At 46.0% G+C, this 72,089-nt stretch overlaps 1 protein-coding gene across 1 annotated transcript; it reads left to right on the top strand.

The window, feature by feature from the left end:
* Positions 1–21,588: 21,588 nt before the first annotated feature.
* Positions 21,589–67,646, top strand: LOC148507867 (cysteine-rich hydrophobic domain-containing protein 2-like). Its single transcript, XM_088445570.1, has 6 exons — positions 21,589–21,832; positions 35,500–35,554; positions 51,466–51,621; positions 60,917–60,973; positions 61,060–61,119; positions 62,737–67,646. The coding sequence occupies exons 1-6, from the start codon at positions 21,657–21,659 to the stop codon at positions 62,785–62,787; spliced, it is 555 nt and encodes a 184-aa protein (XP_088301696.1). The 5' UTR covers positions 21,589–21,656; the 3' UTR covers positions 62,788–67,646.
* The last annotated feature ends 4,443 nt before the right edge of the window (positions 67,647–72,089 follow it).

Genomic DNA, 72,089 nt, shown 5'->3' with positions numbered 1-72,089 from the left:
GAATCCGTGATAAGTTCGTGGACCTATGCGTTAACAGGGTCTCTTCACCCGTTAACATACTACTTATTGGTGATTTAAAAAAATGACCGTTAAGTGCAGCACGTGGGCTGCTTTTGGGGCTAATTGAAAAGCCCCGGGGGATCAATTTGCATGCTGTGAATTACCACGACTAATTGAAATCCCCCTATATGCAGTGAAGTGTCAAAAGTCATGGGATAGCAGTACATAAAGGTAATGGTAAGTGGTGCTACCTTACGGTGACATCTTGAAAATGCCCAGACCTGCATCAGTTGTAATCTGACATTTCATGAGTCAGTTTGAACACAGGCTAGGCTGCTTATGGTAAGGCGACGTGAATTATTGGAGTTCGAACGGGGCATGAAAGTGGCTGCCTAATGGATGGGACATTCCATTTCCGAATGTGTGCGGACATTCAACTTTCCTAAGGTGTCACGTGTGTACCAGAAATAGCTCATGGACGACAGCGCAATGGCTGATCACGGGTGCTTAATAATCACGACCAGCTGTGTCTGACCAGAATTGTCTGTGGTACGAGACAAGCGTCACTGGCTCAAATTACATCCACATTCAATGCAGGAGGTATCAAACACACATCCAGCAGGTCAATGCAGCATTTTTTTAGCTTCCATGGGATATGGGAGCAGAATACCCACCAGAGTCCCTCTGTTAACAAAACAACACCGGACACAGTACCTCACCTGGGCTCCCGACATCGCTAATTAGACCCTGGAGGACTGGCAACAAGTGGCATGGGCTGATGGGTCATGGTTCCAGTTGATGGTAGGGTTTCAGGTGTGGCGCAGACTCCATGAGGCCATGGACCCCTCTTGTCTACATGGCACCGTGCAAGCTGATGGTGCTTCTATAATGGTCTGGGGTGTGTTCACGTGACATGGGCTGGGTCCGCTGAACACATCATTGACAGGTAACCACTACATTGCTTTACTGGATGACCACTTGCAGCCCGTCATGGACTTCATGTACCCCAGATGGAATATTACAGCAGGATAATGCAGTGTCATCAGTCCCAAGATGTCTAGAATTGGTTCGAGCAGCATTCTGGAGAGTTCAGATGAATGGTGTAGCCACCACTTTCGCCCAACATAAACCTGATCAAGCACTTATGGGACGTGTTGGAGAGGTCCATTCAGACCCAAGATCCTGCACCTACAAATATCAGGGAACTGTGGGAAGCTATACAGACAGCTTGGGTCAACACCTCTCCAGAGTTTTTCCGTCTACTTGTGTAATAGATGACACGTTGAATTACTGCACTTCACCTGGCTAAAGGGGGTACTACACGATACTAGGCACCTATCCTTTTAGCACTTCAGCGTATATAGCCCTTCCCAGTGCTTCTCTGACTTGAATACATACTGCTCCCTCCCCCACATGCTCCTCAGTCTCCCAAGTGGAGTTTCCACGGAGGAGTGTGTGGGGAAGGAGCAGTATGAAGAAGTGCTACACTGCCAGGAACACTGCCAGTGTAATTACCAAGTCAGCGTCGAGACGTGGGCAAAGTTTTGGCCGGCTGAAGGGACTGATTGGACGAGATCCCTCTGACCCTGCAGTTTTCTGCTGAAATAAGGATTTTCTTTATATAACGCAATTCTGAGCTGGCATTATATAAAGTAAGCTTTTACACATTTTTTAACGGTTTCATGCTTGCTAAATAGCAACAAATTGTAAAGAGCTGTAGAGAGCAATGGCTTGCTCTCTACAGTGTGAGCTGGGTAAAAACGGGGGAATAGCGTTATCTTATCTGCTAACCCTTTGCTGAATTGCGGGAATTCTTAAAAATGCGGAAATGTACGTCAGAGCATTCGAGGGCTATTTAAAAATCAAATGTCAAAACTGCTCTTTAAATCAGCATATAATTCTCCAGCATATTAATGAAAAAATATGAATGTTAATTATCTGCTTGCGGGTTTAGGGTTACAACATGGGAGAATTGCAGTAATCATTATAAAGCAGCCAAATGTTTTATAGAGGGGAGACCACCGAAGACCCCCGGCAGGTAAGTGTAATTTTTTTTTTTCTAACGCAGCATAGGGTTTTCAGAGCTGAAAACCCCGCGACCACTTTTTTTCATTGGATACCGTGGGTATCGGGAGCGCGCATAATAATCCAAAATTGGACGCAAGGTTTTTTACCTCGCTAAACCTTGCGTCCAATTAAATATGCCCCTATTAATATTTCTAAATATCAATGCTAACCTCCACTTTCTAATTTGGGTCTCATAGAAAAGGGCAGAGCTGAGTCCTCTTCTTTATTCTTATTTTAAAATCGGAGCATACCAAATATCATAGGCGTATTTATAATGGGTGTAGGGTGAGCAGTGCACACCCTACACCCTAGTCCTCTGCGGCACCATCTTCCCTGTGACATCTTCAGGAAGTGAAAGGAAAGACTGTGTCAGAGCCTTCGCTCTCTTGTGCTCATGCACCCATCTTCCTGAATATCACTGTGAAGATGGCGCCGTGAATGAGGAGGGAACCGCTTTCCAGAGCACAAGGTAAGATGTGCGGCTGAGGGTGGGGGATGATACTCAGAGGAGGGGGTGTGCTGCACATGGGCCTTCTCCGGTGTTAGTACGCCCCTTCCAAATATGATGGGCTGATTCAGCCCTAATTACCGGTCAGCTACCCTAACTGTATAAAGATAGAAAACATACCCTCGTAAAAGGGAAGAATTAGATCCTTACATACTTGGTGACCCTATTCAAATATACCAATTTATATATAGTTATTTTTAAAACAGCACTGAGTATAATTATAACAGACATGTTCTATTTTATTCACATATTCTCTCTTTTTTCACTTTCTTTATTATTTTATTTTGCTTTTCAATGTATTGGTGGTGTATAGTATAATGTGATCATTAAAAGTTATATTTTATTTATTAAGTATACTCTACTGAATCGATTAGTGCACCTTTATTACTATTCTGCTCTGTGTTTCTCATTGTTAACATTGTACCAGAAAATATGCTTCTCTGCGAAAGTGCAACATGGAGACAGAAAACTGGTCCCATTATAAGTACAGGATGATACCCGAAGGGGGAAATGTAATAGCCTGTGACTTGCATGCATCGCCCAATGTTTTAAAGTGGCAATCATTTGAAAGGCAAAACCAGGTTGGTTTTAAATGCTCTTACAGTAGCTGTTTTGTTTTTTCTAAGTGGCATCCAAAATATTCTATACATCACTTCTGATGGCTGAAGCAGTCCATCTTACCACAAGTTTGTCAACGTCTGTACAGCATGGAACATTGAACCATTTTTATGATTTAATTTTGCTCTAAGATTTATGTTATCAGTATCATTTGTTTTTGAGGTTTTGTATAGTAGATTATCCTAAAGGGCGCGCATGACTATACATTTTTTGTTTGGTTTGTGGTTCTGTTAGGGGTGTTAAAGACCACCTCAATATATTACTGGTGGAAGGTTGAAGTGCTGGTTTTCCATGCCTATTTTCTTCTGTAACTGTTGATTCATTAAAAGATTGTATATTATGATCATAGCTGCAAGCCATTAGTATAGTTATGTATTATTGTGCACCCTCATGTGAGTGCTCACAGATAATGTTTGCACAGTGGCTACAATGATGTCAAAACTTCTTTAAGACAAAAAAACTTATAACTTACGAGGTCTGTCAAACTTTCAATGTTTTACTGCAGTGGTTCCCAATCTGGCTGCTGTGGAAGCAGAACCCTGTTCACAACCACATAACTGAACCTAAGGATGACAGGTAAGTACAATTTACATAATTTAATAATTATTGATGAATTTCTCAATAAGAAACTTTTGGCCTAGGGTTGCCGTGAAAAGGATGCTGATATTCTAGGGTGCCTTGATTCAAGAATAGTGGGGATTTAGCACATAATACACTGAAGGATAGTTCATGTAACAGCCAGGAGACTAAAACATTAATTTATATTGATCAAATTATCTTCAGATATAATAGCGTTAGGGCCCACATGAGGTGGTAATAGCCTAACTGCATGGATATTGTCTGCGATACAGCAGCCAGTGTTGCAGGCAGTTATTTCCAGTGTTGCTGGCAGTTATTTCCAGTCAATAGATTGGTTACAATAAAAAAGTAGATCCCCGGGGAAAGGACCACTTAAACCACGCAGCCCTTTTCTACTGATAAATAGATAAGGCTATGACTAAAAAAGCTTAAAGAAAGAGAAAGATAAAAACTGCGAATTTGTCATAGATTTTTGATGTTTCACTATGTTTTGTCAAGTAATTTGCTTTATACAGCCATGGCCAAAAGTTTTGAGAATGACACAAGTATTGGTTTTCACAAAGTTTTCTGCTTCAGTGTTTTTAGACATTTTTGTCAGATGTTACTATGGTATACTGAAGTAAAATTACAAGCATTTCATAAGTGTCAAAGGCTTTTATTGACAATTACATTAAGTTTATGCAAAGAGTCAATATTTGCAGTGTTGACCCTTCTTTTTCAAGACCTCTGTAATTCGCCCTGGCATGCTGTCAATCAACTTCTGGGCCACATACTGACTGATGGCCGCCCATTCTTGCCTAATCAATGCTTGGAGTTTGTCAGAATTTATGGGTGTTTGTTTGTCTACCCGCCTCTTGAGGATTGACCACAAGTTTTCAATGGGATTAAGGTCTGGGGAGTTTCCTGGCCATGGATCCAAAATTTTGATATTTTGTTCCCCGAGCCACTTAGTTATCACTTTTGCCTTATGGCAAGGTGCTCCATCATGCTGGAAAAGGCATTGTTCATCACCAAACTGTTCTTGGATGGTTGGGAGAAGTTGCTCTTGGAGGATGTTTTGGTATCATTCTTTATTCATGGCTGTGTTCTTAGGCAAAAATTGTGAGTGAGCCCACTCCCTTGGCTGAGAAGAAACCCCACACATGAATGGTCCAGGATGTTTTACCATCAGTCAGTATGTGGCCCAGAATTTAATTGACAGCATGCCAGGGCGAATTGCAGAGGTCTTGAAAAAGAAGGGTCAACACTGTAATATTGACTCTTTTGGCCATGGCTGTATTGTATGATATAACAGTGTTTCCTGAAGTACATTCAAACAGTATTGAAAATTTGTATTATTTTATTCATGAGATAAAATGTAACAGTACTAACCTAACAAAAGAACCTATGTAATGATTGGAAGTGCATACACGCTTACCAATCGTTTGGCCGATGTGTCTGTTCTGTGTGCGGCCATCACAACTTTAAATGCCCGCTCAGTTGAGATGCCAGTCATCGGCGGGTCCCTGCAGCAAGTGTATGGGCGTTTGGCAGGTCACCCGTACACACAGCCAGACGATTCAATATACAGTATCTGCAAGATATATCGGCATCTGCTGTGTTGGAGGACAGATGCGATATTGAAGACATTTTTTTTTCCAGTATAGGAGCTAATCAGAGATCTAATTGGGAACAGTGCTGCTGTCTAAAAGAAAGGGATGTGCAGTTTCCCACAAATAGAGAAAAGAGGAGAAGTATAGACTGGGTATATGTACAGTACCTGAGCAAATTATGTGGTCTCAAGTGGTCTCTTAAATAAAAAATCATTTAATGTAGACAAAAGGTGGAAAAAACACAGTTAAATAAACACATATACAGTACAGCATGAAAACAAAGGAGGGAGTGGGAGAAGCAATGAAGGATATACAGTATTTACAGGGGATAAAAACACTGCTTTTGTTTAAAAATAGTCAATAGGTTAGTTAATGACCAATTCCTAGGCAACGCAAGTAATGGAGATATAATATGCAGTTCAATTCAGATCAAAAGTATAATGCAGATTGGTTAATGATTCCAATTTGTAAAGTCAAAAGAGTATGAAATATGCATGTATTGACAAGGTATTAGGCAGCTCGTGCACAGGCTTAGTTGTAGGTAGAACAGTTACTTTGTTTGTACAGTAGCTCATAGAACCAATGTCCCAGGACTGGCTCGACTCAAAATCTTTGGAGCCAGCAGTTTGGGACAGTACATATGTGGCAGCTGCTCAAATAAAAATCTGTGAAGCCAGCAAGTGGGGACATTATCTGAGGTTGTTACAAAAAGTCTGTGGAGCCAGCAAGTGACAAAGCAATTGGGCAGCATTTGGGCACTTAGAACGTATTTGTGTCTGTGACAAAGCAATTGGGTAGCATCTAGGCACTTAAAACATATTTGTGTATTGCAAAGGCCCCCACCCAGCTACTTCTTGATGCTTCCTGGCAGGAAAAAAATTCTGGGAAGAACACTAAGCAGTTCATTTTTTATATGACTTTCAAGTTCAAAATATAAAGAGCACCATGTGTCATTTTAAATTGTTGTAGTAAAACATTCAAAAGCATGTTTAGCAAGTAAATAGAACTCTAACATTATTTGCACTAGATTAGCAGATTATAAAAAGCAGATAACTATTGGCTGTGATGATGTAAATCTGTTATTAAACAAAGGTAATTACATATCCCTTAATGTTGCTAGGTTTCTCTACAGAGGTTTAAAAATAAACAGAGCAAGATGTTTATCCCAAGTTGTATCGAGATAAATGTACAAAGGTTAAAGTCTGAAATAATGTATCTGCAAATGACCTAAAATCTCTAAGATCATTAACTCTTCAAAGGAGTCTTCATTCAGAAAATATAAGATTTTTAATTTTCTGAATTACGCACACATTTGTAAATCAAAATATCTTTAAATGCACTGTCAGGTCCAGAACTTTTAAAAGTTGTCACTTCAACCATAGAGCCAAAATCTGTCCAATCAGATCCAGTCTGGGAATCTCAAACAACACTGTTTGTATTCCTAATTCTCTAGATCAGGGTCAGCAAGTTTTTGCTATTGGTGTGCCGGCTAAAATTCAGTTCATATCAATATGCCAGTTATGGTATTTTGCTCAGTAGAGTTGCCAACGGTGCAGTATTTGGGTCCTCAAATAAGGTTCACCACACATAACAAACAATACAGTCTGTATGCAGGACACTTCCTCACTTCTTCAGCCCTCTCTCTCAAGGCAATTAGTCTGCACACAACTTCACAAAGGTACATTGTGCAGATAAATATGGGTAACAAAATAAGCATGCTACTAAAAGAGGCAGGTAGAAGTGACCACATTATTTATATTCTTATGTGCCCATGTGCACTGATGCATTTGGGCCTTAGACACACTGTATACTTGCCGGTTTTGGCCGGCCGGGAGAACAGGCAGAAGCCGGACATTTTTTTTCAGGCACTCAGGAGCTCATTCAGACCCGCTCGCTAGATGCGTTCGCTCGCACCCTGCGTATGCAAATCCAGCGCACACCCAGCAAGGCAGGTGATCGCACAGAAAGGCATTAGCATGCCCACTATGTCTTGGCGTGCGTTCACATAGTGTATGCATACGCCCACCAGCCATTCATAAGATGCCTACTTGTGCGCATCATCTCCTGGAAGTGCATGAAAACACTGGTACATCGAGCACCATCGTAGGCGATCGCAGTGCTTGAGGTTGACTATACCTTGCCACAAGCACTGCGATCATTTCAGTGTGAAATACAACCAGGTGACGTGTACTATGACGCTGCCTTTTAATTATGCACGCCTATGAAACGGCGTTGAGACACTCAGGCACACCTGCGTTCGCACCTCCACTCCCCCGTTTCTAGTGGACTGCCCCTGTCACCACCCACAAACGGCCTCTCCTGTCACTCACTCTGCTGGGCTGTCTATGCGCAGCGAGCGATCGCTGCCTGAGTGTTTGCACTGGTTCGCGCACTGCGATGCATATGCGTGCGCAGATTGCAAATATCGGCCAGCTACAAGCGATTGCATCCTACCGAGCGGGTCTGAATCAGCTCCTTAATGCCTTTCACATGCAACTGCTTTGAGCCGTTTTTAATGTGGGTTTTTTTCCCTTCTTCTACTGGGCATGCGCAACAGCTGCAGTACAAGCCGGCCGATGTGTGTAAGGAAACATTGTTTCCTATACTCCACTGTCTTGCTTGGATGGCATGGACACGGCAGCCATCCTGCTCAGTGGATACTCCCGGCTGTTACACGGCGACCGTGCTGTACCCGTGCCGCGTGAAAGGACCCACCAGGTTCCTTGTTTAATTAAATTTTACACCCGGTATTTTGTGATTTTATGGCCAATCATAAAACATTCATACATCAGGGATTGTTGACTGGTACATCCAATAAACCAGTGGGAAAAACATTTTGCAAATAAAGGTAATCAATTGACAACTTTATGAAGCATGATTATAGATTGGCAGCCCCCACTTGCAAGGGGAGGGGATCGAGAGTTGGCCTTGACAAAACACTGAATCAGGATGGATACATACACTTGACACGGTGTCTCCATGTGGTCTAAACGAACTAAGCCCTGTTTTATATTTTTTGATGTAACCTGTGAGTAGTGCATAAGTCCATGGTTTATGTTGGACATCTCAAGTTAACGCTCTTTGGTCATAAAAAATGACCTCATCCAACATATGAATATATTTTATGGTGATATAATTTTCTTGTTGGCTTCCTCTCTCCTGTTCTCATTACCTACTTCTTTTACACATCTGCCACACATGCTCCTTGGGCTCTCTGTCCCTGGACCCCAACCATCTGTTTTTGTTTTTTTCAGACCAACTAGACCTGTCATTTGTGTCCACTTTTCAATTTCACACATTGCATCAGGGGCTGTGTAGTGCTAACTGTACTGTACAATAATTGATCCTAAGCATGCAATTTATTGGGGTTCAGACTGATCCAGCCTGTGAACAGCTTTTTTTTTACATCTGCCTGTGAGTACAAAGCAGTTTGCTTTCAGTGCCAGTCATGCCCCTTATACACGTCCCCTGCAACTAGGGAGCACAACTACGGAACAACACTGACCATAAAGGTAAGTATTGGGGGTTAGGGGAGGGTTAGTTTAGGGTTAGCCACTAATGAGAGGGTTAGGCACTAAGGGGAGAGGGTTAAGTTTAGGGTGCGGGGAGGGAGCGGTTAGGTTTAAATACTAGGGGGGAGGTTAGGTTCAAGCACCGGGGAGGGAGGGTTAGGGGTAAGGGTTAGCATTAGGGAATTTAATTGTTACTGTCGGGATGCCGCTGTCGGTATTCTGAATGCAGAAGGAGATCCACATCTAATGTTGATATATTTTATTTAAGTTTGTGCCTCTTAGTGTACCATTGTTTATAAATTGTGCCTGAATAGTGCTAAAGACATCCAATTTGAAATATACTGTAGGCTGACACCTAATTACCGTCACCTCTGAGGGCATGTAAAACTCAAATCTTTCAGTGAGGCCAAAAAAAATCTGTAGCCACCTGTTAAACCAGGAACATCTTTGTGATTATACAATTTCCACCTCTTTAATGTCATTTAAATAGCTTGTCCAGCAACATAAAAAATCTTGTTTTTCCACTGGATACCTCTTTAGCTGCATTCCGTACATAACTACATTCAGCAAGGAACTTCCTATATGTTTCTATCACAAGAAGTTACTATCATTATTAGAGAGTTACTCTATAACAGAGATTATAAACAGTATTTGATTATAAAGTGTTTGTATTAACCTTAAGCTGGGAACACATTAGATGATCTTTTAAACAATTTGTTGTTTTCCAATGGATCGGAACGACAAATTATTAAAATCGTCGCATCTTCAGATCTGCCGTACATGCTGCTCAATCTGAGGATGTGACTGATGATCCCATGCATTGGGATGCGGCGGGGGAACGACATATCGTGTGGTGATGTTGTCCGATGCATCTGCCGACAGTTGGGTACACAGGTCGCCTAGTGTGTACCCAGCTTTAGACAAAGCATCGAATTTTTTCGGAGTGACTTCTTGTTGATCCAGAAGTATCAGAATACTCTTCCATACAATGGCTGCCAGAGCAATCTATTTCTGTAGTTTCAGCATAATAGGTGGGGGTCTCTAAAGCTGCAAACTCACCATACGATGGTGCGACCCAGCAATGCGGCGACCGATGTAACTATACATGATGCGCTGTAGACACTGCACGCTCACGTACAACGGAGCAATGATTGTTACATGCAGCATGTAACTGCACCACATCGTTCATTGCATTGTCCTATCTGCCATGCAAACAGCATATGAGACAATGCAATAAACATCCGTCGAGAACACAGATCGGGAATAAACACTCTATGATGTGTAAGATATATTGTTCCGCTCCGCCCAGGACGATATATCATACAATACATTGCATACAGATATGTCCACATACATCTAGCCTCCTTGCACGTTAAACAGCCCTTCTGGCGTCTTTTTGTGCAACTTTTTACCTTTAAATGCATCTTATTTGCACTGCTGATTAAAATTATATGCGGCATGCTTATGTTCTGTGTGCAACTGCGGGTGTACCTGCATGCTAATCACTGTTACAGTGTCACATCTGCTGACACTGTAATGTAGCATTCTGCATGCAGTAACACCCGCAGTTACACACAGAATATAGGCATGCCGCATATCATCTAAATCAGCAGAATCTGCTTGTTCTATTCGCACCACTGTGTAAATAAGACGCATCTGAAGGTAAAAAGTCACACAAAAAAGACGCTCGGCACTACCGAGTCACACGGCACTCGCACGTTATGTGTACCGTGATTTGTAACGCACGTATCTGTAGTTTGTACCCAGCTTAAGACTAATTGAATTGAACTGTTCCAGAATCTTTTGCCACCATAGTGTGGAGAGCAGATTCAGACAATAACATTTAACTGCTCGTGTCAAAGTGATGTGTGTAACAAAATGAATATCTTTCATGCTGCTCTATACTTTGTAGTCAGAAAAAACGCTTTCATAAGAGCATAATTAGTTAAGGAAATGGGCGAAGAAAAAAGGTTCCCTTTTTTGGTCTGTAAAGTTTTATCAACAATGATGTCCCTCAAGGAAAGTTCATTAATGTTGGAAGTTTCTAATAGGGTAAATATATTGCAAGAGGTGTTGGTTTGGGAGTTGGTCATGCAGGAAATAGAGATCTTGCTTTGATATTGCTCGTAACTGCTGTGAACCAGCTGGTGGAGGAAGAAACACCGTCATCCCTGGGGCTCCATACCATCTAGGCTGCTACCTATTTTCACCACAGTTTCAGACACAGCTCAAAGTCATAGACCACTCGCAGCAATAGTTAAAAATCTAAGTGGATGAAAGGTGGGCAGAATTTTAGGTGAGGTCATATAGATGAATAAGTATTGGATTACCCTCAGTATAGCTATCTAAGTCAACCCTGTCTCTGTCGTGTATACCCCTTGTCCACCTAAGTCCTAGGAATGATCCGAGATTTGGAACACAGGGCCTGGATTACGACCCGCTCGCTAAGATGCATACTCTCTTTGTTGTCGATGGTATGCAGTGTGTATGCATTGTGCGCTTGCATCGCAGTGCGCATGTGCATACCTTAGCGAAAGTTCACAATGCATTCGCTCGCTGCGCATAGACAGCCCAGCAGAGTGAGTGACAGGGGAAGCCGTTTGTAGGCGGTAACAGGGGCTGGCCATTAAATACGGGGGAGTGGAGGTGCAAATGCAGGGGTGCCTCAGCATCTCAACGGCGTTTTAGAGGTGTGCAGAAATTAAAAGACAGCATCATAGTACATGTCACCTGGCTTGTTTTTACACTGAAGTGCTCTCGGTTCTTGCGGCAGGGTATGGTCAACCTCAAGCGCTGCTATAGCATCCGATGTACTGATGGTTGCATACACTTCCTGGACATGACGTGCACAAGTGGGTGTCTTAAAACAGGCTGGTAGGTGTCTGCATACACTATGTGATCGCTCTTTAAGAAAAGCTGGGCGTGCTAATGCATTGCTGTGCGATTGCACTGCCTACACAATTAGCATACACATCTAGCGAGCGGCTCTGAATCAGGCCCACAGTTCCAATACAGGCTCAGGCCTGGGACCGACCCATTTCCCTCTGCCGTGCCGATCCGAGTTATTCCTTGATCAGCGCCGTTCACACTGCACATCGGTGCAGTGCTGGTGCTTGGAGATGACATCTCCTTGCGCCAGATTGCGACTCTTCCCGTGCTGACCCGGGGTCCTCATTCTACACTGAACGTTAACCGGGGCCTTTCCAGGATAAACCCTAGCAGGGTTGACTTCCTGGGTGACTGGACACAGGTGGAGCCATTTCCACTGACAAAAATCCTGGGATGATGCACGTTCATGTGCAATAACACAGGATTTTCAGGTCACTGGAAAAATTTGAGATATGGTAAGAACTTACCTTTGTTAACTCTCTTTCTTCAAAGTCCATAGGGTCCACAGGGAGACCTTGGGGTGTAGGTGATGGCTTGGACATCCAGGCACCACGCAGTTAAACATTTGCTCCCAGAATGCACCGGGCCACTCTCCCTATCCCCACCCCAGAGGCACCTCAGTTTGTAATAAGTCAAAGGCCGGAGGAGGAAAAAAGAGAGAAGAAAGTCTGGAAGAATTACATTCTCACATAGAAGGATGCGGAAAACCAGGGACCAGAATGAAGCCCATCTGAAGCCAGGTGCGTCAGGGTGGGTGCCCTGTGGACCCTATGGACTTCGAAGAAAGAGAGTTAACAAAGGTAAGTTCTTACCATAACTCTCATTTTCTTCTTCAGGATCCATAGGTTCCACAGGGTGACCTTGGGGATGTCCCAAAGCATTCCTTTTAAGGGTGGGGACGCTCCTGCGCTGAGGAGAATCCGGCACTCAATGGAAGCATCCTGAGAGGCGAAGGTATCAAAGGCATAAAACCTTAGAAAGGTCTGGACAGAAGACCACGTGGCCGCCTTACAAAGCTGTACAGCTGAGGTGCCACGGCGAGCTGCCCACGAGGGACCCACAGACCGAGCAGAATGAGCAGTTACAAAGGCGGAACAGGAAGGCCCACCTGAGTGTAAGCCTCAGAGATCATCATAAGAATCCATCTAGCCAATGTCTGTTTATTGGCTGGCCATCCCTTCTTGTGAAAACCGTAGAGGACCATACCATTTCCGAAGGGAAATGGTATGGTCCACATAGACCCTGAGGGCCCGTACCACATCCCATGAGGCCTCACCTGCCGAGAGGTCTGGAGACTGAAAGACCGGTACAATAATCTCCTCATTAATTTGGAAACTAGAAACCACCTTAGGGAGGAACCGAGGGCAAGGCCGTAGTACCACCCTTTCCTGGTGAAATATCACAAATGGGGAGCGACAGGAGAGCGCCCCTAAATCTGACACTCTTCTAGTGGAAGCTATGGCCAGCAGTTAACCATTTTAGATCCACAGCAGTCAGGAGTTCAAATGGAGGGCTCGAAGGACCACAGCCAAATCCCAAGGAGCCACTGGAGGGACAAAGGGAGGCTGAATCCGGAGGACACCTTGTAGAAAAGTGCGAATATCCGGAAGAGGAGCAATCCTGTGTTGGAACCAAACTGAAAGGGCAGAGACATGTACCTTCAGTGAGGCTAGGCGGAGACCGAGATCCAGTCCCGTTTGGAGGAAAGCCAAAATCCTAGGTATCCGAAACACCAGAGGATCATAACCTCTGGGACGACCACTTAAAATAGGACTGCCACACCCTGTGATAGATCCTAGCAGAGGCTGGCTTACGCACTCTGAGCATAGGACCTGATTCAGAGCTGTTCGCTAAGGCGCGATCGCTCGCTGACGGGCGATTGTTGCTCAGTGCGCATGCGTATAAGTCGCAGTGCGCGTGCGCAAGCCAGTCTCAGCGATGCAGAATCGTGCACTCGTAGTACACAGACTGCCCGCTAATTTGAGTGACAGATATTGCCGTTTGTGGGTGGTAACAGGGGAAGGTGCTTGTAAACAGGGGAGTGGTGTTGCAGACGCAGGCGTGTCAGGCCGACAAAACGCTGTTTAAAGGGCGCGCATAATTAACAAAGTAGCGTCACTGTACACGTCACCTGCATGTATTTCAGCCAGCACTGATTGCAGTGCTTGCGGCGGGGTAAGGCTACCTCAAGGGTTGCAAGCAGCTCCGATGGCTCTCAATGTTACCGATTAATTCAACAATTCCAGGAGATGACGTGTGTTGCGAGGGGAAAGGGGGCATCTTTATACACTAGCGAGCGCTCAGTGCCGTAGCTCGCTAAGACATAGTGGGCATCCTTACGCCACGCAGTGCGAGCGTGGAATTTGAATATACGACCCCTTTTTGCCAGAGAGCGGACGCATCTTGTGAGCAGGTCTGAATGAGCTTCACAGTGTTTACTACAGAGCTAGAGAATCCTTTGGACCTTAGGAGGGATGTCTCAAGAGCCACGCCGTCAAAGACAGACGACCCAGGTCCGGGTAAAGGCAAGGACCTTGAGACAACAGGTCCGGACGTTGAGGCAACAGCAACGGAGTGTCGATGGAGAGACTCCGAAGATCTGAGTACCAGTGATGCTTCGGTCACACTGGAGCCACCAGCAGGACCGTGCCTCCTTCTTGTTTGAACTTCCGAATGACTCGAGGAAGAAGGGAGACTGGAGGAACCAGGTACGCAAACTGGAAGGTCCACTTTACCGACAGGGCATCTACCAAGATTGCCTCGGCATCTCTTGTTCTGGACCCGTACACTGGCAGTTTGTGATTGTGTCGGAAGGCCATGAGGTCCACGTCCGGAAGGCCCCACTTGTCCACTAGGAGTTGAAATACCTCTTGGTGAAGAGACCATTCCCCTGGATGCACATCGTGATGGCTGAGGAAGTCCGCTTCCCAATTGAGAATTCCCGGTATGAACACTGCCGATATGGCTGGGAGATGACCTTCCGTCCATGTCAAAATGCGTGACACCTCTGTCATTGCCGCCTGACTTCGAATTCCTCCTTGATGGTTTATGTGGCGTTGTCTGACTGAATTTGCATGGGCTTTCCGTGAAGTATGTTTTTGCCAGCTTGAAAGACAGCCCGAATTTCCAATATGTTGACTGGCAGGGCCGCTTCCACCGCTGTCCAACGACCCTGAAAAGAGAGTGTGCCGGTCACTGCGCCCCAACCCCAGAGACTGGCATACGTCGCCAGGATGACGCAGTCCGGGATACAAAAGAGGCATCTCTTGGTGAGACGGCCTGTCAGCAACCACCAGGTACGAAACAGACGCACCTCCGGAGAGAGCACTATCGTCTGTGCTTTTATCCGATGGGGTAATTCGTTCCACCTGGATAGAATCAGTTTTTGCAGAGGCCTGGAATGAAACTGGGCATATTCCACCATGTCGAGACCAGGTACGAAACAGACGCACCGCCGGAGAGAGCACCACCGTTTGTGCTTTTATCGGATGGGGTAATCCGTTCCACCTGGATAGCATCAGTTTTTGCAGAAGCCTGGAATTAAACTGGGCATATTCCACCATGTCGAATGTCAAGACCATGGAACCCAGAACCTGCATTGCTGAGTGGATTGACACTCGGCGACTGTGGAGACATCTGCGTACTCGCGTCTGTAAACTGGAGATTTTGTCTGCAGTCAGAAAGATCCTCTGCTGTTGGGAATCCAACAAGGCTCCCAAATTGAGCATCCTCTGGGATGGAGTCAGGGATGACTTCTTCTAATTGATTAACCACCCGTGTATCTTGAGAACAGATATTGTTAGCTGCAGATGGTGGTGGAGCACTTCTGGAGACCCTGCCAACAATAGGAGGTCATCCAAGTAACGTAGCAGTCGGACACCTTGTCCCCGCAGGTGGGCCGCCATGATAGCCATAACTTTGGTAAACACCCGAGGTGCAGTAGACTGGCCAAAAGACAGAGCCCAAAACTGGAAGTGCTGCTGTTGCATAGCAAACCTGAGATAACGCTGATGAGACGGCACAATGGGTATATTTATGTATGCGTCCTGAATATCCAGCGATACCATAATATCCCCAGGTTCCAGTATGATGGAGCATAGGGTTTCCATCCGGAATCGAGGTACCCTGAGGAATTCGTTCATGGATTTGAGATTGAGTATAGGCTGATGAGATCCGTTCGGCTTCTGGACCAGAAAGAGAGTAGAATAATAACCCGTCCCTCTCTGGGGTAACGGGACTGGTATAAAGACCCCTGCTTGCAGCAAGGACTCAATGGCTTTCTGGATCTGCAAGGCCTTGTCCTTGTCTGAAGGAGGGCCTGTGCAGAAAAACTAGTGGGGAGGACTTCTGCAAAACGAGAGGACGTATCCGTGGAAGACCACTTCTCTTACCCAAGTGACTGTGGTGGTCTGACACCAGCACTGGCCAAACTGAAGTCGGCCTCCCACTCTGGGATCCCCCAGAGGAAGGCCCGTCCCTTCAGGGTGAGGGTTTATCTTCTGACTTAGAAGTTGGACGTCTTGTACCCCAGGCCTGTTTCTTGGGCTTGGCAGTCCTTTTGGGGACTGACTGCCGACGAAAGGCTTGACCTTTAGGTTTCCCTTGAAGCCGAAAGGACGAGGTCCGTGGTCTCGTAGTAGATTCAGAGGGCAGAAATGCTGACTTAGCAGCTGCCAATGTGTCCACAATCTTGCCTAAGTCCGGACCAAACAAGATTGACCCATTATAAGGCAAGTATTCTAAGCCCTTCTTAGAATCAGCGTCCGCCCTCTAGGAGCGCAGCCACAAAGAATGGCGAGCTGACACAGCAGCAGCTGAAATCCTGGAAGTCTGACATCCAAAGCTGCTTCGTTAATATATGCAGCTGCATCACAGAGGTTACCCACTAATGTCAACTGATCTCTGGAAACATCTGTAGGAAAAGAGTCCTCAAGGGATTCTGCCCAAAATTCCATAGCCTTGGCCACCCAGGAGATAGCCATGGACGGTCAGGCGGTTGCCCCTGAAAGAGAATATATCAATTTCAGGCACAGTTCCACCTTCCTATCTATAGGATCTTTAAGGGAAGATATGGATGGCATAGGCAATGTAGCACTCTTAATTAATCGTGTAACATGAGAATCCACCGCAGGAGGTGTCTCCCATTTAGCAGTGTTCCTCAGGAAAAGGGTAACTAGGCGTTTCTGAGGCCGGTAACGCTTCCCAGGTGATTGCCAAGCTGCCGCCATATGATCCACTAGCTGATCAGATAAAGCAAATTCAGCAGAAGCCTTATTTATTTGAACAGAGCATGTTTGGATCGCGGTGCTGTTGGTTCGTCCTCCTCAATGACGAAGGCAAGACGCACAGCTCGTATCAGAGCAGGAATATTGATCTTAGACCGAGTCTCTGTCTCCTGCGAATGAGAGTCAGAGTCAGGCACAATCTCTCCATCATCAGACGACATCTCAGTATCAGAATGTAGTGTAGACTGAGATGACTGCAAACGCCGTTTGGCAGGCCTACGGGGATTCTCTCCCTGCAATATGGCCTGGAAAGCAGTGGAGGTGGCCGTCAGGCTCTGCACTGAGCTAGAGGGGATGCAGTCAGGAAGCTGACGGACGCGGGGGTCTAGGTTAAGGGCTCCCGGGGGACATAGGTCCGGCAGTATTTCATACCAATCCCCTGTGAGGGAATAACAGACTGCTGTGGGAACCCTACAGGGGGGAAAACAGTTGGTACTACCAAACGGTCCGCAATAGGTGTCAATACCTGAGCAAAGGAAGCCCAAGGGGATTCCTGCATAGGGACCAAGACATTAGAGGGACCTGGAGGATTATAGAATATCACACATAAGCCATCTTGCACCATCTCCTCACCTAAACCTGCCGCACATGACTTGCATGATAACAGGATGGGCGCATCCAAGTGTACATTATCATCATTCTCAGACATTTTTGGCAGAAGAATAAGCACACAATATGGCACTGAATATGTCAGATGCTAGCCGGGAGCCAAAATACTATTCATGGCTGATGCTTTAAGAAGCTGCAGGGACACAGGCTCAAAAATGGCACAGTGTATGTGACAGACCACACAAAGATTTGCAATAAAGTGAGGTATCAGAAAACACCCTGACAACACCATGTACTGTTAGGGCAGTAGATAGAAATCAAAGTTATAGCAATATGTCTGACAGTATGAGTTAGAGACACAAACAACGCTAGCACAAATCACATATAATGCAGAGAAAACACCTGCACAATGGTACTACAATTCAACTAGGCAGACTCAGTGTCTGGTAGGCTATAGTGCTGCATACAGTGACCAGGAGGTGAGGTATGTAGGGGGACCAGACTCCGTGACTTCCTGAGAGAGCTGCGACTTGCCAGTGAGAAAATGGCCGCCGGAGACCTCAGAGGAGGCGTGTCCGTGGGAGAACCGCTTCAGGAGAGCCAGACCTTAGCGGAAAGGCGCGCTGAGCTGAGGGGAGGAGTCGCTAAACATGGAAGGCTGCCTCCCCTGGCTGGCAATTACCCCCGGGACGCCGGCTCCCTCCCAGTTTTGAGTCCCTGACCAACGCATTTCGACCATGGGTCTTTCTCAAGGTGTGAAAGGTGAGAAAGACCCATGGTCGAAACGCGTTGGTTTGGGGACTGTTGAACCTTTATGGACTTATTTACTGGATTGTTCTATTCACCTTAAGGCACACCCACTGATGTTGACACCTATTCGTTAGGTACCATCTACTGACTACCATCTAGGGCAGGGGTCTTCAACCTTTAAGGCAGTGTGGGCCACATTAAAAATTCAATGAAGCCGAGGGCCACTAAGCTATACTGCGGTATTTAAACTCTGCCCTCTCCTCACACAATTATGAACCATAACTGCCCACTCATACAATTTTAATTATGTCCCATAACTGCCCCCCTCTGCAGTGCCCTCAGTAGTGCCCCCAGTAGTGGTCCCCCCTATGCAGTGGCCTCAGTAGTGGTCCCAATTATGCAGTGCCCCGAGCAGTAGTTCTCCCCTGCTGTGCCCCTAGTAGTAGTCCCCCCTAGGCAGTGCCCCCAGTAGTAGTCCTCCCATGCTGTGCCCCCAGTAGTAGTCCCCCCTATGCAGTGCCCCTTATATAATGCCCCCAGTAGTAGTCCCCCCTATGCAGTGCCCCCAGTAGTCATCCCCCTTATGCAGGCCCCCAGTAGAGATGCCCCCTATGCAGTGCCCTTTATACCGTGCCTCCAGTAGTGGTCCCCCTTATGCATGCCCCCAGTAGTGATGCCCCCTATGCAGTGCCCTTTATACAGTGCCGTCTGTAGTGGTCCCCCTTATGCAGGCCCCCTATGCAGAGCCCCCAGTAGTGGTCCTCCCTTATGCAGGTTCCCAGTAGTGATGCCTCCTATGCAGTGCCCCGTATACAGTGCCCCCAGCACTGGTCCCCCCTATGCAGTGCCCTCAGTAGTGGACCCCTCTATGCAGTGCCCCAGTAGTGCCCTTTATATAGTACCCTCAGTAGTAGTCCCGCCCCTATACAGTGCACCCAGTAGCGGTACCCCGATGCAGGGGCCCCCAGTAGTGGAACCCCCCAGTAGTGCCCCGAGTAGTGGTCCCCCCTGATGCAGTGCCCCCAGTAGTGGTCCCCTGATGCAGTGCCCCCAGTAGTAGTTTCCCCCCCCCGATGCAGTACCCCCAGTAGTGGGGTCCCCCCCAGCAGTGCCCCAAGTAGTAGTTCCCCCCCCCCCCCCGGTTGCAGTATCCCTAGCAGTAATCCGTTTCCCCCCCAGCAGTGCAGATAAACATACACGCATAAAGAAAAAAAAACACTTAATCCCCGCACCTCCATCCTCCTGGGCCGGCCCACTCTGAATTATGAGAGAGACGTCATGACCCTCAGCAGCCAATGAGAGACTGTCTGACCCTCATTGGCTGGCTGTCAAAACAAACACACTGCTGCCGGCGCCGGCTGCAGTGTGTTTGGTTCTCTCTGTAGTGCAGACTGCACTTACTGCGGTCTGCACTACAGTAACCCTCGGCGGGCCACGGGGAATGGCCACAGGTTGAAGACCCCTGATCTAGGGAGTCCTTTGATTATAGACTTTCCTGAAGTTGTTTTATATTTCTAATTGGCAGACTTGTGATTAAACTTTTTCTACTATCTACTTAGATGTTGGAGTATTCATTCTGATCCTAATAAACATACCTTGAACAGGAAGGAGACTAGACGCCTTGGAGTATAGTACTCCCACTTTTAAAGATACCTTTATAAATATTACCTTGCTTATGTTGGAAGTGGGGTACGTGTCTTGGTGATTTACCAGATTGGATGATTGATTCCCCACTGGTAGAAGATTGTGAACATCATTTCCCTCTGTTTGTCTCCAACATTTTGTATACTGGAGCTACCTGATAACAGAACAAGGAGGAAAGCCTATTGCGGGGACCCACCGTTATAAAGAAACTGCTATATGTTTGAACCCACTTGTGTTTGAAGTGAGTGGGGTGTGTACCTTTGTTATTTTATCCTGCTTTTAATGTTTTATGGAATATTAGTTGGTGATAGATCAACTTAAAGAAACCTATATAAGTTTATCCACTCTCACTAATCAAGTGAGTGTGGTACGTTGTTTATTGTTGATTGATCAAGATTTGGTTGTTGAAGAAGGTACAATCTATGAAAAGAGGAGTCTACATATTATTTCCTTTCTCTCTGTTTCCCCTTTTCCAAATGCATCCATTTGAGGGGACTTTCGAAAGAAAAAGACGATCAACTGGTTGAAAGAACATTTTGGGTCGTGTACAGCGTTCACCTCCAGGAACCACTTTTGACTTTTCACATATTATTGAGTACTGGGGTGTAAGGTGACACCCAGGTGAATGTTGAAGTGAACTGTCTGTTTTTTTGCGAAGTGCTGTTTTTCCAATTTCTTGTTGCATACGAAGATTGTTTTAACTGCGTAGTGCCCGGATGTCCAAGCCATCACCTACACTCCAAGATCTCCCTGTGGAGCCTATGGACCCTGAAGAAGAAAGGGGTATTATTAAGCACTTTTTCCCGTTATACTCTCCCTTACCACTTTATCTGTCTGTTCCCTTGGGACCAGCACCCTCTTACCACTTTGTCTGTCTGTTCCCTTGGGAGCAGCACCCTCTTACCACTTTGTCTGTCTGTTCCCTTGGGAGCAGCACCCTCTTACCACTTTATCTGTCTGTTCCCTTGGGAGCAGCACCCTCTTACCACTTTGTCTGTTCTCTTGGGAACAGCACCCTCTTACCACTTTATCTGTCTGTTCCCTTGGGAGCAGCACCCTCTTACCACTTTATCTGTCTGTTCCCTTGGGAGCAGCACCCTCTTACCACTTTATCTGTCTGTTCCCTTGGGAGCAGCACCCTCTTACCACTTTATCTGTCTGTTCCCTTGGGACAGCACCCTCTTACCACTTTATCTGTCTGTTCCCTTGGGAGCAGCACCCTCTTACCACTTTATCTGTCTGTTCCCTTGTGACCAACACTCTCTTACCACTTTAATATCCAGCAGTGTTGTGTCTCTATTTGTTCCCAATTGTGAAGCACTACAGCGTTTGAGGGCGCGAAATAAATTAAAGTTAACAAACTGTATGATTCTATAAGTTTACTATATACATTTTATTTTGCCAACTTGTGCCGTTCTCTTGGATTTTTTCTTTGATGCCAGAGCTAGATACTGTGTACACAGCGGCCATACGCGGGCACCTCTCATGCCGGAGGTTATACTGTGCCTCGCCCTCACTGCGAGCACCGTGCAGCATAGCGCATATACCTTATATTAGAATAACACACAGCAATGTATGCCTGCGGCTCTCCTCATCAGTGTATGATAGCCCCACCCCCGGCAGTGACGTCACTGCGATACCAGCGCCGTGCTGGGATGACGTCATGAGCGTCCTGTTACCCAACATGGCGGACTTTGATACCATATACGAGTTGGATGAGGAAGAAGAGGAGGAGGGCGAGGAGCGGGAGACAGGTGCAGGTCGCGTCGTAGCTGAGGAGCATTTACTCCGATACGCTCCGGATCCCGTGGTGGTGCGGGGTGCCGGACACATTACCGTGTAAGAGACGGAGGGAGTTACTGTGTGCGGGAGCAGGCCCTGGGCAGGCATTCCTTCTCCTCATATACTCCTCCTGTCACAGAGCCGTGCTTAGCCTGTGCTAATGTCTCATACATACACTGTGTTTCCTGTGTATGTGTGGAGGACACTTCTCTGTGTACAGTATGGGGGGGGGGGGGGCTCTCAGTTTTTTTTTTCTTGTATGAGTGGAGGGCAATTATATGTACAGTATGTGTGTGTGGGGTCTCTATTTTGGAGTCAATTGTGTGCAGTATGTCTCGTGTGTGTGTGCTTACTGGGGACAACTTTGTATCCTACCGTGTACACTAGGTGTCCTGTATGTGTGTGACACTCCCCTTTACAGTAGGGTGTCCTGTATGTGTGTGCCGTGACTCTCCGCTATGTACAGTACTGTGTCCTGTGTGTGCGGGTGACATTCGTCTATGGACAGTAGGGTGTCCTACGGGTGACACTCGTCTGTGGACAGTAGGGTGTCCTGTGTGTCCCGTGACATTCGTCTGTGGACAGTAGGGTGTCCTGTGTGTGTGGGTGACACTCGTCTGTGGACAGTAGGGTGTCCTGCGGGTGACACTCGTCTGTGGACAGTAAGGTGTCCTGTGTGTGTGGGTGACACTCGTCTGTGGACAGTAGGGTGTCCCGTGACATTCGTCTGTGGACAGTCGGGTGTCCCGTGACACTCCTCTGTGGACAGTAGGGTGTCCTGTGTGTGTGGGTGACACTCGTTTGTGGACAGTAGGGTGTCCTGCGGGTGACACTCGTCTGTGGACAGTAGGGTGTCCCGTGTGTGCGGGTGACACTCGTCTGTGGACAGTAGGGTGTCTTGTGTGTGTGGGAAACTTCACTGTGTATGCGGGAGATACTCCTTTGTGTACAGTAGGGGGTCCTGTGTGTGTGCGGGTGATACTCATCTGTGGACAGTAGGGTGTCCCGTGACATTCGTCTGTGGACAGTCGGGTGTCCCGTGACACTCCTCTGTGGACAGTAGGGTGTCCTGTGTGTGTGGGTGACACTCGTTTGTGGACAGTAGGGTGTCCTGCGGGTGACACTCGTCTGTGGACAGTAGGGTGTCCCGTGTGTGCGGGTGACACTCGTCTGTGGACAGTAGGGTGTCTTGTGTGTGTGGGAAACTTCACTGTGTATGCGGGAGATACTCCTTTGTGTACAGTAGGGGGTCCTGTGTGTGTGCGGGTGATACTCGTCTGTGGACAGTTGGGTGTCCTGTGACATTCGTCTGTGGACAGTAGGGTGTCCTGTCACATTCGTCTGTGGACAGTAGGGTGTCCCGTGACACTCCCCTGTGGACAGTAGGGTGTCCTGTGTGTGTGTGTGGGTGACACTGGTCTGTGGACATTAGGGGGTCCTGTGTGTGTGCTGGTGACACTCATCTGTGGACAGTAGGGTGTCCTGCTGGTGACACTCGTCTGTGGACAGTAGGGTGTCCCGTGTGTGCGGGTGACACTCGTCTGTGGACAGTAGGGTGTTGTGTGTGTGTGGGAAACTTCACTGTGTATGCGGGAGATACTTCTCTGTGTACAGTAGGGGGTCCTGTGTGTGTGCGGGTGACACTCGTCTGTGGACAGTAGGGTGTCCTGTGTGTGCGGGTGACACTCGTCTGTGGACAGTAGGGTGTCGTGTGTGTGTGTGTGTGTGTGTGTGTGGAAAACTTCACTGTGTATGCGGGAGATACTCCTCTGTGTACAGTAGGTGTCCTGTGTGTCCAAGGGAAACTTCAGTGTGTGCGAATGACACTACTACTTTGTACAGTAGGTGTCTTGTTTGTGTGCGGGCGACAATCCTCTTCGTACAGTAGGCGTCCTGTGGGTGACACCTCTCTGTGTACAGTAGGATAAATGGGCCCCTAAGTAAATTGTGCTCACCTTTCATCCCTAGGTTCAGTTGTGTGGTGGTGGACAGGGTTGCACTTCTTGTCCATATCTAATGAAAGCAAAACCAGTTCTGGCAGCTGCCAATCTCTTTAATCATAGTAATCTTGATTTGGTCCTGTGGCACCTCTGCAAGTGTCCCTCAATAACCAGTTTGGGAACCACTGCCTTATAAGTATTAATTACGAAGCTAGGCCCAAGGTACTGAGATTACCATGTCCTCTCTAAGCAAACATTTCAATCAACCAGTCTCGCATGTTTTTAATCCAGGACAAAAATTAACAAGACCTATATGTAGGCTTGCCATAATATCCCTTTTAATCCTGGGCACACATGAATTACACAGTATAAATCCAAGCATGGATTTCACCTAGTTTTAATCAGCCATATAACCTGTGTAAATCATAAGTGCCCAGGATTAATGGGATATTATGACAAGCCTATGATATCATGGTTGAAACAGAAGATCGCATGGCAATTTCTAACATATAAATAAAATTTGTGCTCTAGGAAAGCTGTCAGCATTGTCCAGTGACACAGTTGAACATTATAATATGTGGCTTAGCTTAGTCCAATGGAGATACATAGGTGAGACGATTTCTGAGAAGTAAATACAACTATAGGCCATTATACAGTAGTAGACATTCATTTACTTTAATGATTTAGGGATGGTAAGTGCGCTCAAATTCCCCCCTTCTATAATGAATGAATGTTGATTCAGTATCAATGTTGTATTTAGGAGTTCATTGACAACATAAAATTAAAAATAAATAGTGTCACGGTGCAGAGGACCTGTGAAACCCAGTTTGTAGGATAAAATGGAATGATTATGCAGAATTGTGAGTGTCACAATGAGCACATGGCGATGAATAATAGTCTTATAGATATATTGGGAGTGTGTGACCAGGGTAGAAGGGAGCAATGTAGCTCAGTCAATGGGTGAGTAATGATGCTGACTGCGGCATCCCGCTAGTCAGTATGACAGTGCCTGCTGAAAATAGGTAAAGATGGCGGTGCCCGGGTTGCGGTGTTCTGAGGGGTGGCCGATCGGGTGCCGGAGATGCTAGCCTTCCACATCTTCATTCTATTTTACGGAGAGTGACCAGGAGCCATCTATCAGTGCACGCACCACCCCCCACCACAGCGTTTATCACTAACCAGCCGAAGACAGCTCACGTGACCCGGAAGTACCAGCCACAGACGAGAGGACTCCAATCAAGCTGAGGCCGGCAAGGGGACACCGAGGCGACGTCGAGACGACAGGGAGGTAAGTCTCCTTACCGGAGGAGGAGTGCGGTTCCTGGTGTCTCCAACCTACACCGCTACACCTCCTCCCCAGGCACACGCAGCCCGCTATCGTGCGCCGGCGGTGCTAGTCCGCTCACCCGGGCGGGCGTCACCGCTTCGCACCACCACCAGACTGTTCAGCCAAGGGCCCTATCCCTAGCATCTCCAGCACCCGATCGGTCACCCCTCAGAACACCGCAACCCGGGCACCGCCATCTTTACCTATTTTCAGCAGGCACTGTCATACTGACTAGCGGGATGCCGCAGTCAGCATCATTACTCTCCCATTGACTGAGCTACATTGCTCCCTTCTACCCTGGTCACACACTCCCAATATATCTATAAGACTATTATTCATCACCATGTGCTCATTGTGACACTCACAATTCTGCATAATCATTCCATTTTATCCTACGAACTGGGTTTCACAGGTCCTCTGCACCGTGACACTATTTTTAATTTTATGTTGCCAATAAACTACCTAAATACAACACTGATACTAAATCAACATTCATTCATTATAGAAGGGGGCCATTTGAGTGCACTCACCATCCCTAAATCATTGATTACCCACAGGAGGTCAGACATCCTTCTTTGTAAGTGCAGCTCCCCCAGCCCATTAACTACAGTCCAGTGCGCAATTTTACTTTGTTATTTATTCATTTACTTTAGACCTATGTAATCAAATTGATATTTAGCTAGCAAATCTGAGGTAGAATAGCCGGTAGTATATTGTTTAAGAGTAAACTCAAATCTTTCATATAATTCACTATGTCGCATGTTAAAAAGAAAACTGCTTCTTCTACGATCCCCCCATGGCAGCCATTACAATGGGATAACATGCCTCCTCCTATAGTTTAGACAGGGCGTTTTCTATGGAAAGCCACTTGCTGGTATATAGCCTCTCTCCTCCCCTTCCTTTGTGTTTTTTTTCCAGTTTCCTAGTGAGTATAGATAGTGTTGGAAAGTTTTATTTTTTTTATTTCAGGATTTATCTCCCTTTTTTAGCCAGCATATGCATGTTTTCTGCAGCTGTGCGGGGTGGCACCCCGGGGGGAAGAATACAGCACCTGGGAGTGTGGCCTTTATAGAATCCTGGCCAAAGTGTGCTGCCAGGCCTGAACTAGCAGTCACCCTGGACAATGGGCACGATGTTGGGAGCGTGGCCTTTTTTTTGTAGATTCCTGCCCATACTGCTGCCGGAGAGGCCAGAACATACTATACAAGCAGCTGTTTGACTTACCAATCCGGCTGTTGGAGGAGCCGGAACATCGGCTGTGTGGCCGGACCGGGTACCTGCTACTTCCAGGATTGCTGCAGACCAACAGTGCTCGACGGGTCACGTCCCAGAATGCTGAGTGGTTCAGGTTGAGCATACGCAGTAGATGACCAAGGGAACGGTGCCTCTTTAAAGATGGTGCCGGCCGCAGCAGAGCAAAAATGGTAAACTGAGCTACTGCTGTGCTTACTGGATTGATGATACCTCTGCCAAGAAATGGATAAAGAGCCTCCCAAGCCCCCCTCCCCCCATAAGCTTCATAATGCCCAGAAGAGGAAAATCTTTTTTTTTTTTTTTTATAAAGGGTTTGGTTTTATTGTTTGTTATTATTAGGTAGTGATGGACTTTATTGTTGTTTCAGTGTGCCTACACAGTAACTTCAGGATCCAAAAAGAGAGTGGCTCAGAAGAAGCATTTATTGTTAACGTGTGCTAACGTTTTTTTCTGGGACTCTGGATAAAACTTTTTGTGAGGGTTACACGGTTTCTTTTGTTAATCAGTCTAATCGGCTAATAGAATGGATGTGAAAACATTTGTGTCTAGAGAAGAGTTTTTGGGGATGCAGAGTGTTAAAAGGTCTAGATCCCAAACTAGCCTAACTTATGATGGTGTAGTTTCCTCAGGAGCTTTTGGAAGATGAATTATGTGACCTTTCTAGTGAAGAATCTGGTGAGATAAGGGAAGAAGCTAGAATGTTTAATGTTGACCTGGTTGAGAGTATGCAAAAACTATCTATAAAACCATTAATTATAAAGTAGCTGTGGATCCTTTAGAGGAGCACAACCCTTTATTTGAAGATAGGTTAAAGAAAGGTAGATGTCTTCTTGTGCAGAGAGTAATGAAAGAGTTAATTTTTAAGGAGTGTCAGAATTTGGATAAGAGACAAGGAAAACTGGTCCAGATAGAGGGTTTGTAGCCCTTTAGGGATGAACAGTTCTTTAATTTGTGTGTAGTGCCTAAGGTAGAAGAAGCAGCTGTGGCAGAATTGACTTCTAGAGCTACGATACCCTGGGAAGATGGTGCATCATTTTGTGATTCTATGGATAGAAGAAAGGAAAATTCTCTTAGAAGATTGCACATTTCTTCTGCTGTGTCCTTAAAATCTGGAGTAGCGTTAGCCTCAGTAGCTAGGTCCCTTAGGTTGTGGAGTTCTAATATGCATAAGGATCTAGAGGAGATTTCTAACTATTATATAATGAGAAATTTGAAGATTATGCGAAAGGCCATAGAATTCCTATGTGAAGTATCTCTGGATTTGGCATCTTTTTCAACAAGGTCTCTAGCGTCAGGTGTAACGGCAAGGAGAGCTTTATGGCTACGAGCTTGGATGGCAGACGCCAAGAATAGTTTGGCAACATTACCATTTGAAAGTACCTTACTGTTTGGTGCTAAACTTGAGGCTATGATATATAGATTATCTTGTGGAAAATCAGTCAGGCTGCCGCAAGATAGAAGGAATCGATATTCTTTGACTACATCTTCCAGACAACAATTTAGAGAAGCTACAAGCTATAGACCTGGCAGACAGTATGACAGAAAATATGCCTCTGGAGTATCCAGGCAATCCTTTCATCAGTTGAACTAATACAAGATCATGACTGCAGATGTTGCGCCTCAGTGGGGGCAAGATTTCTACACTTTGCCGAAAGGTGGAAGATTTCGGTTCAGGACAAATGGGTGACCAATTTGGTTACCAAGGGGTACCACATAGAATTTTTGAAGGCTACAAAGGAAAACCTATTTGTGATCTCAAGACTACCAATAATAAATATACAAATCAAAGTGTTGGTGAAAAGCTTGAAACACCTGTAAGATTCCCAGGCAGTGGAACCTGTACCTCTAATGCAAAGAAGGAGAGCTTTTTACTCTCGTCTATTTCTGGTTTCAGAACTATCCTAGATCTCAGAATTTTAAACAATTTTGTACAAGTAAAACCGTTCCATATGGAGACATTGAAATCAATCCTTGCTGGCATAGAAAGGGAAGATTTTCTGGCATCGATTTACTTATAAGATGCATATTATCACAAACAGGTTAATTCAGCTGGCCAGTAAAACATTTATAGGCGTTACATATGTCACCCTCAAAAATACACATGTGTGCGATGTTACCCAAATTCAAATCATGGTACGTCCACACATTAGGAATGGGAAAGATACACGGTGCAATCGCAATACCGAAAATGCAATGTGTCACACTGTTTATAGGGATTCTAAGTCATAAATTAGTCCTAAAATTACACATTCTAATCCAATATTCATTTGCTCATAATGCTGGTCAGTATAAGTCTCATGTAGCAAGAAATAAACTCAGACTCGAAGATCTGATGATAATAAGGTTAATGTAATTACCAGCAAATACAGTGTTTCACAACCATTAGATAAGGGTCATAGAATGTTCATTATATACACAAATTACAAATCGACACGGTGGTCTGAATGAAGTGATAGTTAGCATTATGGATACCAGCGGTGGGGAGGGCGGTCGGCATGTGCACCTGCCTGACCACATCCATGAGCCGAAATTGGAAAATCTCTGGTACACCAGAACCAACAGCGTTTTGATACAATACAGAACTAATTTGTTACACAGTCTTAGGAACTGATAAAATGGCACAAATAAAGGGAGAGGAATCCGCACAGATAGATTTTGTGTGAGAAGCACATTGTGTTGACCAACATAAAGATATACATGTAGACTTATTAGAGGGTTCAAATCACTGAAGTTGGTGGTGCTCCCTAGAGCCAAAGAATATGCACATATAATTGAAGAGAAGACTTTCTGGGGCACAAGAAAGTCTTCTCTTCCATTATATGTGCATATTCTTTGGCTCTAGGGAGCACCACCAACTAGAGTGATGTGAACCCTGTAATAGGTCTATATGTACAGTATATCTTTATGTTGGTCAACACAATGTGCTTCTCACACAAAATCTTTCTCTGCGGATTCCTTTGATTATACGACAGTTTCTTCAGATCCACGGATGGATTGTGAATTGGGGAAAAAATCACTTGACCCCAGAAAAAAAGATTCAGTTTTGTGGGGTACAAATATATACCAGAAGGTTCAAAGTAATTATGTCATAAGAAAGATGCACAAAGATTTAAGCTTTGGATGCATTCATGATGGAAAGTGACAGTTTCCCTCTAAGATTAGGACTTCGCCTCCTTTACCTATGGCAGATGCCATCAGCTCTAGTTCTTAGGACCCAATGGAGAATGAGGTGTCTTCAATGAAATTCAGTACAGTAGGAAAAAAATATCCATTAGATTCCCTAGTCAAATTGAATCGGAGGACAAGACAATCCCTGTTTTGGTGGATGGACAAAAAATTAAGAAGCAGAGCATCCTTTCTTGCCCAATCACAGTTTTTGGTAATGACAACAGATGCAAGTTCCTCAGGATGGGGAGCTCATATCAATCAACAAATGAAACCAGGAAGTTGGACCCTAAAAGAAAAACTGATGTCATCAAATTGGAGAGGGGTAAGAGCAGTCTGGAAAAGCAATATGTTGTTTCTGAAATTAATTAACAGGATCACTCCTAAGAGGCTTTTCAGACAATATAACTGTTGTGGTGCACTTGAATCATCAAAGAGGTACAAGAAGTTGTTTATTAATGCAACAATTATGACATGGGCAGAAAATAATCAAATCTTTAACAGCAATGAATGTGCCAGGGAAACAAAATGTATTAGCAGACTTCCTCAGCAGGAAAGTTGTTCTTGATGGCAACAGGAAGGTAAAAAACTTATTTTCCAGATATGGTCTTCCCCAGACAAAAGCAGTGGATGCTCTCTCAATACAATGGAAGTTCCAACTGGGTTATATCTTTCCGCCATTCCCACTAATAGCTCGAGGTTTAATTAAGCTAAGAGAAAACTCGGTGGCAGTAGTGGCGTTTCTTCCTTTCTGGCCAAGGTGAGCGTTGCTTGCATCTGCAATGATCTTGGCAGTACAGGAGCCGTGGACTATGCCAATCTGGCCAGATCTTCTACATCAGGGGCTAGTTTACCACCCAGACTCACAAAAACTCTGCCTGAGGCGTGGAGATTTGGTGGAACCTGTTGAAGGATAAAGGCCTGTCTGTACAAGTAATCCATGGCCTGTTGCAAGCAAGGGACGTGGTCTCCTTAGAGATATATTCCAAAGTCTGGAAAAGATTTATTACCTGGAAAGGGTCTGCTGAGGATGTTATCAAGTCAACAACTGCGCAAGCCTTGCAATTCCTATATGAGGGGTTTTCAAAAGGTCTGGCAATTTCAACTAACTAGGGGCAAATAGCAGTATTGAGTGTCCTATTGGATAGATGGCTGGGTGAAGAAGATTTAATTAAAACATTCTGTCAGGCTATTAAAATAATCTGTACAACCATCAAATCTTTTGTAACTCCTTGGGACTTGAAGTTGTCCTGAGTTCCCTAATGATGAATCCATTCGAACCTTTACATAATGTTCCATTAAAATTTCTTACTTGGAAAATTATATTTCTTGTAGCAATCACTTCAGCTAGGAGAGTCTGTGAGCTGCAAGCTTTGTAGGCAGAATAGCCTTACTTAAATGTTATGGCTGATAGGCTGGTTTTGTTCTCAACACCATCTTTTCTACCTAAATTGCTAACATCTTTTCATTTAAATAAAGAGCTCATATTACCCTCATTTTATCCTGACCCTAAGAATGAAAAGGAGAAAAATGGCATACGTTGGATCTTGTTGGAGGAATTACTGTTTAGCTTGAAAGAATGAAGGCTAGTAGAAAATCTAAACACTTGTTCATTATTCCAGGTGGAAATAAAAAAGGTTATGCTCCCACGAAACAAACTATTTCACGATGGATTAGAGAGCTGATCATATTCTTGTACAAAAATGAAGATCGGAAGGTTCCAGTTGTGATTAAGGCACACTCAACTAGTGAATGGCTACTTCATGAGCAAGGAAGGCTCAAGATTCAGTGAGAGATATTTGTGAAGCAGCCACATGGTCTTCATTCAATTTATATGTTCTCTAAATATTATGCTCTTAATGTTTCTATCGCCCACTTTGGGGGTCATGATTTGCAAGGGGCACTTGCCAAATAAATTGGCATGATAAAGTATCTTGTTGGTTTTATCGTCCTGACCCCTTATTCTGCTTTGGTATTTCCCATTATAATAGCTGCCATGGGGGATTGTAGAAGAAAGTAGCAAATTATACAGAGGTCCTCATACATCTCCTTGCGCGCTAAACAGCCCTTCTAGTCGTGCCATGCTGTGGCGTGACTCTGTAGTGCCGAGCATCTTTTCCTGTGACACTTTTTACCTTCAAATGTGTCTTATTCGCAAAGCATGCCTGTATTCTGTGAGCGACTGCACGTGTATCTGCATGCAAAATGCTAATTTAGTGTCACAGGCTGTAACACTGTAATGCAGCTTTTTGCATGCAGATACACCCGCAGTCACATACAAAACATAGGCATGCTGCATATCATTTTAATCAGCAGGAGCTGCTTGTGCTAAATATTCACACTGTGAATAAGACACATTTGAAGGTAAAAAGTGGCACGAAAAGACACTCGGCGCTACCGAGTCACACAGCTCCCGTGTTGTGCAGCGTGACTTTTAGCGCACGGAGGATAGATGTATGTGGACACATCTGTACTCACCGATAATTGAATTTCTTCATCGAGACCCCATGGCAGCCTTCAGAATATCCTCCCCTTGTAGTGTTTTTCCAGGGACCTATTATATGGAGACACTCGAAAGGCACAGAGGAAGGGGAGGAGTGAGGCTATATACCAGCAGGTGGACGGTCCCTAGAAAACGTCCTGTCTAAACTATAGAAGGAGGAATGTTATTCCATTGTAATGACTGGAATGGGGTCTCTATGAAGAAATGGAATTATCGGTTAGGATAATTTGCTACTTATTTTTCAGTGTGTGTGGTTATTTTCTGGCCATATTGACAGGCCCCTATTTGTTCTGGTAGAGATTCAGCTCAGTCCTGAATGGCTGAATCTCATCCAATATGGTCTCCCATATTTATGTCTAGTATGGGATCTGTTATCTAGTGTTCCCACTAGGGCGCATGAAAGGGGTATCTGTGCGCGCCTTTGGGGGCCTGGTCGACTTGGGAAGGGGCGTGTCTTTGAGACTGGTCACCGCAACTTTTCTCACCCACGGGACCCTGTGGTTTGAGAAGGCACAGGGCAGGTTGTTGTAGTGTGGCACCACTAAAAGGGCAAGGTGCATTTTGCCCCCTTAGTTCAGGTGGTGCCCCACTAAAACAGCCTAGCGGGAACACTAGTTCTCCGAAATCCCATTATTCAGATAATTCCAAAGTTTAAGATGTAAAGCGTTGTTTCATTTCAGTGATGTTGACATACACACAGGCATGATCAGTGTTTCTTCCTACAGTGCTTAGCAAGTTTGTTTGGGTATGGTGCTTTATATTATGGAAGAGCATCCTATCCAGGAAACCTTAAGTTCTAAGGGCGGAATTCAGTTGTATTCGTGGCCCGCATCTCCCGTCTAAAGTGACAGGAGATCGCGGGCCACTATACAATTGTCCAAGATGTTCGCGCTGATCGCGCCCATAGAGGTCAGGTTTAGCAGCGTAAAGCAGCTAAACCCGACCAAAGTGCTGGGCGCGATCGCGAAAAGTGATGTTTGGGCGCCCAAACATGTCACTTTTCACACATTTCAGCTCTCATCCCCCAGGGGCTTGCGAGCTGAAATGTAGCGCTGGCGGCTCATCGTGCCCGACAGGAGCAAGAGTTGAATAGCTCCGTCGGGTGCGATAGCGGCTATAAAGTATTGAACTCCGCCCTAAGCGTTTCTGATAATAGACCCTATACTTGCAGTAGGATCAACTTATGTATGACCAACCTTCTTTCTCCAAGGGAATCTATTGTCTGTCGTTTGTTAATATATATACAGAAATGTAAATCTATAGATTGTAATCGAGCGTGCAGGGCCCTCTTACCTCTCTGTTAACACCCAGTCTTGTTTTATTACTGTGTTCCCAATTGTAAAGAGTTAAGGGGCCTATCCATTTAAAGACATGAAAGTCTGAACGTAAAGCGGTCAGACTTTCATGTCGCTGAGGTACAGGCACGCACTGAAAGATGTTCACTGAATGTCTTCAGTGCAGGAACCCAACCTCCCTATCTATTAACATGCCGAACCTGACGACCATGTTCGATAGATGGTCGGCAAGGACCCAGCGTGCACGCGTGTCGCTGGTCCTTGCCAGCTATCCACTTGCAGACTTTCTGCACGTTCCGACCAAAACCTCCTGGTTTTGGTCGCATCCTGCAGAAAGTCGGCAAATGGTATAGGCCCGTTAACAGACTATGTAAGCGCTATATAACTTTTAATGTAAATATTTTATCTCACCAAATATCTAAACAAATCTGTTATTGGTTTAACTAAAGAGAGTTATTATCTTATAATGCCAAGTGTGTGGATCTATTACAGTTTTGTCACACATGCAGCCAAAGCTGACTGGTCTTTCCACTCAGGAATTGGGATGATTATCTGTAGGATCATGGCCATCTTTTAAAGCCTGATCATTTGTAGCCAACATAATACAAATGGAATAGGAAATTGCTGATGGTATACAAATACATTAATACCTATAAAGTTCTGATACTTGCCCACAATTTCAATCTGCCAGACCAAATTCCAAGTTATGTTTGCCCAACTGCGCATGCGTACGGATCGTTATACGCATGCGTGAACCAGTCAGTGCGGTCGAAATTCATGTGCTCGCAAAATAGCGAATGCCTGCTAATTTGAGTGACAGGATGAGGCGTTTGTGGGTGGTAACAGGGGAAGGTGCTTGAAAACGGGGAGTGGAGATCTGAACGCAGGCCTGCTTAAAGGTCAAAACGGGCGTTTTATGGGTGTGCATAATTAAAACAGTAGCGTCATTGACCACGTCACTGGGTTATTTTATAGTCAGAACTGCTCGCAAAATTGTGGTAGGAAAAACCAACCCCAAGAATACCCTGGTCGATGTACTCGATTAATCTAATAAATAGCGGACATGACGTAGGATGCGAGCGGCCAGGGGGCGTATTTTTAAAAAAAACGACCGCAAGTTTGGTTCGCTCGTTCAGACCTAGAGGCGTGAACAGACCGCAAAGAGCGAACGGTTGATTTGAATAGCCACCCCTATTTTCTGGACGAGCGAGCGCTAATTGCGTCTGGCTCTGAATCAGGCCCTTGGTTTCATATTTGTATGTGTGGCTGTGTATGCCTATGATTGTTTCTTTCTTATTTGAGACCTTTCTTATGTTTCTTTATTTCATATATGAGACCTTACAACATCATCTGTAACCACATTTCCCCTAATAGGCGTAGGCGACATTTACATTTGTCAGACGATAAAACCTCAGACTTAACAGAGATAATTGTACTTCTGTAATGTGCATATCCATTCTAAATGTGTTAATAGTAAGGATGAAAAAGACTCAATGCATTTTGGTCCCAAAAATTATACATTTCCAGTATCCGTCACCTACATTCCATCCTTCTTTACTATTATAGCTACAAATTATTGCTGCATCCCCCAGAATGCCTTAAAACAATTTACCCATGATTGAAGTATGGCTCAAGGGTCTTACATTTTTATAAACACAACAGTTAGCCATGAGTATACCTCAGAGGTCCCTTGTTTTTCCTACCACTGTCCTCCCCTTTAAACAAATGTCTACTAAGAAAGTGAAATGATTAACTACAGTTTGGGAGGAAGGTGGTTCTCTGGTTGGGGGTGGAAGATGCAATTTTCTTCAATACAGTACAAGAAATGTGGTGGTGTTTTGAATGGGCTGTTTTAACTGCTGCTAGCTCCATTACGTTCATTTAATGTACTTAGGGGTCTATTTTCTAAGCTGTTTTTAGGAGATAAAGTGAACGGTGATAAGGTACCAGCCAATCGGCTCCTAACTGACATTTTTCAAACACAGCCTGTGACATGGCAGTTAGGAGCTGATTGGCTGGTACCTTATCACTTCACTTTATCTCCTAACATAGTTTAGTACATAGACCCCTAAGTCTTTATGCACAAATGTTTGTTTATTTAATTGTATTTGTAAATAATCCGATCAAACAGATTATATGCAAAAGCTTTAAGAAACATAATGAGATTTCTGTGCTTTTAAATAACTTGATTTGAAAAAATGGATGTAGTCAAAACTTATGTATATTTTTACTTCTCATAGGTTTGGTCTAAGCAACAAATTTGATGCAGAATTCCCTTCTGTCCTTACAGGCAAGGTAAGCATTGTGGGAATGCTTCAGTTTACAGATGTTTTCACCACTCCTAGTGGCTTTATTCTAAGTGCAGCTTGTTGTACAGAGTATGTGTGACTTCATCAGGAACAGGGCAACAAACTATAGTTCAGTCTGCATATTTGTGATTGATTTGTGGGGCATTGGAAATGAAACCTACTATTTTACTGGGCATTGTCCACAATTTAAACACACACATCATTTATTGTATTTGGAAATTATGTATAAACATTTGCTTCAAATGTTTTACACTATACATCCTTTCTACTTCAGGGTCCATAGGGGGTCCACAGGGTTGACCTTGGGGTATAGCTGGATCTGGAGCTACGGGCACCACGCAGTTAAAGCTTTTGCTGCTCCCAGGATGCACTGGGTCCATCCTCCTCTATACCCCGAGCCACAGGCACTTCACTTTTAGTTAGTGCCCGGCCGGTATGGGTCACCCTTAGCGCATGGGGGCTGCTTAGCAGCCCCTAAGCTTATTTTTTAAGTTTTTTTTTTTTTTTTTAATTTAATTTTTTTGTTTTTAACTAACTCTTCAGAGCGGCAGCATCAGACTATCCATTGGACGTCCAAGCTGCCGTTCCTACACCCCGCTGGCGCCGCAACGCCAGTACAGATCTGGGGATCGCGGCGGGACCCGAGAATCGGTACTAGCACAGGCTCTGGGTACTCCCACGACTGCTGCCAGAGCGCTGGGGATATGGTAAGACGCGGGACACTGCTTATGGTGACCCGCTTGTCTATGCAGTCGCATGCCTCCGGTCTCTGGGGACAGACCGGAGGCGCTAGCAGTGGCGGCGGACTTCCCCTCTACGGAGGAATACCCCGCAGGACCACTAGACCACCAGGGAATTATGCCGGCAGCGGGAGCCAACGTCCCTGGGGTTAATTGCTAGCCAGGGGAGGCAGTCTTCCCTGTCTAGCGGCTCCTCAGCTCAGCGTGCCTTTCCGCTCAGGTCTGGCGACGCTGAGCTGCTTCCTCCTGCGGCCACTCCTCCTCTGAGGTCTCGGCAGCCATATTCTCTCCAGTGACGGTGCAGATCTCCCAGGCAGCGCGTGGACGGGTCTCCCCTGCTGAAGGACAGTGTCCACAGCACTATAGCCCTCCCAGACACTGAATCTGGGCGGTTGATTGTAGTGACAAGGTGCAGTGAGTATTGACTTTCTGCATTGTATGTGACTTTTACTAGTGCTGACTGTGCTTTATTTCTACTTACTGTCAGTCTATAACTATCCCTTTCCTTCTCCTACAGCCCTGACAGGTGTGTGTGGGAAGGGCTTTTCTTGGACCTCACTTATATAAATTAATATTTCTACTTCAGGGTCCATAGGGGGTCCACAGGGTTGACCTTGGGGTATAGCTGGATCTGGATCCATGGGCACCACGCAGTTAAAGCTTTGCTGCTCCCAGGATGCACTTGGGTCCGTCCTCCTCTATACCCCGCCCCGGCCACAGGCACCTCAGTTTTAGTTGGTGCCCGGCCGGAGTCGGGTCACCCTGCGCAGTGGGGCTGCATAAGCAGCCCCTAAGCTTTATTCTTTATTTTAAAAAAAAAAAAAAAAGAAGAAGATTTTATTATTTTATTTTTACTGTCTTCAGAGCGGCAGCATCAGACTGTCCATCTGGACGTCTATGCTGCCGCTCCAACAGCCCCGCTGGCGCTGCGACGCCGGTACTGATCCGGGGATCGCAGCGGGACCCCGGAGTCAGTGCTAGCGTGGCTCCGGGACCACCCAAGGACTGCTGCCGGACTGAAGGGGCCAGGTAAGCCTCGTGCAGCGCTGTCAGCGCTGCACGCGGGGAAAATGCAGTCTTCATGCCGCCGGTCTCTGGGGACAGACCGGCGGCGCTAGTAGCGGAGGCGGGCTCCCCCTCTTCAGGAATACCCCGCGTGTCCGCTGGCCCCCGGGGTATAAGTACCGGCGGGGAACCGGCTTCCCCGGGGGTTTAGTACTAGCAGGGGAGGCAGCCTTCCCTGCTTCAGCGCTCCTCCCCTCAGCCCAGCGCGCCTTCTCTCATGTGTGCTGGCGTCGCTGGGCTGTTCTCACTCGGCCACTCCTCCTCAGAGCTCTCCGGCGGCCATCTTCCTCAGGCAGCATCGCAGAGCTCCCAGGCAGGCTTCCAGTGGACCAGTCCCCCTGCGTACCTCTCCCCCTGCAAAGGACAGTGTTCGCAGCGCTATAGCCCTCCCAGACACTGAATCTGGGAGGTTGATTGTAGCGGAAGGTGCAGTGAGTATAACTTCTCTGCATGGTATGTGACTTTTGCTAGTGCTGCTGTCTGTGCTTATTTTCTACTTACTGTCAGCTTTTTACCTATCCCTTTCCTTCTCCTACGGCCCGCAGGTGCGTGGGGGAGGGGTGTTCTTTCTGTGTACCTCACTTATATAAATCTACGTATTTGTGAGGTCCGTCACATACTGCGGTATGCTCCTCAGTACCATATTGTGGGCTGTTTGGGTTGCATACTTGGGAGTGCGTGGGTGTTGTACGCCTTACCTCGTTTCGGTGAGACACTTTTTTTGCAAAAAAGTTTGTGTCATGTCTGATGAGGGGAATGAGTGCTCCGAGGCTCCTGTGTTGTTTTCCTGCCGACGCTGTTCGGCAGGGGTTGATGGGGCAGAATTGTCTCAGGACGGTCTGTGCGGGCGGTGCCAGTTGGTACCTGGACCCTCTAAACCCCCGGTGGCGCAGGATCCTCCGTGGGCAATGTTTACGCAAGTGCTGGCGTCAATCGCGGACCGACTTGCGGTCCCGACTGCGGCCCCTTCTAGGTCGTTGCCCCAGCCTACCATGCCCCGTTCCCCGGGTGTGACTCGTCTGGTGCAGTCTCCTCCCGGGTCTCAGACTGTGGGTCCTTATGCGGGTTTGCCGGTATACGTGCAAACCCCCACGGTGCCGTAGCAGTCGATGGTACCTTTTCAGGGGTATCCTCAGGCAGTACCCCCGCCTTGGGTGGACGTCCTCTCCAGCTCTGTTCAGAGTCTGGCGGCTTCGTCATCGGCTTTTCAACATATGTTGCACAGTGATTTACCCCCACGGGCGTCCAAGCGTTCCGTTCCGGCTTCACTGGCGGCTCAGTTCACGGACACGGTCGTGTCTTCGGATGACGGGGAGATCCATGAAGACTCTGACTCGGATGCCGGGGCCCAGGAGATGGAGGCTAAGTCTTCCATTAATGTGCCGGCATTGGTTAGGGCGGTGCGGGCCATCCTTCACATTGAGGAGGATGTGCCCGCCCCCAGGTCAAAATACTCAAATTTTAAAAAGGCCAAGGTAGCTTCGACGGTTTTTCCCCTGTCCGATCAATTGGCGGATCATATGGCAGGGGCCTGGCAGTTGCCCAGCAAGAGGTTCCAACCGCAGAAGCGGTTGGCTTCGAACTATCCGTTTCCGAGGCTCATTGCAGGAAGTGGGAAACTCCTCCAGCGGTGGATTCCCACGTTACCCGCTTAATTAAAAGCGCTACGCTGCCTTTGCCGTCGATCTCCTCTCTGAAGGATCCCACGGACAGGAAGGTGGAGACTTGTTTGAAGTCTATCTACTCTCTCTCGGGGGCGGTGGCCCGTCCGTCCATGGCCATCTCTTGGGTGGCTAAGGCCATCGAGAGCTGGGCCAATGCTTTGGAGGATACCTTTCCGGAAGATGCTCCGGAGATCCAGAGAGCGTTGATAGGTCAAATGAGGGATGCGGCTTCCTACATTGGGGAAGCATCGTTAGACGCAAGCCTGCTAACCTCTCGGGTGTCGTCTGCAGCTGTGTCGGCGCGTCGGTCCTTGTGGCTGAGGTCTTGGAGAGCTGACGCTGACTCCAAAAAGGGACTGGAGGCCTTACCTTTTAATGGGGAGTTGCTTTTTGGTCCAGACTTGGACAAAATTGAGGACACTCTGGCTAAGTCTAAATCAGTCTTCCTCCCTTCGGCTTCTGCTCCTACCAAGGTACGGAGCTCTGCTTTTCAGTCCTTTCGGGTTCAGGGCAAGGCAAAAGGTCAGTCCTTCCCGAGGCAGTCGACGACCAAGGCCGCTTCTAAGCCCAAGAAGCAGCCCTGGAGTGCCAGGCGCCCTTCTTCCAAGCAGGAAGATAAACCTTCTGCCTGATGGGACGGGCCTCCCTCTGGGGGACCCCAGAGTGGGAGGCCGACTTCTTCTATTTGCCCAGTGCTGGCACAATATCACCACGGATGCCTGGGTTCGAGAAGTGGTCTCCCAGGGGTACGCCCTGTCTTTTCGGCACAGACCGCCCCACCAGTTTTTCTGCACGAGTCCTTCTCAGGATACGACCAAGTCTTTACAGATTCAGGAAGCTATAGAGTCCTTGCTGACAGCAGGGGTCATTGTTCCCATTCCTCAATTACAACGAGGGACGGGGTTCTATTCTTCTCTGTTTCTGGTGCGGAAACCCAATGGTTCTCATCGCCCTATCCTCAACTTGAAGTCTCTGAACAAATTCCTCAGAGTTCCCAAGTTCAGGATGAAAACGTTATGTTCCATCATTCTGGCGATGGAACCGGGGGATTACATGGTGTCCCTGGATATCCAGGACGCCTACCTCCATGTTCCGACAGCACCTTCGCACCAGCTGTATCTGAGGTTCGCTATCCTTCAACACCATTACCAGTTCCGGGCGCTACCCTTTGGTCTCTCCACGGCACCGAGGGTGTTCACGAAGATTATGGCGGTCATGGCCGCACATCTTCGGAACCAGAATGTACGGCTACTACCGTATCTGGACGACCTCCTGTTGCTGGCGAGTTCCCCGGAGGTACTGCTTCATCATCTCCACTTGACGGTCGCTTGCCTGCAAGCGCACGGGTGGCTGATAAATTGGAAAAAGTCCTCCCTGATTCCATCTCAGCGGATGGTTCATTTGGGAGCCCTGCTGGATTCTCGGCAGCAAAGGATCTTCCTGACCCCGGAGAAGGTCTCCTCCCTGCAGCTGAGGATACACAGTTGCCTGAGCAGTTGCCGCCTGTCGGTCCATTCGGCTATGAGGGTTTTGGGTTCCATGGTGTCAACATTCGACATGGTGGAATTTGTCCAGTTCCATTCCCGGCCTCTGCAGGGGCTGATTCTATCGGAATGGAACGGGTTACCTCACCGGATCCGCTCTCAGTTGCTGGTGTTGTCCCCGGAGGTTCGGCAGTCTTTGGCTTGGTGGCTTCAGACAGCTCATCTGGTCGAGGGGCGTCCCTTTAGGATCCCGGACTGGGTCCTGCTCATGACGGATGCCAGTCTTCGGGGTTGGGGGGCAGTGACCGGCTCGTTGTCACTTCAGGGTCGTTGGTCTGCGGAAGAAGCTCTTCTTCCCATCAACATTCTGGAACTGCGGGCGGTTTATCGGGCCCTGCAGTCGTCCGGTCCCGCTCTTTACGGACGGCCGGTTCAGGTGCAGTCCGACAACGCCACCACGGTGGCGTATATCAACCACCAAGGAGGAACTCGAAGTCGGGCAGCAATGTCGGAGGTGTCTCGCATCCTTGCTTGGGCGGAGTGTCACATTCCAGCGATCTCGGCAGTCTTCATTCCCGGAGTCCTCAATTGGGAGGCGGACTTCCTCAGCCGTCACGACGTGCATCCCGGGGAATGGTCGCTTCACCCAGAGGTGTTTCAGCTACTCGTGGACAGGTGGGGGCTGCCGGAGCTGGACTTGATGGCCTCCCGTCACAATCACAAGTTGCCCGTTTACGGGTCAAGGACAAGAGACGCAGGCGCCAGTCTGGTAGACGCGCTGTCGGTGAAATGGACGTTTCACCTGGCGTATCTGTTTCCTCCGATATCCTTACTTCCTCGGGTTCTGCGGAAATTCAAGCAGGACGGCGGCACGCTCGTGCTGGTTGCTCCGGCGTGGCCCAGACGTCCTTGGTACTCCGATCTGAGGTGTCTCTCCATCGACGCTCCGTACCTTCTTCCTCAGCGTCGGGACCTGTTGTCTCAAGGGCCCTGCCTTTATCCGGATCTGGGTTGGCTGTCTTTGATGGTGTGGCTCTTGAGACAGCCGTCTTGAGGTCTAGGGGTTTCTCCAGTTCAGTCATTGGTACCATGCTTAGGGCACGCAAGCCTGCCTCCGCACAGATTTACCACAGGGTGTGGCGCACTTACTTTCAGTGGTGTGAATCCAGAAACTATGATCCTCAGGTGTTCCGGGTTTCCAGAATCTTGGAGTTCCTTCAATCAGGTTTGGACCTCGGCTTACGCCTGGCCTCTCTGAAGGATCATGTGTCTGCATTGTCCGTGTGGTTTCAGCGTCGGATTGCTACACTACCGGATGTTCACACCTTTTTCCAGGGTGTTCTCAGGATACAGCCTCCCTTCGTGCCTCCTGTGGCTCCTTGGGACTTGGCGGTGGTGCTACGGGTCTTGCAGGGTCATCCTTTTGAGCCTCTTGAGGTGGTGGACCTCAAGTGGCTGACGTTCAAGACCGTTTTTCTCCTAGCAATTGCTTCTGCCAGGAGGGTGTCAGAGTTGGGGGCGCTTTCCTGTCGCCCTCCTTTTCTGATTTTTCATCAGGACAGAGCGGTGCTCCGCACTCGTCCTGAGTTTTTGCCCAAAGTGGTCTCGAAGTTCCACATTAATCAGGAACTTGTTGTGCCAGCTTTTCAGTCGCCTGATCTTTCAGCTGGTGAGGCTTCCTTAGATGTAGTCCGGGCACTTAGAATCTATGTGGATCGGACTGCTTCGGTTAGGAAGTCGGATTCTTTGTTTGTCCTCTTCGGTTTTCACAAGAGGGGTTGGCCTGCCAACAAGCAAACGTTAGCCCGTTGGCTTCGTTCCGTTATTTGTGAGGCTTATGCACAGGAGGGTTTACCTGTGCCAGCCTCTGTTAAGGCTCATTCCACTCGTTCTGTCGGCTGCTAGACGTGGCGCCTCCGCTGTTCAGCTGTGTAAGGCGGCCACTTGGTCTTCAATTCAAACGTTTTTGAGGTTCTATGCGTTTGACACTTTCGCCTCTCAGGATGCATCCTTCGGGCGCCGGGTACTCCTTTCAGCACAGGAGCGTCCCCGCCCTTAGTTGAACTGCTTTGGGACATCCCCAAGGTCAACCCTGTGGACCCCCTATGGACCCTGAAGTAGAAAACAAGAGATATGGTAAGAACTTACCTTTGTTATCTCTGTTTCTACGAAGTCCATAGGGTCCACAGGGCGCCCGCCCTGACGCACCTGGCTTCAAATGGGCTGTGTGGCTGGTCACCGGTTTTCCGTCTCCCATTTCTGTGAGTATGGTTTCTTGTGTGTTCCAGTCTTCCTTCTCTCTGTTTAGTCTCCTCCTCCGGCCTTAGCTGCTTACCAACTGAGGTGCCTGTGGCCGGGGCGGGGTATAGAGGAGGACGGACCCAAGTGCATCCTGGGAGCAGCAAAGCTTTAACTGCGTGGTGCCCATGGATCCAGATCCAGCTATACCCCAAGGTCAACCCTGTGGACCCTATGGACTTCGTAGAAACAGAGATAACAAAGGTAAGTTCTTACCATATCTCTTGTTATTTGTGAGGTCGGTCACATACAGTTGTGTGCTACACGGTGCCATATTTGTGGGCTTGTGTGCTGCATGCTTGCGAGTGCGCCACGAGTAAACACTGAGCTTCCCTGTTGTGTTGCGCTATATATATATATATCTCATGTCTGATGAGGAAGTTGAGCGCTCTATGACTCCCACTCTGCTCTCCTGCAGACGCTGCGCTGCAGGGGTAAATATGTAGGATTTATCACAGGATGGGCTGTGTGTGAGGTGCCGTCAGTTACCTGGTCCCTCTAACCCCCCAACTTCGGGACAGGATCATCCTTGGGCGGTGTTTTCTCAGGTGCTGGCTTCCATCGCGGACCGTCTGGTGGTCCCAACTGCTCTCCCCCATAGGGGGTTACCCCAAACAGCTATCCCCCCTTCTCCTGGTATACCGCAATTATTGCAGTCTCCCCCTAGGCCTCAGACTGTTAATCCATATGTATATTCAGTCTCCTCCAGTGATGCAGCAGTCCGTCATTCCCTTCCTGGGTCTCCCGCAGGTTGGTCAACCACCATGTGTGGATGTATTCTCCAGTTCAGTCCAGAGTTTTGCGGCCTCATCTTCATCTTTTAAAACTTTTTGTTGCATAGTGACAAACCTCAAAAGGCATCTAAAGGCACTGTTATGTCATCCCAGTCTGCGCAGCTATCAGACTCCGATGCGTCCTCGGATGAGGGGGAATTGCCTGAGGACTCTGATTCGGATTCCCCTGCCTGGGAAGTGGAGACGAAATCTTCCATTAATGTGCGGGCGGTGCAGTCCATTCTTGATATAGAGGATGACGCACCTGACCCTAAGTCCAAGTATCCAAATTTTAAGTAGGCAAAAGTGACTTCGGCTGTTTTCCCTCTATCTGACCAGCTGACTGATCATATGGCGGAGGCCTGGCAGTCGCGTAGTAAGAGGTTCCAGCCGCAGAAAAGTTTAGCATCTAGTTATCCGTTTCCTGCAAGTCATTGCAAAAAGTGGGAAACCCCGCCGTTGGTGGATTCTCATGTTCCTCGCTTAATCAAGAGTGCTACCTTGCCTATGCCGTCCATTTCATCCCTAAAGGATTCCACACCTTGCTTAATCGAGAATGCTACCTTGCCCGTCCGTCCATGGCCATCTCTTGGGTGGCTAATGCCATTGAGAGCTGGACCAATGTACTGGAAGATACTTTTCCTGAGGAAGCTCCGGAGGTTCAGAGAGCTTTAGCTGGACATATGAGGGATGCCGCTTCCTATATTGGAGAAGCGTCTTTGGATGCCAGTCTTCTGACTTCAAGAGTTTCGTCAGCAGCGGTCTCTGCTCGCCGGTCTTTGTGGCTTCGTTCTTGGAGAGCGGTAAGTCCAAGGGTCAGTACTTCCCGAGGCAGTCGTCAACCAAGGCTGCCTCTAAACCAAAGAAGCAGGCCTGGTGCACTAGACACCCTGCTTCCAAGCCAGAGGATAAGCCTTCAGCCTGATGGGACGGGCCTCTCTCTGGGGGATCCCAGAATGGGAGGCCGACGACTTCAATTCGCCCAGTGCTGGTGCAATACCACCACGGATACTTGGGTACGAGAAGTGGTCTCTCGGGTACACCCTTTCCTTCCGTCACAGAACCCCCCCCAACAGTTCTTCTGCACGAGTCTTTCTCAGGACAAGACCAAGGCCTTGCAGATTCAGGAAGCCATAGAGTCCTTGCTGAAAGCAGGGGTCGTTGTACCCGTTACGCTTTCTCAACGCGGGACAGGTTACTACTCTTCTCTGTTTCTGGTTACGAAACCCAATGGGTCTCATCGGCCTATCCTCAACCCGAAATCGTTGAACAAGTTCCTCAGAGTGCCCACATTCAGGATGGAAATTTTGCGTTCCATCATTCTGGCTATGGAACCAGGGGATTATATGGTCTCCCTGGACATCCAGGACGCCTACCTCCATGTTCCTATAGCACCTTCACACCTTCACTTCCAATTTTATGCTCTGCCCTTTGGCCTTTCCACAGCTCCAAGGGTGTTCACCAAAAATATGGCTGTCATGGCTGCCCATCTGCGCAGCCAGGGTATACGGCTTCTGCCGTATCTGGACGACCTCCTATTGCTGGCAGGCTCTCCGGAGGTACTTTTACAACATCTGCACCTGACGATCGCTTGTCTGCAACTGCACGGTTGGCTGATAAACTGGAAGAAGTCCTCCCTCATTCCGTCACAGAGGATGATTCATTTGGGAGCCCTTCTGGACTCTCGTCAGCAAATATCTTTCTGACTCCAGAAAAGATTTCCTCCCTACAACTACAAGTGAGCAGTTGTCTAAAGAGTTAACAGGTGTTGGTTCACTCGGCAATGAGAGTTCTTGGGTCCATGGTGTCGACATTCGACATGGTGGAGTATGCCCAGTTTCATTCCAGGCCCCTGCAGAGGCTGATTCTATCCAAATGGAACGGGTTACCACACTGGATCAGGACTCAGATGCTGGTGTTGTCTCCGGAGGTGCGCCTATTCATTTGCTTGGTGGCTTCAGACGTCACATCTCACCAAGGGTTGCCCCTTTTGGATCTCAGACTGGATTCTGCTCACGACAGATGCCAGTCTCCGGGGTTGGGGGGCAGTGTCAGGTCCTCTTTCACTTCAGGGCCGTTGAACGGCGGAAGAAGCGGTTCTTCCCATCAACATTCTGGAACTTAGGGCCATGTACAGGGCGGCCTTCCAGTTGTCCGGTCACGCTTTTCAAGGAAGGGCAGTGCAAGTTCAGTCAGACAACGCCACCACGGTGACGTACATCAACCGTCAAGGGGGATTCGCAGTCGAGCAGCAATGTCGGAGGTGTCGCGCATCCTGCCTTGGTCGGAGTTCCACCTTCCATTCGTCTCAGCAGTCTTCATTCCAGGAGTCCTCAATTGGGAAGCGGACTTCCTCAGCCGTCACGACGTGCATCCCGGGGAATGGTCCCTTCACCCAGAGGTATTTCAACTACTCATGGACAGGTGGGGACTGTCGGAGGTGCACCTCATGGCCTCCCATCACAACCACAAGCTGCCTGAGTACGGGTCCAGGACAAAAGACGCCGGCGCAAGCCTGGTCGACACGCTGTCAGTGAAATGGACGTTTCAACTGGCTGCTTCGGGTTCTCCGGAAATTCAAACAGGATGGCAGGACGCTTCTGCTGGTGGCTCCGGCTTGGCCCAGATGTCCTTGGTACTGCGATCTTCGGGGACTCTCCATCGATGTTCCGTTTCTTCTGCCTCAACGTCGGGACCTGTTGTCTCAGGGGGCCCTACCTTTACCCGGATCTGGGTAGTCTGTCTTTGACGGCGTGGCTCTTGAGGTCGCAGGGTTTTTCCAGCTCAGTCATCAGCACAATGTTACAAGCTCGCAAGCCTGCTGTTTTGTGTTTCTAGAGTTTTGGCGTTCCTTCAGTCTGGTTTGGACCTAGGCTTACTCCTAGCGTCTTTGAAAGTTCATGTGTCTGCACGATCTGTGTGGCTCCAGGGTAGGATAGCTACTCTGCCAGATATCCGAATCTTTTTCCAGGGTGTTCTCAGGATTCAGCCTCCCTTGTTCCCCCAGTGGCTCCTTTGGTGGTGGTGCTTCATGCCTTACAGTGTCCTCCATTTGAACCTCTTGAGTCGGTGGAACTCAAATGGTTGACGTTTAAGACTGTTTGTTTGTTTGTTTTTCTACTGGCGATTGCTTCAGCCAAAAGAGTATCAGAATTGGGGGCGCTCTCCTGTCACCCTCCTTATCTGATTTTTCATCAGGACAGGGCAGTGCTTCGCACTCGCCCGGGTTTTCTACCTAAAGTGGTTTCTAAGTTCCACATTAATCAGGAAATGGTTGTGCCGGCATTTCAGTCACCTGATCTCTCGGCTGGTGAGGCTTCCTTAGATGTGGTCCATGCTCCCAAAGTTTATGTAGACTGTACTAGTTCCATTCGGAAGTCTGATTCCTTGTTCGTCCTCTTTGATTTTCACAAGAGGGGTTGGCCTCCCGGCAAACGAACTTAGGCCGCTGGCTTCGTTTGGTTATTTGTGAGGCTAATGCACAGGAGGGTTTGCCTGTTCCGGCCTCTGTTAAGGCTCATTCTACTCGGTCTGTGGGTCCTTCGTGGGCTGCTAGCCGTGGCGCCTAGGCTGTTCTGCTGTGTAAGGCGGCCACAGTTAAAGATATATCACAACTATAGACTTTATTTTATACCATGTAGAGATTGATACTTATCTGGTTTCTCCAGTAAAATTGATGTAAGTAGCCCTGTTTGCTGATACAAAATTTCAGCTTTTCCATTTTTTTACCGTTCCTGTTTCATTTCATGTGAAAAACTATTATTTAATTTCAAGTCCATTTCTGGTAAGGGTCTGCTTTGGTTTGACACTAAATAAGCACAGGGACAGACACTTAATGTGGCTGGAGTTGACCTAAGTGGAGACTGTTTTTCTCATGGACAACTTTTACGTGGCCCTTTTGCATGTCACGTCAAAACAAAATCTATTTGTGTTGACGTTAGGAGGAAAAACGACTAATGTTGTCTACAAAGCAATCTTATAAGACTGTAAATTCAAAATTGCTCACTTGCAAACCAGGGGCGTGTCACTAGTAACTATTATAAATGACTGTATAGTTGATTGTCTAGGGGTCTCTGTATATCTTTATTATTATTATTATTATCCTTTATTTATATGGCGCCACAAGTGTTCCGCAGCGCCTTACATAGTACATAGAACTAATAAGTGAACAAGAAACAAGTAACTTACAGTACATTACAGTGCAGGACAGGGACACAACTTATATACATTGCTGAAATAGTGATTAAAGCACTCACAATAAGCTGCCGGGAGTTGGTGGTCCCGTGTTAGGTGCCCTAATGGGGAGTAGAGAGAAGAAGAAAATGTAAAGAGAAGCACATGAGGGAAGAGGTCCCTGCTCATGAGAGCTTATCTGTAATCTTTTATATATAAATTAATTGGTTGGTTTGTTCGGTTATGCATTCTGACACTCCTGTACCGATTGGGATGAAACCAACGCGAGGTGGACCAGGTTTATCCTGATCAGGTTTTATGGGGGTTAGGGTCCCGGTCGGACCTCCCATTGGTGTACACTGGGCAGAACTTTGACCCGGGGAGCCTGTTCTGAGCCTTTCGCTAGATTTATTTGGACGAAAACTTCACAGAGTGGTAACATTGCATCCCTGAACACATACTAGGGGGTAGAGATCCCGGTCGGACCTTCTGTTGGTTTACTTTGGGCAGAACTTTTACCAGGGGACGATGGGCAGAACTTTTACCCGGGGACCCTGTTATGGGCCTTCCACAGGTTGGATATAGATGAAAACTTCAGGGAGGTGGCAATTGGTCTGGAATGCCTAATGGAGTGGTTAGGGTCTCGGTCGGACCTCATGGTGGAATGCGACGGGCAGAACTTTGACCCAGGGAACCTGTTCTGGGCCTTCCACTGGATGGATTTGGACTACATCACATAATAAAACTTAACTTACAGATTTAAACACAGGCCACGCCGGGTACTTCAGCTAGTTGTACATATAGTAGACCTAGTTTTTCGGCACAGTGACACGTGTTGTGCAACCTTCCTTGTGTTCAGGTCAAATGGAGGCTACCAGGATGCATAAGCCAATAATGACCTAGACGAACATGTTGACAGATGGAGGCCTGAACTGGCAATGGCACAATTGAGCTGTACGCAAACCAGTTCAGCCCACATCCTTTTAAGTTAGGACCTTCCTATCCAAAGCTTAGTAGCTATTAGGTACCTAAGGAATCACCTGTAACATGTTGGATGTAATGATCTAACATAGTGTGATTTGTGACCATTGCACTCGCCATATCCAAACTGGGGTGCTTCAGGAAGGTCTTACATTTTAAAGGATGTGTGCAGGTAGGCCTGTAGCCAGATAAAAGCATAGCAATGATCAGTTATGTTTAAATTCCTGAGTGATTTCCAATGCAAGATAGACAGATTGATCCATCTATCTTGCATCTGTAATATATACATTAAAATCACTTTGATCACCCGTGGAACAGAACATAGTTTTTAATGGGAGGTTTGCACATTGTGACTTTAGTTCATTCACTTGTACTTGTTGCAATTAGCAGTAAATACATTGCTTTATCTTCTGACTGACTTGATTTTCATTAGTGCATTTTTGGATATGACCAAACTGCAACTGAATCCAGATCAGAGCATCATGTCATAATATGAGGGCTGCCTTTAGTTTGCCTGAAAATCGAAGTCGTTACTTCGTTGATCGTCATGCTGCTGACAGCACGATATTGACAGGACAAGGCGGACACTGTTGTAATGTTATTTAAAACATTGAAAACGTGTCGGCATTAGAACTTTAAACATGATCATGTTCAAAGTTTTAATGGCGACACTGTTTCAATACTTTTAATAACATTACAACAGTGTCTGCATTGTCCAGTCGATGATATGCTGTCAACGTATTGACTGTCAACAGCATGACTATTAATTTGTATGTATCCCAGCTAAAACACAGAAAGTTAGAGTAATGTATTTATAAAAACGTACAGGTAGACATGTTCTTGCCAATATGTTAATAATCCAGATGGGGAGGTGGATATAAAGCATGTTGCTGCTCTATTCATTCTTAAAAAGCAACGTAAACAGCAACTGAAAATCACCTGAATCAGAAACTAAAGACTCCCATACATGTTGGAGAGATCAGACTATTTATTTATTAACAAGGAAAATATATATATATATAATTATCCGCATATTCCGTTGCACTTTAAATTGGGAAACAAACAATAGAAAAACAAGAGTAGATAAAAACAGACAGAGGTGAGAGAGACCTGCTCCTAAACTTACAAGCTATACAGCTATATCAGCCGCTCAATTTTAAAGTGGCAATGTATTTTAACACATAACCTACATGGTTTTCCAGTCAAACAAATTATTGCTTTAAATTTAGCGGCTTTGTAACTCAAAACGTGCATTTTCCATTAACTCGGACCTTATAGCCCCTTGATTAATATTCTCTAATGCCTGTTTCATCAAATCGGAACCTTATAGCCCCTTGATGAATATTCTCTAAGGCTGTGTAGCACCAAATGAAACGAAAAAAAGTTCCAAACTATGAGATTTTCATCATGTTTAAAGTTGGAAATTTACTAAAATATCAAATTCACTGAATTAATTTAAGCCATGTTCAAAATAATTTAAATTAAAGTCCATTCTTCTTGTTTAGAATATATTTATTTTCCCTTTTTAGTAATGTACAGTTATTTTTGTGGTACTTATGACTTGCAGACAACTACAAAAAAAAGTTACCTGAAGATTTATGGTGCCATAGGTCCTAACATGCACTAGGTGACAACAAAGTGAGTTGTTGGACCTTAAGGGAAGACACCACAGTTTCCTGCCCTAATGCCCTCTACAATGAGAAATTGTATGGAAAGATAAGCCTGCAGTTCAGGGGTGTGAGTCATAAAATGTTCTTCTGGTATTGTCAACAGAGATGACAGGTGATTGATAGGGTCATGATACAGACCCCCCCCACCCCCAACCAGATCAAGCCTGCTGGGCTTACTTAGGTTTTCTCTGTTTGCTGGGCTCCTTGCATCCTGTCGTAAAATATTATGACCCCCTTTTTAACAGTGTTTAAAAGAAGAAGAGGAGAAAAGAAGATGCCTAAAGGAAATAAATGTGTCTTTACGGTGTAAAGAGGAGTACAACCGGAATTAGGCCTCTTATCTTTTCTCTTCTGAAGAGACAAAAAAAAATGTACAAAAGTAACCTAGAAGACAAACAGTTTGTGCTTGCTGTATTGTTGTCCGTATAAACATTTTCTTGTCAAATTGACCTTTTTCAGGTGGTATAATTTCATGTCAAATATATTTTTTTTAAATGCCGCGATGTCATCCCTATAACGAAAATAAAATAGAGAAAATTATATATATATATATATATAAGAGAGAGAGAAAATTATATATATATATATATATATATATATATATATATATATAATTTTCTCTATCTCGCATATACACACTTAATTTTTTTTTTTTTGTTTGAAGCAAGTCTTGTGCCCACACAAGCTGCTAACACATGGTGTGCAATAAAAGGAAAAAGGGTTTCATGACATATATAATTTTTTTAATCATGATCCATCTCAATTTACTGTTACAGTTCATAACAGGTAATATGTCTCCACGGTCACACATGAACAAAATAATTGTACACTGTTAATGTGTAGCATATAACATTGCATACTTTGTTTTGAACTACTTTATATTATGAATAGTCGTTTATTACAAAATATTTGTTTGATTTTAGTGGATACAATCTGTAGAAAGATTGTGTATATGTATTACAGATAAAACTGAGTTGATCCTACAGTCCATTCATTACCTTCCATGGTTATATAATGTATTAAAGACCAAATATGCTTTGTAATTGCAGGTAGCCCCAGAAGAGTTTAAAATTAGTATTGGGCGTGTGAATGCATGCTTAAGGAAGAATCTCCCCCTTAATGTGAAGTGGTTGCTATGTGGCTGTATCTGCTGCTGTTGTACGCTGGGCTTCAGTTTGTGGCCGGTTATATGCATGAACAAAAGGGTAAGTAATTGCACTATGTACAGTTTTATAGAGATGAATGAGTTTACAATTGGTCCTTACCATTGAATGGATCAGCATACCCTATATTTTATTTCTTGACAATAGTTGTAAGGTTAGGAAACTTTTCATTTTTTAATTGTAGCGTGCCTGTTCTGCATCTGTTGTATTGTATGGCCCTTGCAGCAATTGTACATTTATTCTGCTTCTATTTCCTTGTATGTAGGCTGTTTTCTTAGGTCATATATAGTCCAAATGTGTTTTTTTTTTTTGGGGGGTTAAGATTTTGCTGGGTAATATGAAAAATAGGTACAGTGTAAGATAAATGTACTAGTCCATGATTACAAGAAGTTGACTCTAGTATTCAAACTAGGAAGTCTAAGGAGTATATGCACAGAACATACAGTAGGATACAATTAAATAGGTATGCCTACTCAAATCTTTTCTTTGTTATATCCATTTTCTGATTTGTCATTTTGCACAATCATGATTATTGGTGTCGGGCCCAGAATTTATTTTCCAGTCAAGATGGCTTCCTTAAGGTCACAGTTGGCAATAATATATCTTTCAGCTCATACAGTACCATGGCTGATTACTTCTAATAGTCACGGTCAGCTGTGGATTTTCAATGTCTACTCTCTTCGATGATTCTGGCCTTTGGAGTTTAAAAGGGTAGTAATATTAAATGCAAAACACTACTAGTTTTGCATATTAATATTATTGCCCTTCTAAATCCTGTAGCCAAAAAGCGGTGGCTTTTCTTAGTTTCACTATTGTTCATTTGGCATTTTTTAAGACTTATTACACTTTTTACTGTTTTTGTAATTAAAAAATAAATTTTTCTAGCAGGGTGTCATCAAGAAGTAGTTGGGTGGGGGCCTTTGCAACAATAAAAGGTTTTAAATCCTGACCTTTTAATGATTTAAACTTGAGATAACAGTTTATATATTAATTCTCCTCTTCTTGGAGGCCCAGTCGTCTGCAGCTTTTTCATAATCAAAGTCTGTAGGATCTGGTCCCTCTAGTGAAATCCACATCAGGTTATTTAGTGTGCTCTGCTTCATGTGTATCCTTTAAACAGGTTTTAGGTAACTAACCCACTTGCAGGCTCCACAGATACTGTCCCTACTTCAGGGCTTGACAAATGTTTCTAAATTCTAGGAGCCAGGATGAAAGTGTAGGAGCCAGACCCCTCCCCCTTCCCCCGGGACAGCATTACTGAGCACCTATGCCCCGTGCAACCAACCCCCATGGCCACACCACTAACAGGATACCCCAGGTAAACCACCCTCCCACAGCCACATTGCTGAGCAGCTAACCACCCCCACTTCCGGGCAACCAACCCCCAGAAAGACCACACCTCCGCAGCCAAAAAACCCCGGGCAAGCAAAGCCACTGCCGGCAGTGGCCAAACTAAATGGTGGTGGGCCCAGGTGCAAGAATATCCTTTGTCCCCAGGAGTGGTGGCCCCCCTATGCAGTGTCCCCAGGAGTGGTGGCCCCCCTATGCAGTGTCCCCAGGAGTGGTGGCCCCCCTATGCAGTGTCCCCAGGAGTGGTGGCCCCCCTATGCAGTGTCCCCAGGAGTGGTGGCCCCCCTATGCAGTGTCCCCAGGAGTGGTGGCCCCCCTATGCAGTGCCCCCAGGAGTGGTGGCCCCCCTATGCAGTGCCCCTTATATAGTTGCCCCAGAAGTGGTCCCCCCCTATGCATTGCCCGTGGTAGTCCCCACTATGCATTGCCCCTAGTAGTGCCCTCCCCCTGAACAGTGTTCCCAGTAGCGATCACCCCCCCTATGCAGTGCCCCCTGTAGAGGTCACCCCCCCTATGCAGTGCCCCTTGCACGCACGCACGCACGCGCACACACACACACACCTTACCTGACGCAACAGAGTCCCGGCTCGCTCTTCTACTGCACTATGGGAGAGACGTCATGACGTCTCTCCCATCACCTGCTGCGGGGGGAGCCAGAAGGTGGAGCTCATGAGTGAGCTCCATCCGGCTCACTCCGTGGACGCAGCAGCCAATGAGAGTCTGGCGGCTGTGTGTTTGTAAACTGTAGTGTGGATCGCGTTCGCGGTCTGCACTACACTAGCGGCAGCAGGGGTTGCTGCAAATCTGGTTGCCAGGCAGCCAAATCTGGTACCTGGCCCCTGGGTTTTGTCGAGCCCTACCCTACTTGCTGGCACCACAGAATTTATTTTTTAAACAGCTCCCAGATACTGTCACCACTTGCAGGCTCCCAAATACTGTCCCCACAGATTTTTTTTTTTCCAGCTCCTACAGACAGAGTGGATGCAGGACTACTCTCTTTAATGTGTTCAGGTGACTGCTCCCGTCCAACCAGCACGCCCGTGCTTTATACAGGGGGAGGGATCTCTGCCCTCCAACCTGACACCGCCCTGCACTGTGACATGCCCGAGCTGCACCATCCGGCGTATTGGGGCGGGGCAGTGCCAGGCAGTAAGTTGTACAGGGACGCAGCGCATTGGGGCGGGAGGAAGTGCTGGGTGGTAAGCTGTTTCTTGCCGGGCGGGGCGCCCTCAAAAAACAGCCTGGGCAGAACACTGTAGTAATACTCTTTTCTACTTCAGGGTCCATAGGGTATCCACAGGATACCTTGGGGTATAGGTGTGACGTCAGTCATCGGGCACCATAGAGTTAAGCTTTCAGCCTTCCAGGATGCACTAGGGTCCCCCTCCTATACCCCGCCCCCGAGCCAAGGCATCTCAGTTTAGTTTGGTGCCCGGCCGGAGTCGGGTGCACCTGTTGGAGTGGGGGCTAAGAAGAGCCCCTGAAGTTTTCTGCATGCAGCTGTGGCTGTGTATCTGGAAGTACAGCATTGACTGTCAGTCCTGACGTCCATGCTGTCTTCCCTACACCCCTGCCGGTACCAGAACGCCGGTACCGATCCGGGGATGCTGGTGAGCATCTGGGGTCACAGCTAGCGGTGACTCCAGATGTTCCAGACCATGGCCGGAATCAAGGGGGACAGCAAGGTAAGCAGCGGGGTCCCGCGGTGGGTCCCCGCTGTTGCATGGTCCTGAGTCCCCAGGCAGGGGGCTCCCTGGGGACTGGCTGCAGCGTGGAGCCAGGTATATAACCTGCGCTTCCACTACCCCCCTGGGACAGCGGACCGCAGTAGAGCGGTAGCGCTGCGGCGTCCCGGGGGTTAAATGCATGCCAGGGGAGCGCGCCTTCCCTGTCTCACAGCCGGCGCCTCCCCCGCTGCACACAGCCCTCTCTGCAACACGCCGACTGGCCCTGTGGCAGCGCTCCTCCCCCAGGCCAGCCTCCTCTCTGCTCCTCGGCGGCCATCTTCTAGAACGCATGGTGAACGCTGCTGGAAGTCTGGACGGAGGCATCGTGGTCTGGGTCCCCCCGCATACCTCTCCTCCGCTGTGGTCAGGTCTGTGTATGCAGCGCTGTGTCCTACCAGACTCTGTGTCTGTGTAGTTGATTTATCAGCGCTGGTTAGTGCAGGAATTGAGTTTCTTTGCATTGTATGTGACTGTGCTAGCGCTGCTGCCTGTACTTTCCATTTCTGACTGTCAGCCTTATTACTGTCCCTGTTCTTTCTGCTAAAGCCCTTGCGGTGCGGTGCTGCAGGGTGGTCTCTCGCCTTTTTAAAACAATTGGTGAGAAGGGTCACATACTTTCTACCATCATGTCTGGAAGTGACATTCCTCTCCGGCTACAGTGTACTACGTGTAAAGTATTTTTAGCGGAGGGGGAGGGTAGCGCGGAGGGCCTCTGCCGGCAGTGTTTGTCAATGGCGCGGCCTATTACGGTTTCAGCACCGGTACAGGAGCCGCCCTGGGCTTGTTTCGCTCAGGCGCTTACAACCTTAGTGGGCCAGTTAGCTCCGCAGCCCGCGTTTACGCAGATGGGTTTGTCCCAGCAATCAGTGGTGTCGTCACCCATGCAGGGTTTCCCAAGACAATTGGTGGTACCCCGCAGTCTCCCTATTTCCCCTCTCTCGGTTTCTCAGGAGCCGGCGTGGGTTAACTCCCTGACTAGTTCTGTACAGTACTTGTCGGATGTGTTGCAAGGGGAGTCTGTGATGCGGCCACATAAACGGCCGGTGGCGTCTGTCGGCTCCTTATGAGGATGACGAAGGGACGTCTGATGATGGGGAGATTCTGGATCCTTGCGATCAGGAACCTCTCCATACTAAGGACGCAGACGCTAGGTCCAAGGTGTATATTCCTGGACTTATTCGGGCAGTCCGCACAGCCTTGGTGATTGAGGACGAAGTTCCCCCAGCGGCTAAATCCAAGTATGCCTTTTTTAAGGATGAGAAGGGTGACGCCACAGTCTTTCCTCTTTCGGGTCAGTTGGTGGACCATTTAGAGGAGGCGTGGAAACAGCCTGGCAAGCGATACCAGCCGCAGAGGCGTCTGGCGGTGGCTTATCTGTTCGCGGATAATTATTTTGCTAAGTGGGAATCCCCTCCACAGGTGGATTCTCATGTGACACGTCTTGTCCGTAGACCCACATTACCAATGCCATCCATGTCCTTCCTTAAAGATGCTACGGACCGCAAGGTGGAGATCTGCCTGATGTCCGCTTATTCCCTTGCGGGGGGGGGGGGGGCAGCGCGGCCGGCTATGGCCATTTGCTGGGTTGCCAGAGCTATGGAGCGCTGGGCGGATTAGTTGGAGGCGTCCTTCGATTCCGGCTGAGCAGGCGGAGTTGATTGGTAATCTCCGTGATTCGGCCACTTATATCAACGAGGCGGCCTTAGACATTAGTACCCTGGTGTCTCGAATTTCTTCAGCAGCGGTGGCTGCTCGTCGCACCTTGTGGTTGCGATCCTGGAAGGCGGACGCTGATTCCAAAAAGGGTTTGGAGGCGTTGCCCTTTAACGGAGAAGTTCTCTTCGGTCCAGATCTGGACAAGATTGTAGCCACACTGGCGGCAGCCAAATCGGCATGTCTCCCGTCGGCCGCTGTCTCTTCTGGTTCAGGACCATCACCCTTTCGGTCTTATAGGGCCCAGGGCAGGTCCAAACCACAGTCTTTTCCCTGACAGGCTGGTCCCAAGAAATCGGCCAAGCCCCGGAAGCAGGCATGGAGTACCAGACGTCCGGCCCCTAAGCCAGATGACAAGCCTGCGGCCTGACGGTCCGGGCCTCCCTTTAGGGGATCCCAAAGTGGGAGGCCGCCTGCTGCAGTTCGCCCGGTGTTGGTCGGTCACCACGACACACTTGGGTTCTCGAGGTGGTCTCCCACGGGTATGCCCTCTCTTTCCGGCACAGACCCCCGGCTCGATTTTTCACCACGGGTCTACCATCAGACCGGAACAAGGCCACGGAGCTGCGGAAGGTCTTGCACACTATGCTCCAGGCTGGAGTTATAGTGCCTGTTCCATTCTCCCAGAGGGGCCAGGGTTTCTATACCAATCTTTTTTTGGTGCAGAAACCCAATGGGTCGTATCGTCCGATTCTCAACCTCAAAGCTCTCAACAAGTCTTTGCGGGTGCCGAAGTTTCGGATGGAGACCCTACGGTCCATCATTCTGGCGCTGGAACCTGGGGACTACATGGTGTCATTGGACATACAGGACGCTTACCTGCATGTCCCTATTCTTTTGCGCCATCAACAGTTCCTCAGGTTTGCAATCCGCAGCGACCACTTTCAGTTTTGGGCGTTGCCTTTTGGCCTGGCGACAGCACCGCGTGTGTTCAACAAGGTGATGGCGGTCATGGCGGCTTCTCTGCGGCTGCAGGGAGTCCGCATGTTGCCGTACTTGGACGACCTTTTATTAGTGGCAGGATCTCCGGACCTCCTTCTGCGCCACTTGGACCTGACCATTGCGCTACTGCAACGGCACGGCTGGTTAATAAACTGGCAGAAGTCCACTCTAATCCCGTCTCGGCGGATTCTGCACCTCGGAGCCTTATTGGACTCGGGACAGCAAAGAATCTTTGTGACGGGGGAAAAGATCTCTGCTTTACAGTCGAGGGTGCGCAGTTGTCTGCACAGTCGCCGGGTGTCTCTCCAATCGGCGATGAGGTTACTGGGCTCCATGGTGTCGGTGTTCGACATGGTGGAATATGCCCAGTTTCACTCCAGATCTCTGCAGCATCTGATCCTGTCCAAGTGGAACGGGCTGCCTCAGTCTCTAAAATCCCAGACAATAGTGCTCACCCTGGAGGTTCGCCTGTCACTTGCCTGGTGGTTGCAGACGACCCATCTCAACAAGGGACGTCCGTTCTGGGTACCAAATTGGGTCCTGTTGACAACGGACGCCAGTCTTCGGGGCTGGGGAGCAGTTTCGGGTCCACACTTGTTCCAGGGCAGGTGGACTCCGACAGAAGCGAAGCTTCCAATCAATATCTTGGAACTCTGAGCGGTCTTCAATGCCCTCCAGCAGGCACATCGGGTTCTCCAGTGTCGCCCAGTGCAGGTCCAGTCGGACAACGCTACCACCGTGGCCTACATAAACCGGCAAGGAGGAACCCAAAGTCGGGCGGCTCTCGTAGAGGTGTCTCGGATCCTGATATGGGCGGAGCGCAATCTTCCGGCCATATCAGCTGTCTTCATCCCGGGAGTGCTAAATTGGGAGGCGGACTTTCTCAGTCGCCAGGACGTTCATCCAGGGGAATGGTCCCTGCACCCGGACGTTTTTCAACTTCTGGTGGACAAGTGGGGTCTTCCAGAGATTGACCTCATGGCGTCCCGGCACAACAACAAGTTGCCGGTGTATGGGTCTCGCACAAGAGACGAAAAGGCGTCTCGGGTGGATGCTCTGTCCGTCCGGTGGATGTTCCGGTTCGCTTACCTGTTTCCTCCGGTTTCACTTCTTCCACGAGTAATCCGGAAATTCAAACAGGAAGGAGGGACGCTCCTGTTGATAGCTCCCGCGTGGCCCAGACGACACTGGTTCTCAGACCTTCTGGGTCTGTCCGTGGACAGTCCTCTGCGGTTGCCGCTACGACCGGACCTTCTGTCTCAGGGTCCTTGTCTTCACCCGGACCTGACTCTGCTGTCTTTGACGGCGTAGCTGTTGAGACAGCCATGTTAAGGTCCAGGGGGTTTTCCAGCTCTGTAGTGCGTACCATGTTACGAGCTCGGAAACCGTCTTCCGCGAGGATATATCATCGCGTGTGGCATACGTTCTTCCAGTGGTGTTGCCCGAGAGGTTATGCACCGCGGGAGTTTCGTCTGTCTCGGATACTCGCCTTCCTACAAGCGGGACTAGATCATGGGCTTCGCCTTGCTTCTTTGAAGGTACAGGTTTCGGCCCTTTCTGTCTGGTTTCACCGTAGGATTGCTACAATCCCGGATGTGCGCACCTTTATGCAAGGTGTTCTCCGCATTCAGCCACCCTTTGTTCCACCTGTGGCGCCTTGGGATTTGGCTGTGGTCCTGAGGGCTCTCCAGGGACCGCCGTTTGAACCACTGGGCTCAGTGGATCTTAAATGGCTAACAGCTAAGACTGTTTTCCTTCTGGCCATAGCTTTGGCCAGATGTGTTTCTGATTTAGGGGCTCTTTCTTGTAGACCCCCTTTCTTGATTTTTCATGGGAACAGGGCAGTGCTCCGCACTCGGCCTGAATTTCTTCCCAAAGTTGTTTCCCAGTTTCATGTTAACGAGGAAATAGTTTTTCTGGCCTTTAACTCACCTGGCCTTTCAGTGAGTGCGGCCACTTTGGATGTTGTGCGGGCCTTAAGGACTTATGTTGACCGCACTTCTTCGTTTAGGAAGTCGGACGCCTTGTTTGTTCTCTATGGCTTCCGTAAAAAGGGTTGGCCTGCTTCAAAGCAAACTTTGGCAGCCTGGATCCGTATGGCTATTTCTGAAGCTTATCTTCATGAAGGTCTGCCGGTTCCTCCTTCTCTGAAGGCTCATTCCACTAGGTCTGTGGGTCCTTCGTGGGCAGCTCGACGTGGTGCCTCTGCAGTCCAGATCTGCAAGGCTGCTACGTGGTCCTCTGTCCATACCTTCGTGAGGTATTACAAGTTTGACACCTTCGCCTCTCAGGATGCTTCCTTCGGGCGGCGGATTTTCCTTTCAGCACAGGAGCGTCCCCACCCTTAAAGGATACTGCTTTGGGACATCCCCAAGGTATCCTGTGGATACCCTGTGAACCCTTAAGTAGAAAATATGAGATATGGTAAGAACTTACATTTGTTATCTCTATTTCTACGAAGTCCATAGGGTTCCACAGGACTCCCGCCCTGTCGCACCTATGCTGCAGATGGGCTTTGCTCTGGTCACCGGTTTTTCCGTTTCCCCTGGTGAGAATGTGATTCTTGTGTGTATCCAGATCTTCTTTCTCTCTCTTCCTTCTCCTCCTCCGGCCTATGGCTTGGTACAAAACTGAGATGCCTTGGCTCGGGGGCGGGGTATAGGAGGGGGGACCCTAGTGCATCCTGGGAGGCTGAAAGCTTAACTCTATGGTGCCCGATGACTGACGTCACACCTATACCCCAAGGTATCCTGTGGAACCCTATGGACTTCATAGAAATAGAGATAACAAAGGTAAGTTCTTACCATCTCTCATTATTTATGTGAAGTATAGAAGGTCTTTATTCTGCGCTAGCAGGGTCCATGATATACAGTTGCTGCTGCAATCCCTCCATCATGCAATATCCCAACATCAGTACTGTAGTTCTATCGCTAGGACTCTGAAGGTGTAAATATTGTACTAAGATTTTGAACATTGGCTGCAAGATTCTGTGGCAAGAAACATGGCTGACAAAGGATTTGCTTATGAAGCCTATGTGGCTATTGGGAATTCTGCCCAATCATCAGGGACCCGTAGAGTGTAGTGGTTGGCAGTGGGTCTCTGCAGTACTGCTAAGGGTAAAGAAGTGAAATCGTTTAATATAGAGCTCTGAATGTCTCTTTGAAACAATGTGTATATACAGTATAGCTACTTTGGTGGCATATCAGTGAATAGGTTTTACAAATACCCAGTGAATATGGAAACTTAACTTTTTATTTCTCTTTCTATCTGTCCTGCAGCAATCTGACTTAGTTAATAAAATGACCCAAAAACAAGATTCTCTCTATTGAAATATATACAGGATTTACTTTTATTTTACAACTCAAGTAATACAAATGGATTTCAGCTACACTGGGCAAAGGACAACTATTGTATTGTTTGTCTTGCAAAGAATGTGTTGGTATAAATGTACTTTCTCCGGCCTTTCAACCAACTGTATGCATCATTGGAGAGCTCTATGTCAGTGCTTCATATGATGTATGCTGTCTTTAGCAATCACCTATGTATAACAGCAGGAGCAGAAAAATCCAGGCTAATTTCCAATGTTGAATCTTATATTCTGCTAGACCAGAAGATCAATTCACAAACTTTTGGACTGGGAGAACAACAGATTGTATCACAAGGTAAGAGGTTCATAGGTAAATGTACATGAAAGGATGTATTCAGTGGTTTTTCATTAACATTGCAACCATAATGTTTTTTTCCCCAGCTTGGCTTGCACTGGAAATTAAGCAGAAGGAAATGTGAATCAAACAATTTGATGGAATATGTGAGTATTACTGTCTGTATTTTATATTATGCATTTCAAGTACACTTTGTAGTTCTCATATCGAGCCATATTCAATTAGAGGTGAAGTTTTCGCCTGTCCAATTGTTCGCTTCATTCGCCTGTTTCAGAGGCAAATTTATTCCGAGCTCGTCCCCGCTTTTCACCTAATTCAATTGCAAAACAGGCGAAAACGGAAATAGGCAAATGCGGAACAAGCGAAAAGTACTGAAAGAATTGGGGAAATCAGTCTGTGCCCCAGAAAAAGATACATTAACATAGGGAATCAATATAGATGTGTACTAATAGCCCTAATAAAACTATTTTGCGTACTTAAGTTGTGCAAATTGCTTGCTATTAGCGTCTAGGTAAAAGTGGTGAAGAATGGCATAAAGCTGTATGTTATGAAAATAAGTAGTCCTGTCAAATTTGGGGTGCTTGAAAATGGGTGCTAGCATATTTTTATGTCTCCTAAAGTGAACTTTTAAAAAGCGTGAAACATCCACCTGCTGCGTGCACCTGCAATCCCAAAAACACCTGACACATACTTGGGGACCCCCAAGAAGTCTCTTTCGATACTTTTAATGTTTATCCCCCCACTTTTTAAATTTTCACCCCAAAAATGACGTCTTTTTTGGGGTGTTCTTAGGTTTTTGTTTCTGGTTTGTTTGTTTTTTGTTTGTTTTTTTGTAGATTTGTCCTTTGGGGGCTGTCCCAAGGGGTCTGAGTTGTTTCCCCACGTTTGGACCCCAAAATAAAGATTTTGCATTTCTTTTCACCAGCTATTGACTGGAGAATCATTTTTGGAGAATTGTTTCCACATAGGCGAAATTGTCCTGGAATTGAATTTGGCAAAAAAAAATTTTAGGCAAATTTTACGCAAAAAAAAAAAGGCGAATATGGCTTTTTGCCTCTAATTGAATTCCCTTCATAAACTTCTCACATCTCTACCAGAAGACAATGGCCGGTATCTTATTTCCAATGGCTAATTGATCCGACAGGGGCTATCCAATTAGCCCCAATAGCCGTCACTTATCGATGATGGTTTAACTTGGCGAAACAAAATTCCGCAATCGGCCCCATTTTCGTTGCCGCGATCGCGAAAGCCCAGGTTTTCTTGGACCCTGTGTGTTTTCGGATGAAAACGGGACATTTTTCTTGTGAAAAAAACTCTTAACTGGATAGCCCCATAATGAAAATGGTTGTGACCTTACTGCTAACTACCGCAGCAACATTTCCAGTGCATTCTCTCAACCAATAGCTTCCCTACAGTTACAGAGAGCATACCAGAGCTTATATTGCACTCAGTGTAGCGCTGTCACTGAGCACATTGGAATATACAGAGCGCTCCTATCAGAAACCTCTGCTTTGGAGCTTTATACTTTGAAATCTCTTACTACTGCAAGTGACTTTGGCATAAAATGAAATCGCATCACTTGTCCTTTTCCTTTGCTCTATACGCTATGCGGATTCTCCATTGTGAAGTGTTTCTATTTGTTTTATTATTATATTATGCTAACTAAAAACAGCAAGTTCCTATTAATACACGGTTTTCACTAACTTTGAAATAGAATCTTTGTAAGCAGATTTGTTGACAGCAGTTGCATTCTTTTGTTACAGGTCATACTTATAGAATTCTTACCAAAGTATCCCATCTTTCGACCGGACTGAAAAGAAAACGCCCCTCTTCATTTCATGTTGTTTTGTTACCTGTCATTCCTACCCTTCGTGCCTTTTTTAGATGGTTTTGGAAAGAAAAGGTATACTACTATTGTGTTTTAAAAACACAAAAGGCTGTCTTGTATAGCAGTATGGTATCCTAATAGTTCCAGTATTTTTTATTGTGTAGGAAAAGGAAAAAAAACGAGATTTGCACACTTATTTTTTATGTTAAGGGAAGCTTTCTGTATTGCACTTCATTTTAGCCTGTGCAGTGCAAAAGTGTCAAGCCGCTCTCATAACGCTCACAGCACCTCACACACCTGGAATTAATGTTCTATACACATACATGTATATAGTTGCAGTTAGGGATGTACGTCAGTGCTGCTTTAACTAGCTTGTTGCCTTATTGTACCTATTTTCCACTATTATAACGAATTGTTCAATCCATTTCCATTTTTACACTTCTGCAAACCACACACAGTTATACACTTCTCTTCTAAAGCAGGGCAAGCAAGCGCCTGTTCTCTAGGCCCTGTGCAGGCTTGGCATGCTGCAGGGACTCAAAGTTCAGCACATCTGGAGAGTCACAAATTGCCCTAACCTGTTATAAAGGATGAGGTTCATGTATAGCTGCACAGATCTATCTATATAAACTAGACATTCTTTGATTAGTTAGAGAGAGATGTGATGTGTCAAGACCTCAAAATGCGATATATATTGCAGGCTGAAATGGATTATTTAACCAAAAACCATGTAAATATTGCCTTTTTCAGACCTGCAAGTGTTATAATTCTGTTTACAGAATGTAATATAGCTGTTACAATGTTGCCAATGATTCTGTATCAATTTTAAATGTACATGTAGGCATCATTTGATTGTATGAACCATTTCACTCTGGTATTTAAATGACTTTGCTTTGTGCTGCTGGTCTCTCATCAGCTGTGGCCAACAGTCTGTTTTTGTTTTCTTTGTAAAGCCATAATCAGATGGTTTATGGAGGGGAAGAGAGAGAGCAGACCTGTGTGTGAGCGGGAAGCAGACCTCTACCGTCCTGTAAATGATTTTGAGAATTTACCTAGAGAACTTGAAGATTTGATATTGACGTGTTGTGGAGTACATGACAGACCACTGCCTCATTAGCTGGGTAAATTTGGTGTCTGTCTTTAATTTGTCTCCTTCCCATTACTTAGAAGGCATAGGGTATGATGTGTACAGGTGATGCCAAGAATTGAATTCTTTCATTGTGTAGACGTTAACTGAACCAAGCTTCCTCTGCTAAAGCAAGCAGTCTAATAATGGCACTGTAAAATCATTGTTGGTATTCACTGTCCTTTACGTTGTGGATTTATACGGATACTGATGTATAGCTAACTGTTTTCAGTATTTAGAGATGAAAAGACACTAATTTGGTTAAATAAAAAAAAGTTTATTTTCTTTGTTTATAGCCCCTGTCTATTTTGTATTGTTTATTGACTGTACCCTGAGAAATAATTATTATATTGCTAGAAAGGTTTAATAATTTTAAGTAAACTGTTCTTTGTCAAACATTTCTAAATCTTCCCTTAGTCATATTGTAGTTGGTAGGAAACGGTATGTTCATGTGTTTACTGGCATCCTGGAGCTGTCCTATATTGGCATAGTGTATGTTGGCTATTTGTGCGTTTTTGGGTTTTTAAAAATGCTCTAGTAAAGTAGAAGAAATGCTGCTGTACTATTGATAGGTCATTTTGTAGTTTAAAAAGCCCTGTTGTATTTCAAGTAGCCACTTAACTTGTACTGTATGGTCAGTAATGCAGCGTCAGGTGCCTGCATCTAGCTTACGACATCAGTCGTTGTCGCTTTCTGAGATATACTGCTCTATATTTGCCTCTAGTATGTTCAGTTAAAATATCAACTCACAATTTTGGTTGTTTAATTTTTTTCTGAAGTCACATCCAGACAGCTTTCTGGCGGTGCAATTCACACACGGCACAAGAGAAAATCACGTGTCCGACAAATACCTACTCCTACAATGTTTGTCCTAAATTCAGTCATATAAATCTGTTCTCCGATTTAAAATTAAAAAAGCTATGTTTTATATATTGCCCATGACTGTATTAGAAGTAATCAGCCATGGTGCCATATGAGCTGAAAGATATATTATTGCCAACTGTGACCTTAAGGAAGCCATCTTGGCTGGAAAATAAATTTTGGGCCTGAATCTTTCCACTACACCAATGATCATGATTGTCCAAAATGACAAATCATAACATGAATATAACAAAGATTTCAGTATACATTTCTTTAATTCCATCCTATGTTTTGTGCATTAACATATTCTCTTTAACAGATGTGTTTTGTGCACTTTTAAGTCCACTATAGGCCTCTGCTATATTTAAAGTGTCAATTATGCCATCTTTGTTTCTTATTCTTGTTTCCAGTTGTGCAGTCATCCCTTTTAGTTCTGAAATTGGGTTTGCAATGGGTATTAGGTCTTTTTTGTTTTTCTAAAAAAAAGCAATAATTACCCCAGAAGCGATATTTGAACCACTAAACTGAATGTATAATACTGTGCAAATCTAGCCATCTACTCTTGTTCTTGTTTTGAAAAGGTAATTATAATAGGTTTATATTTCATAAACTAGATGTATGCAAACATTTAAAAATGGTAAATTTTTTTGTTATATATAAATATTTTACTAACATGATTGTAAATTGAATATAACCCATTAAAATATATTGGCTGCTATTGTATTACTAAGAAACTCCTATCCTTAGCCTTCTTGAATAATGCTGGCCACATACCGTACAATCCTCCGAATCCAATTTGGTTGCAAATCTGACTGTTCGGCAAGGAGTCCCAGCTCTAGGATCTTTTCCATTGCATGAAAACTGTACTTTTTGAAGAGGTTTGTACCCCTAAGCCAGTAGAGTGCATTTCTGATATCTTATAGCAGCATTTATCATGTCTGATTATGATCAATTTCAATCAGAGTATTATTTGGTATTGGGGTCATTTTTAGATGACAGAAGTGTGATGTCAGGACAAATAACCAGTATTGCTGTTTATATTAGTGTGTGGCCAGCAATATAGTTTCATTGTCTGTGGAGAGTGTCAATCACCTTGCTACTACTTCCTCTTCTGGATACACTGACATGACAGCAGGCTGCCTCTTCACTGATCCGAGTCCATTGGTTTCTGTTTGTTACTTTTTAGTGTGAAAAAGGGAGGGGTGGTATCTACTGTCACCTATGGAATAAGGCCATGTTGAAAGGACTTTGACATTGTGAATGGGATCGTATTGACTTGAGTAGTGGAATTCTCTAGCTTATTATTTTCATTATTTGTGTATTTCTTAAATGTGCTAGCCGACACCAGCTGATCAGATATTGGCTTTTATTAGTAGACAAAGCATACATCACTTGTTTGCTCTGTGTTACAGTTGGGCATTTGCAATTTGCACAAATGTCTTTTTATATTTGACTTTTCAGTTGTTAAATACACATTAAACCTGGCTTCAATACTTCGTGTACCTAGATTGTTCACACTGTGCCCTGTCTGCACTATTTTTCCCCATAATGCCTTCCTTCCTCAAGCTGTCCAGGGTTTGCTAATTAGGGGTTTAAATTAAATGGTGAGTGGTCCGGTTTTGGCTCAGATCTTCATGCCAAGTTTGGATTTCAGAACGAGACAAAATGTCATCTTTCACGAACATATGTTGCCTCGTTCTGATATTCGAACTTTGCGGGAAGATCCAACCCAGAACTGGACCGCTCATCTCTACATAAGTTGGATCATTTTTTTAATATTTGTTTGTACAACAGATTGTTACAATGCAGGTGACTAAAGTGGACCACACACTTTAATAAGGTTGGGTGGTGTATTTATGTTTGTCCAAGTTTTCTTACAGTTGCTGCCCTGTTATAGGGATAATATGAATAGATACTGCAATCAAAATGTAAATTCAAAGTAAAATGTTAAAATTTGGTAACAAATGTAATTATTATTCTGGTTCCTTTTCCTCCCTCCTGAATCTGTAAATATTTTTTCATGCTGTATCATTAGCCTAAGATATCTAACATTTCTCTGTTTGAAATGTAAAATCTGAATGCCTGATGCAATATGTTCGCTTGAAAATATGTTCTATTTTAGTTGTTTACAGTATATCAGATACTTAAGCTGCATACACACACAACGATTTTGTTACCAACGATTATCTGTCAGATTTTTTTAAAGTGTAATGAACGATTTTTTTTTTAACTACAAACGATTTTTGCATATTCCCTTAATGAAAATCGCTGAGTTGACAAGTCTGACTGAACTACAAAAACATGAACGCGCATGAACGGTAATCGTTCATCGTTTGACTCAGAATGTGAACGATTTTTTCAAACTATTATCGTTAAAAGATATCGTTTAACAATAATCATTAAAAAAATCGTTGTGTGTATGTAGCTTAATTAATAAAATTAGCTCATATGCATTCAGCAAAGTCTATGTAAAGAGCTGACTTTCAGTCTGCATTATACATTGAAGATCAATGAATTGCTATATCAAGGACTGTATTATTCATAATTTTTTTATCCAGCATCAGTATTAGCAGTGCAAATCCATTGTGAGGCACAAGGAATTTATGTTGAACTCCCCATTTAAGGACTTGTACCTTGCATCTGGTCTGCTTATAAATCAGTCTCTCTTATTGAAAAGTAACACCGGGACATAAACTGAGCCTCTTTGTTGCCAGCCGTGGGATAAGCAAATGGACGGACAGAAGTAACATAGATGTGCCAAACATATGATCCAAACTGTACCTTTGAGTGGAACTCAATGAGGGAATTGTCACTTTCGAATTGTTGGTCAAATAAACTGCATTTCAACTGTTAAAATAAAAGTGAACATCTTTCCTTTTGACTCTGTTTAGTACTCTGGACTTTAGTAAATGTTTTATACATAAGTTATGTTCCCATATGATGATATTGCTCCTCTAAAGGTGCCTATCCACTAGACTATTAAAATGAGCGATTGAACGATATTGTTCGAAAAATTGGCCTTTTAGACATCTATCATCGTGCAAACATGCTGGTCAACCTGACGATAACGTCAGGTTCAGCATGTTTGCAGATGATTGATTGTGCCTATACTGAACGACTGCTCGTTTAGTGTAGGCACATCACAGACTGACAAACGACTGCACGATTACAATGTCGTAATCGTGCAGTCTATTGCCTGTCTTCTAGTGGATAGGCACCTTAAGTGTCAAACACTTGGATCTGTACATTGGAACCCACATGTATTCCCAATGTGGAAAAATACACTTTTGCTTGTCAAAGGCCTGAATGCAACCAGTATATGATCTACATGTTCTAAACACAGAATTATATGTAACGATACTCAGGGGCATTTCCAATTAAGGTAAAGTTTGTCAAAAATATCCCACCTGCAGGGTTTTCCCGCAGGTGTGAGATCTTTGGTATTCACTATTCAACACGTTTTTATTTTATTTTGAGCGCCTCTAGAGCAGTTCCAATTTTCCCTAAAAACCATATTTTAAGGAAAAATTGTCGGCACCTGCTCTGAACCCCTTTTGGATACCATCCACTAATTAAGCAATTAAGTTTCCAATTAGCTTAATTAATCCTTAATTACCTTCAGCCGCACTGTCGTCCTTCTGTCTTCTCCAGCGGTGCAGATAGCTTCCACGGACCACTGGGCACAAAACAGGTACTACTTTTAAACCTGCACCCCTTCCTCGCACACATTACATTACACTACTGCCGGTAACACCCTGCACTCCCTCCCCGCACACACTACAGCTGTGCACCCTGCACCCCCTCCCCGCGCACACCTACCTACACTACTGTAATTAACCCTGCACCCCTACACTACCCCAGCCAGGAACTAAATCTGACATAAGTTTCCTCCTCCGCAACTTGACTGGCAGGAGGGGAGCTGACTGCGAGGATGAGAGACCCAGGAGTGGCCGGACCACATCAGTAAGTGCCCTGTGTTCTGTGGCTCCATCTTTTTTTTTTTTTTTTTTCCCCCTAAGTGGTATTTTGCCTGCAAAAGACTCCGCAACCAATTTTTTAAATTGGATACTGCGAGTATCAGGAGCATGCATACCCACGGTAATCCAAAACTGTTTGCAAGATCTTTGTAATATTTTGAGGCCAAAAACCCACACTCAATTAGATATGCCACTCAGTGGCCACTTTATTTTGTACACTTCCCTAATACTGATTAGGATCCTCCTTATTACTCAAAACAGCCTGAATTCTTTGAGGCATGGATTCAACAAGGTGCTGGATCTATGGAGATTCTGGTTCATGTTAACATTACATTACACAGTAGCTGCATTTTTATGCTGCAAACCTCCCATTCCATCATATCCCAAATCTGGTGACTATTGAGATCATTGGAGCATACTGAACTCATTGTCATGTTCGTGGAACCAATCTGAGTTGATGGTTGTCTTGTGACATGGTGTGTTATCCTGTTGCAAGATTGCAGCTAAAAAGGTATGCATAATACTCCAAGGTTGGTTGTGGCATTAATACGCTGCCCAATTGATATTAGGCAACCTTTATATGTGCCAGGAAAACATTCCTCACACTATTACACTACCAGCATCAGCCTGAACCGTTGACACAAGGCACAATAGATCGATGGCTGTAGATCTTGGCCCTGCATGTCACATCACAAATAAATATCGTCGTAGTAGAGCAGGCAACATTTCTCCAATCTTCAACTGTCCAGTTTTACTGAGCATGTGCCCACTGTAGCTTCAGTTTCCTGTTCTTAGGTGACAAGAGTAGCCGTTATTGTAGTATCTCATCCATTTCAAGGTTTTATCCTTTTCTGCATACCACTCTTAAACAACGTTAGAATATGTGAATTACTGTCAGTTTGAAGTTGAACCAGTCTTGTCCTGCTGCTCTAAAAAATCCCAGGCAATCAGTACTGTAAATTAATTAAGTCACCCTCTCTGAATCCTACAATGATTCTACAGCCAGTCACTAGATTACATTTCTTCCTCATTCTGAACAACTGAACCTCTTGTACATTTGTGCATGCTGTAATGCTTTGATTTGTTGTCACATAATTGGCCGGCCAGTTATTTTCATTAAATAACTCTGTATTAGTACCTAATAAAATGGCAACCGTGTGCATGTGGCAGCATGGCCCTCGTTGATGACGCCTGTCGGACCTGCATGCAGGTCTGGCTGGTGATGTCGACTATGTGAAGGAGCCTGCATAGTCAGAGACATTGTGTACACACTAGACTATGTTGCCGACTGCATCGGACGACATCGTCTAGTGTGTACCAGCCATTAGGCCAGTTTGCAAATATCCAGAAAATTGGCCACACATGCATGTGGATTTGTGTGCATCTTACACACCTGCCTACGAGTGGATATGGAGGCAGGACGTACAGTCTAACAGGATCAGTGCAAGAAGTGTATTTTCATGTAATGTAAACAGACTTAGACCTGCACAGACATATTTGTTTGTCACCGCCATATCAATAGTGGGTGTCTGAGGATTGGTGCAGATGACAGACTTTTACCAGCACAAGTGAACATATTCTGATTGCGGATTCAACACAGAGGCAGATGAGTGCTTTCTTCTGGAACGGATACAAATTAAACTTAGTTAAGGTAGTACACAACACTTTTCTATCTAGCAAATTGCAGCCTAACTGTATTTGTCCCATGTTCTTGTGCTTCCAAACTACTTAAGCAATATGTACAAGTGCATGACGTTCTGAAATAAAGCTTGCACTCCTCTAAGACTGCCATTACTCAAGAGACTACTCACCTTCAACTCCTCACTAAAGTTGGCCATAGACTGCACGATACTGATGAGGGGAGGAGCGACTGTCTCCATAGACTGTAAGATGTATCAAGGTGATCTCCATTCAGTGCCGAAGTCATCTAAATGATGGACGGAGGATGGGACAGGTTTGATTTTGTTCAGCCATTTTCAGTATTACACTGGACAATAGTAATTTTATCGGCTGATCTGAACAATTATTGTTAAGTGTATAGCCAGCCTAACACCTTCCATATATAAATCTCTGACCTCATCAGGAGATACTCTGCCTCATTCCCTTTCTAATTTATCATGTCCAAAACTTCTCTCATGCTACTCCCACTTATTGGATTTCCTACCCCATGTAGCTAAACTCTACCTTAAACTTAATTCATTCAAGTATTCTATAAAAATACACGTCTTCACTATAGTCTGTCCTACCCAACTGCTGCTACTCTATTTGGATACTACTAGCTACCATCCCAAATGCCACCCAAGTCCCACTAGCTTACCCTATACCTCTAGAGTAGGAGTGGGCAATAAGCAGCCTCCCAGCTATTTTAGTACTACAAATCCCAGCACGCCCTTTTGTTCATGCTAAAACTTGCAAGGCATGCTGGGATGTGTAGATCAACAACAGCTGGAGGGCCACTTATTGCACACCCCTGCTCTAGAGTCATTATACTTGCTGTGCAACTGTAGTTTTGTGGTGCCTTCCATTAAATACTGGTATTAGTATATGTGACATTGTCCCAATTGGTAGCAAAAAAAATTATGATTAAAATGAGAATGATGAACTATACATACAAGTAGCACCCACTTGTTTGAAAAAAATATCCTTGTTTAGAAACCAGAAATACGGATACCTGTTGCCTAGTTGGTAGACTGATTCAAAGCCACCGATTGCATGATGGCATTGGCAGGGAAAGGAAGATAACATGAGGGAGAGTGCCCTGCTAGTGACAATTTACAAAGGGAGGGGCTGCCAGATGTGTGACACATAAGAGTGAGTCAGTGGCCAGGGATAAAAGGGTGGGTTAGGGGGCAGTGCTGGTAAGTTTTGATAAAGAAATGGGTTTCGAAAGCCCATTTAAAGATTTGACGGGAGAAGAGTCTGCTGAGCAGAGGGAGTGAGTTCCTGTGGTGGAGAGCAAAATGGGAGAAATCCTGGAGGTAGGAGTGGGAGGAGGTAAACGGTTGGGAAGAAAGGTGGTGGTCATTGGCAGAGATGTGATGAGGTTAGAGTTATAGGAGGGAGAGGACTGTGTGTGGGCTATGCGGGTGATTTGGACTCTAGGGTAAGGCAGATACAGAACGCTTAGAGAAAAATGAGCTGAGGAGTGATGTTGAGGATGGATGGGAATGGAGAGAGGTGGGAGTAAAGAAGACCAGATAGAGTTTGCACTAGTCCAGTCAAAGGATGACAAGTGAGTGGATGAAGTCTTCAATGCTTCAGGCTGAGAAAAGGTCTAATCCTGAAGATATTGAAAAAGGTGGCAGTGGCATCAGTGGTAGAAGG

The sequence above is a fragment of the Taudactylus pleione genome, unplaced genomic scaffold, assembly GCF_031769625.1.
Source record: "Taudactylus pleione unplaced genomic scaffold, aTauple2 ptg000381l, whole genome shotgun sequence".
NCBI lineage: Eukaryota > Metazoa > Chordata > Amphibia > Anura > Myobatrachidae > Taudactylus > Taudactylus pleione.
This window is presented reverse-complemented; position numbering and strand designations above follow the sequence as displayed.

Coding starts and splice junctions, on each gene's coding strand:
- LOC148507867 (XM_088445570.1), top strand. CDS start 21,657: ATGAGCGTCCTGTTACCCAACATGGCGGACTTTGATACCATATACGAG. Junction 35,555..51,465: donor CTTCTGTCCTTACAGGCAAG/GTAAGCATTGTG, acceptor TTGTAATTGCAG/GTAGCCCCAGAAGAGTTTAA. Junction 51,622..60,916: donor TTATATGCATGAACAAAAGG/GTAAGTAATTGC, acceptor ATATTCTGCTAG/ACCAGAAGATCAATTCACAA.